The sequence below is a fragment of the Schistosoma mansoni genome, chromosome 1 (assembly GCF_000237925.1).
Source record: "Schistosoma mansoni strain Puerto Rico chromosome 1, complete genome".
Taxonomy (NCBI): Eukaryota; Metazoa; Platyhelminthes; class Trematoda; order Strigeidida; family Schistosomatidae; genus Schistosoma; species Schistosoma mansoni.
The window spans coordinates 31680743-31752831 of NC_031495.1; the positions used below are offsets into that span (position 1 = coordinate 31680743).

The 72089-nt window shown below is 37.1% G+C and overlaps 4 protein-coding genes across 5 annotated transcripts in view; 2 read left to right on the forward strand and 2 right to left on the reverse strand.

Annotated features, from left to right (window-relative positions):
- Smp_057060 (hypothetical protein) overlaps positions 1–6391 on the reverse strand; it is an 8792-nt gene extending 2401 nt beyond the window's left edge. Inside the window, exons 1-7 of the mRNA XM_018794059.1 lie at positions 6206–6391; positions 5600–5819; positions 5377–5559; positions 5133–5342; positions 4910–5098; positions 3562–3777; positions 357–494 (exon numbers count right to left, since the gene is read on the reverse strand). Of these exons, the coding sequence (XP_018648509.1) occupies positions 357–494; positions 3562–3777; positions 4910–5098; positions 5133–5342; positions 5377–5559; positions 5600–5798 (1135 nt within the window). The 5' untranslated portion in view covers positions 5799–5819; positions 6206–6391. The remainder of the gene's footprint in view (positions 1–356; positions 495–3561; positions 3778–4909; positions 5099–5132; positions 5343–5376; positions 5560–5599; positions 5820–6205) is intronic.
- An 11511-nt stretch (positions 6392–17902) lies between these two features.
- Positions 17903–24785, forward strand: Smp_152790 (ras-related GTP binding rag A,B/gtr1; the record flags this gene model as incomplete). The annotated part of the gene is made up of 7 exons (XM_018794060.1): positions 17903–17914; positions 17948–18047; positions 18086–18152; positions 18187–18409; positions 19078–19340; positions 19385–19548; positions 24685–24785. The coding sequence occupies 7 exons, from the start codon at positions 17903–17905 to the stop codon at positions 24783–24785; spliced, it is 930 nt and encodes a 309-aa protein (XP_018648510.1).
- A 4896-nt stretch (positions 24786–29681) lies between these two features.
- Smp_152800.1 (putative chromosome region maintenance protein 5/exportin) lies at positions 29682–58623 on the reverse strand (the record flags this gene model as incomplete). 2 transcript variants are annotated; one of them, XM_018794061.1, is made up of 24 exons in its annotated part: positions 29682–29919; positions 35354–35449; positions 36351–36638; positions 38384–38709; positions 40007–40101; positions 40910–40947; positions 42265–42362; positions 43776–43986; positions 45194–45320; positions 45440–45501; positions 49867–50164; positions 50265–50368; positions 51176–51334; positions 52206–52498; positions 52665–52784; positions 54655–54739; positions 55652–55777; positions 57198–57423; positions 57502–57854; positions 57893–58072; positions 58107–58250; positions 58281–58353; positions 58386–58504; positions 58540–58623. In XM_018794061.1, 24 exons carry the CDS (start codon positions 58621–58623, stop codon positions 29764–29766), a joined length of 3861 nt encoding a protein of 1286 aa, XP_018648511.1. In that variant the 3' UTR covers positions 29682–29763. The 2 variants fall into 2 exon arrangements, with proteins under 2 accessions (XP_018648511.1, XP_018648512.1); XM_018794062.1 differs by lacking the exons at positions 29682–29919; positions 35354–35449; positions 36351–36638; positions 38384–38709 and having other exon boundaries at positions 39933–40101.
- Positions 58624–69811: 11188 nt separating this feature from the next.
- The window catches only part of Smp_057090 (putative radial spokehead-l), a gene marked incomplete at both ends in the record, with an annotated part of 18632 nt that continues 16354 nt past the window's right edge, over positions 69812–72089 (forward strand). The window contains 2 exons of the mRNA XM_018794063.1: positions 69812–70012; positions 70062–70389. Of these exons, the coding sequence (XP_018648513.1) occupies positions 69812–70012; positions 70062–70389 (529 nt within the window). The remainder of the gene's footprint in view (positions 70013–70061; positions 70390–72089) is intronic.

The window sequence follows — 72089 nt, forward strand, 5'->3', positions numbered from 1 at the left end:
CATCCCAAACTAGGAAGCACTGAACAGCTATTCCATCCTAGTATGAAACTACTCAGGAATGAGCATCCATGACCTCACCACGGATCGAACTCAGGACTTTAGGTCCCGTGGCTAACTGCCTTACAGCCTACATGCTTGAACTCCACTAGTCACAGTTTCTCACTGGAATCAGGGAATTATCTTGAGATTAGTCACTGGTGAGCGCATGATGATTCAAAAGATGTTACTAAACTAAACATTGTGGGAAGTCTGTACTTGGTAATATAAATATGACTCAAATAAACAGATGGTTTATACCAATGAGAAAAAGAAATACAGTTAAAAAGAATAAAAAAAACTGTGTACTTTAAATTTACCTGAGTAGATTCTACTACCAACAGAATCGGATACAATTTGGCCAGTTAGATCAACTTCAATGCATGAATTAATGGAAACTGGTTTTGGATTTCGGGCTATTACAGAAGGTGAATTAACCCAGGCTACATCACGAAATTCTTCAAAAAAGTAGAAACTGAGAATTACTGTTATGATTCCTAGATGGTTACTGGCTATATCAATTTAGTTTTCCAATTAGAGTTCACATTTGGCCTCAATTTACAGAAGTTATACGTAAAAAAGTTAGTAAGTAAGTCACGATAATATGAGGTCAGATTTGCACTCTAGTTTACTGTAAATTCATATCTTGAGTTTCTCCAAGATACAAAATAATCGTCACTCTTTTATTACTGACATTTTTGCGTTTAGTTTTTTTGTATGGTATAGTCGATACAATTTGCGTATGAAACAGTTTCATCTATAAAAATCGTATATAGTACATCTTTAAGTGGAGAAAAATGCCATGGTCGATCCTTAAGTTATTCCAAACAAGACTAAGAGAAATGTATCAAAGCGCATCAATTCACTAAAAAAAGGTAAGTAAAATTACGAGTAAAAAAAATTAAATTCGCCAAGGGTTTCCTTTTAGGATATATGGGGAAGGTATTAAATAATTTTCTATTTCTTTTAACTTTATTTTATATTTAAGATGATATTTTATAAAGTTAAAAGATGAGTCTAATAAAGCCTATTTCACGCTTTTGTAAATAAATATGTTGAACATATGTTTGATCTGTGAATTAGAAGAATGTTCTTACCAATATGATGCGGGCAGTACAAAATATTGAAGATGGAACTCATTGAATGATTTTCTAGTAATCAACTAAGCAAACAAACATTCCACTTTAGTTTCGTCCTACATTTTACGCAATCTCTGATTTTATTTCCGTTCCCTTAATCTTTGTTACACTATGTTAATATGTGTTGGGATTCACTTTTATGACCATGTTTATCACTGCATGTCAAACTGTATTGTTAATTTTGGTACTGAAATATTGTACATTGTTATAAGCGGCTGATTTTATTGTGTTAGGATTTTATGTTATTCTGTTCAATTAACTTTCCCCGCTTTATTCTACAGTATGAAATGAATTAAATCTATGGAGTATATCCATAGTACAGAGAATGCAATACAAATAGAATTCATTGGTGTGTACATATGATTATTTAATATTTGGTCACATGTTTTCAACTGGTCCCAAACATTAAAATTCCGGCTACTGGATAATATTATTGGAATTGAGGAGAAAAAGTTCAACTAGTATCAAAATACACGAACAAAAAATAAAATTATATAAACTATTTTGAAAACTACCGATGTTTTAGAACTTTCCATTTGACTTGTTAATAACTTTTCTATCCAGTTACTTATATATATATATCACAACCTAGTTTTCCAACGCAGTAGTATTTATGGCTTTACTTTCAAGTGATTATTCTGAATGTAATTGTAGTTTTTTTTATTTATTTTTCACACTTTTTACGGTAAAACTGATAGGACAATGATTGACTGATGAAATTTATATACTCTATTATTAAATGCATAACCTTTGAGATTGAAATTATATATCTATATATCGCTGGAATAATTAACCATAGACTTAATTCCGCGTTGAAAGTGACCTACCCAGCAGCTAAATTGACGACGGTGTGGGAAACAAATTGCTCACTCAAACAAACCAAAATCGATAAGTCCTCTTTTCTCAGTACCTCCAACTGCATTTACCAATTTACATGTACGTGCCGAAGCACATACATTGGAAGAACCGAGAGAAGAGTGCATATCCGCATTTCTGAGCATATTCCAAAGAAACTGAGGTTGCAAGGGTCCAGGGCTCTCAACAGTGCGATAGCTCGGCATTTACTCGACACCGGGCACAGCATCGACATTTCTAATGCCTTTAAAATCATTAGTAAACAAAGAAGTACAACTGCTCTCCGGTTTGCTGAGGCGATCGCGATAAAAAAACTCAAACCGGACCTATGTATTCAAAAAGAGACAGTGATAAACTTATTACTACCTTGGTACCCATTTTTGTTTTGTTTCAGTTTTTTTTTTATTAGTTCAATTTTGGTTAATATTCAGTTGTTTTTTATACCCAATTCTTAAACCACCCTTTCTCTCACACATTTCCGCTCATTTGTCTCTCCTAATTATATGAACTATCCAAATCTTATTCAATTATTACGTAACCCACCCTAATTGTTTTCAACTACGTCTATAAATTATTCAATCATTACGTAATCCCACCCTAATTGTTTTCAACTTCCTCTATAAATTATTCAGTTATTACGTAACCCACAGTAATTGTTTTCAACTACCTCTAACATAATCACATTTTGATTTTATCTGTCTCTGAACTCCACTCAACTATTACGCCACCCTTTATCCTAATACCTAATAACCTCTGACCTTTCCTTGACCATAGATATATATATACATATACATTTATCATCGATGACTTTTGTTATTCCAATCCTTTACATTCCCTTATGTCAGTTGTTCCATTCTATTTATTACCCTAATGCTAAAACTCTAATGCATATTTGGTTGTAAGCAGCTGATGAGAAACCACGAAATATAATGAATTCATATTATTCTGCATCAATATTTGTTCTATCTTTATTTAAATTCATAAAGGGAACTAACTGCATGAAATTTCTCAAAATATGTACGAGTTAGAACTGAAAAGATTATGAACAAGTTATATGTCTACGGAATCGAGCTTGATCTAAATATCTTAAGGTGCCTAGAAAAGGTGAAAACGTACGCAATTTATTATGATACTTTGAAGAGTTAGCATATTAAAACCCATATGGACGAAAAATATTCTCTTCAACAAATTATCTTCAGGTTCTATAGTTGACTGTCTCAATTGATGATCCAAAATGTCCAGGTTTAAGGCAAATACACCGTCTAAAACTATAGCGTGTGGACTTATGATTGCTTATAAATTAAGAAAAAGTTGTTAATTTTATTGAAATCATAAACCAATCTAAGTTAGACAACAATTGAAAACGTGGAAGGACTGAGCAGCCGTCTTGAAAAAAATATTCATAGTCCACTTATCAGTGTTGTAATGTGATGGGGATTTCTAAACAGTTAGTATATTAATAAGTATCCTATAAGAATTATCTGAAATACCTTATAAAAACAACAATGAAAATTTAACTATAGAGACTCACCAATCATTGGGTTATTATGTAAAAATTTGAAAACTCTTTCTGTACCAATGACAAAACTCGTGACAATTTTCCCCGGACGTACTACCTTATTCGCATTTGTTATAACACCACAATCAACTAGTTTAATAATTCCATCTGAAAACATTTCTGTGTGAACTCCTAAGTTTCGATGGTTGGAAAGCTTATTTAAGACTGAGTCTGGAATTGCCCCAATACCTATAATGCAAAAGTGATGTAGGGATTTTGTAAGTAAAATTCAGAGGAAACAAATCTTAGGGATAAAAGTTAAAGTTTACACCAAATAGTGATGAATATCACATTATGATAAGATGTATTAGTCAGTCAGCTACAACGTAGGATCAGGCACGTATATGCATCGGTCCAAGTTGCCATAACCTCATTAGTACAACAAGATGAACACCAAACTCATGGAAGTAGTTAATATATAAAGGAAAAATTGCATATGTTATAGTACAGGAAGAAAGAAAGCTATGAAGCAATTTTAATCTCATAGTTTAAGGGAAGACACAGAGTGTATACACCTACGCCACTGAGATCGATTCTGAGCAATGTCACATAGTCTCCAACCATTGGTTACGACAGTCACGCGGACCCCAACCAAGTAGTCTGTATCTACCAACATGGCTCAGACTAGAAGTTAGTGACTTCAAGCACTGATGCCACGTTTTGGTTTGGCCGCCCCTAACTCTCTTCCAACCATCCCCAATACTAGTCAGCATTGCGCGTCGTGGTAATCGGTGTTCAGGCATACGTAACACGTGGCCCAACCAACTCAGCCGATGAAGATTCACAACCTCACTTACTGATTTACCATCCTTCCCTAATGGCCTGTGTCTAACCTCACTATTACTAACCCGGTGATCCCAGAAGATACGAGCAATACTTCTAAGACATCTGTAGCCAAATACTAGTAACTTACGAGTGTCTTCTACTATTAATGGCCACGTTTCGCAGCCGTAAAGTAGAACAGAGTGAACTGCTGCACAGTATACTCATCCCTTAATTGATAGGCGGACATCTCGCCTTGGCCATAGGTGACGTAAGTTGGCAAAATTCAAAAGAGCTTTTTTGAATCCGTGCAGAGATTTCGCCAGACACTAACCAATTATGGCTGACCCGGCTAATCAGTTTGGAGATTTGACTGAATTACGAAACCTAGTTATTAGTTAGGTCACAATCGAGCATTACCCCCTTATACACAAGAGTTACAGCTCTAAACAAAACTTAGAATGTGGCAAACTTCAGTGTTTATGGATATGTGTTTTAATAATTTGTGGGAAAACAACTGTTTGAGCGAAAAACATTTACCTTTAAAATGTTAACTTACCTGTTTGCAAAGTAGCACCATCGTCGATAAGATTGTCTGCAATCAACGCGCCAATTTTATCTTCAACTTCGGTCATTTGTCGTGGGTTCATAAAGTGACAAGGCATATCTCCATTCATGATCGACGTGAAGTTACTTATGTGTACATGGGCATCTCCGGAAGTGACTGGTAAGCTTGGATTTATTTGACCTTTAAAAGTTATAGTACGATGCTAAGAACTTACCAACGAGGTGTTTAGCTGACTCAATAGCAGCACGAGTAACATCTACACTTGGACCAAGAGAACAATACCCGTTAGCATCTGGAGGACTGATATTCAGTAATGCTAGGTCAAGTTTTATTATATTTCTGCGAAAAAGGTGTGGTATTTCACTCAAAAATATAGGAACATAATCGGCTCTTCCACTTTTGATCGGATCTCTACAATTGCTGCCTGTAGAATGACAATAAGGTTATGTATTCTATACCTGTGAAGAGTGATACTGATCGGATATGACTACTTGCTTCGGGATTGATAATTGGAAAGGGTCCTTCTGTATGAATGTGGTAAGCCGATATATTCTTCAGCTTTTTAGCCATCACATAGTTATAAAATTCCGAAATAAGTATTGTAGGTGTAGCTGCGCCACCGTGAATAAAAACTTTGGCATCTAGTTTCAAGCACAATCCAATTAAAGTCAAACAACTTACCGTCCTTCAAAAAATTGAAGGCCTCCTTACCATTCAAAGATGTCTTAGGCAAGTTTCCAGAAACAACAGCGAAAGGCTCTCTTAATTTTACTTTTTCAGTCTTGTGTTTTGACTCATGGTGTAATGTTCGCTGACATTTGCTGGGTAAAGCGACAAAAGCAACTTTGCTGAAATAAAACTGTCGACAAACTGAAAACATTTGCTTTTTTCTGTTTAGTTCTAAGTATAAAAATTAGAAATGACACAGATTTAATATAAAAATATACATCATAATGAACATCCAAGTAATTTGGAGGTTAAAAGTGCACTTGTAACAAGGATCTTTACACTTTTACTAAAATAACGAGTTGCGAAACTCAACCCTTTAAGTCAGGATACAAGGGAGATCTAGAAGCTATCATTTGATTGGACCGTTTTGAATAAAACACTGTATTTGGTCTCAAGCTAAATGTCAACCGGCGACCATATACCAAAAAGAATTATTACTACAAGTGAAGCAAAAGGCAACAAGTTACAGTTACAATTTAAATGGTATATTAAACAACAAAATAATAACAATTGTTATGAGATGAATGATACTTGTAAACCGCTTACTGAGATAACAACCACAAATGAGTTCACTTAGTTAGCAAGAGTCCCTCTTCATGCGGCAACCACGGTGTATTGAGAAAAATTAAAATCCGATAGTATTATTCAGTAACAATCTAAGCCAGAACTCCAAAGTAGTGCAGAGTGGCCTAAAAGGATGTTATAACACAATTATGATCTTCAATCACAGACTGTATGCAGTATCCTTTTTTCAACAATCGCGGTAGTATGTGCATAACGAAACAATGTACTTGTTTCTTCACCATTGTTACAGAAAAACAGTAGATATTGAATATAAATGTTGTTACGTATAAATGACAAATGGAGAAAAATGTGGTATTTGCTTTGTCGTTATTAAAGTCATTGAATATACACGTTACGATACACTTCTACTTTGACACAAACTGACAAAGGCTGGGAATCAACAACCTAACAGATACAAAGAGTATATAATATTAAAGTTGTCAATCGATATTTGTAGTAATCAGGTCGCTGTGGTGAACTATAAGGAGAATAAAATAGATTAACTATGCGAAATGAATGCTACTTTAGACACAAGAAACTGAATGCACTTCCATTCAGGGTCAATTTTTAGCAATGTAAAAAGTATAGAACAACCATCCTTGCCTGTTATCTGAGTAAAGAAATGGCATTGTTGTCCCATACCAAGAGTCTGACTTGAATATTTTTACCTTTCAAGAGCACGGTTACTCAATCAATTCCCATTTTATGTTAAATTATTTGTTACATTTACTGTTAGTATCAGAATTACTAGCAGACATATTGGCCAAATAAGAAAACAAACATTAAACACAGTAATACCTGGTGAATATTTGTTAAAAGTAAAAATGTGTGTTTATTCAAGTTAGAGTTTGTTCTGGTAGCAAACAAGTACAAAAGGCTAATTGGGACTAAAGCTTAGAAACTTACATACAAGTGCGAAATACAGAAAAAGGCATTAACCTGTCTTTTTAGGTATCGTTACCAAGTTTTGTTTTGATAATTTTGAATAAATTGAGCATTGGGTAGATTGTTATAAATAAATTAATAAATTTGTAATGTCCCAATGAGTAGAGAAATTAGATTTTGTGACGTTTCGTGACTCAGTGTATGCCACTTCTTCAGAGAATAAATAACCAAATTTGGTTATTTTCAGGTGGTAACTTCCTGACGAGGACTTGTTCAAAGCCTAACCCCTGTTTACAAGAAACTCGATTTTACTGGACCCATAATTGTTCCAGTGTCTCGCGTACAATGAACCAAACGAAATTAGAAAGCTAAGGTCTTTGTTACGTTTCTAACGAACTAGTTGTGGTCTCCTTACAATAGACGCCATAGAACTTGTAAATGGTGGATGAAATGACACGAACATTTCCAATTCCGTTGCAGAGTTTTGCGAACAAACATTCTTCCAACGCGCCTGTTCGTTTGTATTATTGCTACTGATATGACCACTGTATTACCCCTAGGTATGTGTGTGCATTTTGTCTGTTATTGGTTATTAGGCGTACAGTGATATCAAACTTTGTTAAGTTTGTGTACTTAACTACCGAACATTTACATGATATTATCAGTTTAGTCATTACTTTAATTATCGGTAATATTATTATTAACACAATCTTTGTTGTCGGGAACTGTATTATTATTAAACCTTTTATATACGTTCATATAAATAAATATAGACATATGGAGGAAATTTTTTACTACACAGACCTTTCTCGACCCTTGTCAGTATACATATATGAACATCCATCTATTTATTTATTGTCCTCTTCGTTGTGTGGTGCGTAATTCTTTTCTCTCTGAGGCACTTTGAGTCGAAGTTAGACATACTTCCGGCAACGTATGCCCTGGGGAAGGAACTATATAGTGGCATACATGCTATGACAGCGACATAAAGGTTACAATCAGCAGAACTTAAGTTAAACAAGTAAACTTTTTGCGTTCATCATCTCAGAAGAAACCTACAAATAACGTGATTTATTTTCAACCTCTACCATACACCAGTCTTACCAGGGTTTCCGTTTATTCAGAAGGAAACAATCCACTAAACATCTAGTACCAGGGTATGCCACAACTATCTCAATGTCGTGTCCTTAACATTTCGATCTTTACAGCACTAATTCCTATGAGCTTTATTCGTGTGACACTGTTTCCACAGCTTCTATAAATAAGGTATTTCTCATGAAAGCAACTGAACACCTAGCCCTTACCGTCTTATTTACCAGTTCTAAACAGTAAGTGACCTTTCAGACGTATTTCACAATCTCTGATTTCCGACATCACTTTTCTGAAATTGCAACGCTATCAGATTCATTCATGCTGATCATATTTCTGAGCTTCGCTTCTTTGCTAAGTAAACTTGGAGTATTACTAGTGAAGATTAAGAATTCTATTTAACACTCCTATCCCAAGTGTAGTGGTTTGAGAACTGCCATTTTACAAATATGGCGATGTGAAACTCCTGAGAATAAATCAGTTCCTCCTTTCGTCTGTGATAGTCTATCCATACTTCTCCTGACCATCGTTTGTCGTTCGGAATAAGTCTGCTGAACATAGGAATATTCGCCAAATTTGATACATTTGGATCTGGTGTTTCGCTCGCATCGCCGCATTTATAAGTTTGGCACACAAAATCTGGTTTATCTAGTTTGTGAGCGTCTGAACTACCCAGTTATAAAATTCGCTTCAGCAACACCATGCTCTTTCGACTGGCGCTTTCAAGTCTATTTTCCACTCTTCAGCAATGTCAATAACGCTGGTTGTCTTCCTGCATGCCTTCCATATTATAGCACGGACCAACGCAACTGTTTGACAGACAGTTGAAGCAATAAGCTAAAGTGTAATGAGTGCGTGGTCACTTCTCTATTCAATTTGATGATATCTAGTCCGACGAACAAAATCATCATGAGTGAGGATTAGGTACATGATGAAAGCATGGTCGCGTAAATTGTATGTGATAGGATCTGTATGGAGTTGAACTACAGTGTATGCTTTGTGGTACCCCACGGTTTGGAGTTTAACTATTTTCCTGAAGGCTAAGTCTTTAGCCCAGTTCATAAAGGGTACACTTAAGTCACTTGCTATTAGTATATAGTTTGCCAGCTCATTTTACATGTGTAATATAGAAAATGATTGATTTTTCGAATAGTTACTTCGATTACTACAAACCTCTTTCTTCTAACTACTCAATATTATTTTATAGTCAGTGTGACATCATATCATTTTTACTCAATGCAACTACTAAATCAGTATTATTTTACTGTTGCAAATCATATACGTTAACATTAGTGTAGAGCCGTGAAAAAAAACTAATTGAAAAGAAATGTCTTTGATCTATTTGTTCTTTCTGCTAAATGTAAGTTTTTATTACTAAACATAAACCACTCTATCTATAGTACTACAGAATTCTCCACCTGATCATTTCGAAGTGACATCTTCACAAATAACTTAGTTTATACAATAGGAATTTGTGGAGAGTGTAGCAATTTCAATGGTTGAATTCACGAGTTTATCCATAATAGACAACTAATGAAAACCTGAACATAGTAGATGGCCTTTTACCCCAGTACTGGAATCCTCAGCAGTGTGCAACCGCGGTCTCATTCGTTTCAGACGAGAATGGAACGCTGAACATTCAGTTTGACTGAGTGAACTGATGTAGTCTGCGATAGACGAGTAGTTGGAACCGGAAATAAAGACAGACATCCTGGATATTGCTTGTTTATGTACATTTTCTTAATTAGCTACTAACTTCTACACATATATAATGCCACTGCCATCTGCCTCAAAATGCCTAATGTTTCTGTTCGGAAACTGTTAAACCACTTACTTTACATTAGTCGCGGTATTGATGTAAATGAGTGTGAGTTGTTAGTCTCAATGAAAAGCCCATTTTTACCAATGATTTCCCACGAAATCTTCCGGCCTGTTTCTGCTGCTGAACAACTTTAACATTCTGCCTGTGGTTACGTAACTCTCAACGGTATTCAATCTCTTACCGAGATGTTATCAGTTCCATTTTCTCGCTTTATACAGCTTGTAACCACATATTCCCGTTTTTCAACTCACTAACTATTGTGCCTGAGTATTAATTATTGAATTCATCTCGACGTTTGTTTATTTAATTAGTCACTCAGTCGTATTTTCATAAACCACCATTCCACTAGTACAGATAAAATTATTATTGATAAACATCTATATTAGTCATCAGTTTTGGGTTGTGGAAGCTGTAAAATGTCACTGGGGTCGCAATCCAATCTAAGTAATCTCGATAAAATTCACTAATTTTCACAACGCATTGGGAATTATCGTCTATTCAAAAGTACCCCCCCCCCAAGTTCTAGTGCGAAGCTGTGACCAGTGTAGTTCAACCTTGTCGGGTGTAAGGAAGGTATCCACTAAAGGCAGTCAATGTTCGCTCAGTGTTGCAATACTGACTGCATTTAAACTTGCTCACCATTAGATGCCGGCCAGAGATCTTGGGGTCAAACGTCTGCACGTCAGACCGAAAATTCTGAGCATGGCTTCCGGTTGCCGATGTCGTATGTCTGCTGTTGATGAGTCCTGTCCAAGAGGAAGCGTCCTATTAGAGCCTTTTCGTTCCTAACAGTCTTCTAACACAAAATGATAAGTGGCCCAAAATATATTGGGGTAGAGTCACGATGATAATAACCAAGAAAGAAACATTTTTTATCCATTCATTTCTTCGTAGAAATGTAAATGCGTAACATGACAGGAATTTGCTGTGAACCGAGAAGTTCTATCTACTTTTTGAAATATAGCCTTTCTTAAGAGTCGATTTCGCTCTAAAGAAAGTCAAAAACAAAGAGAATCAACCGATAGAAAACGTTCCGGAAGTTGCAAATAAAGCATGTGATTATCCGGCCTCTAGTGATAGTGTACATAGTACAACATTCTAACTGAACGACCCGGGCATTTTAACCACCGTCCGTAAGAACGAGGCATTTGCCAGATACAAAGAGTAAGGAAACTGTTTAACATATCCAAACTCTGTGGCGCAACGAAGCTGACTGATTGATGAATTAGCTCGTGCGACTGCATCAAAAGTTCGCAATAATGCCGTAACGCATCTAATCTATGACTTGAACACCCTACAGGACGGATGACATCAGCCCTATGGGTAAATGCTTTGAAAATGGAACTAAATCATTGTTGTTAGACATAGAAGATCTATTTAAGAAGACATTGATATTTTTTCTTTATGATTTACACTCATAATTTTTATTTTCTATTGAGCATCAGGCAATGAAGTAAACTGTTTTCAATTACAGTGATGCCGATAGCATTGTTCTTTTAGGAGGAATTATTTCGTATATGTGCTTTGATTGATTACGTCAGACTTTCAGTTTATTCTGCCTTTGGCTTGAATAGTTCACGATTTAGTAAACCTATATGTGTGTGGTTTTGCTAGGAATGCTGCCCGGACTTAAAGAGCGTATTATCAGAAGCCAATGTGAACGCTGCCAAAAAGAAAATTGGCAAGTTCAACAAAAATGAATATGATTATAATTGGTCTGTCGACACACAACTCGATGTGCAGTCATCCCAAGTAAGTTCAGGGCCACTTGACTCATGTCGGCCGATGGAAAGAGAACCAACATTAAAAAGACTAATTAGAACTATGAACTCAGAAATCCAGGTTCCTTCTGTGTGCCGCCTTCCAAGAGGCGGCTGTCGGGAAACTCACAGTAACCCAATTGCAGGGCTAGGTTTGTTTATACTGAGAAAATCAACACAGGTCATTACCTGATCACCGAAGTAATCGACAAGCATTCAGCATCTCAAAGTGTACGTAAAAACCTGTGATTGTAATTTCAACGAAAGTTGACGAAGAAACGGAACCCAGGTGTAGGAAACAACCTAATACCATAAACTCGGTTTATTTTACCATAGCTAGAAAATCGAAAGCTGATCACAGTGACAGGTCACTTGTGTCTTGTCGAGTCAAGGAGAATAAGAGCTCTTTTGTATGGCATTGCACAGACACTAGGCCTAGTGAACTACCTGATGTCCCGAGTAATTTCTGGGGTCACCTTGCTGATGGTTTAAAGACTAGGAACCCAAAAAGACCCCATGGAAAATCAAACCGGGCTTCCAGCAGTGGCATTTCAGTCTCGGGGAATAGGACGAAATATTGGCACTAACCAAAATAGTCAGGTGTTATTGTTCGCAAACACTTATTGCTTGCTGATTGTTTGGAAGTGAGTAAAGCTGAAAAAGGACAAAAGTTAGGATCAGTTATGGCGAAAGAGACCTAGAATCGCAGATTTTCGGGTGGCGAAGCCTCGGCAGAGAATGATGGTTAAGCACTTTTGGATATAGCACGAAGCCATCAGAACCCAAAATAATAAAGGGGCGGAGGTGGCTTTGTTTCCGAGAAATACTATACGCTTTATCGTTATCAATAGCATATCTCATGGAAGCGGAACATGTAGACTAGTAGTTTATCGCTTGAAATTCAAGGGAAAAGAGTTGCTAGTTGGTTTCACCACTCGCTATCTTATCTATATTTCATATATTCCTATGCTTTTCCGCTTACTTTGGTAAGGAACTATCCCGCATTATACCCTTCTTAGTGCCTATACTGTGACTGGGAACCTATACTTCATACTATAGTCAATCAAAGCACTTCATCGACGACTTACCCATAGCCTATAATTTGTAACTGCTCGATATGCTTTTAAAATGGTACTTGTAGAAACAGTGTATTACAACAAGATGTGACACACAGAACATCTTGTGAGGTATGATATGTATCCAAAAATAAGCTAAAATGAGCCTGACATCACAAAGGGAGGGTGAGTGGAGTTACTGACCAGAAAACATTGATGGTAAAGGCAATGACTGCAATCCGCCAAAGTTTGTGGAGCGGAACATTTTATTTGCATCAGGCTCTTTGTGATTTATGATTGAGGGCAGGCCGAACAATCTGTGATACTGAAGTTGTTCTCTTACGCTCATCATTCAGACTCGTGTTTCTAATTTTATTCTGGATTAGCTATTTTACTAAGACAACCTATAACATGCTAACTCTGCCTTTTACATTAAAACTGTGTGGCTGGCATCAGATGAAAAAACCAACTAAAAAAGTTCAGATAATAAACGAGATGGTAACAAGTTTTCTTAGCACTTTACTTTCTTGATGCATTTTTTGTTCTAATAAACAGCCTTCCTTATTCTAACTTGAACTTCGCTCCCATCATTTGAACCTACTCTACCTTGTTAAATGTAACAACCCATTGTTCTTTATTGCTGCATCCTCTCATCTGGAGGCCCTAAGCACATTCCACTCCAGCTACACGAGCTAGTATGAATTTAATCTACCTACTTATCATACCTCTGTCCGTTCCACTACAAAATGTTAAGAATTGTTGGGCGTTCATACCCAAGTGCCCTGCTACTCCTTTGTTCCTCTTTTTTGAGAATCCTGATCTTGGAGCACAGTTATGGAACTTCTGACGTCTGGAACAAACTTTACGTACGCTCTCCCTCAAAGTCGTAGTTCACACCAAGCGCTCTACAAATCTATTTTATAATGACTATAAAATTAGGTAGTTGTGTTGCATAAATACTTAGCACGACCAGAATTCCGACACACTTATGTCGAACCTGGATCTGGTGTATAACGTGGGCGCGATGCCACTGGAAAATATTTTGAAGATTATATTCAGTGTAGTACTAAAGCATAAACCAAATCGTTAACGCTCCAAGACATCTGTATGAATGTACTGTTATTCACTTTCATTGATTTCATCTATTTAACTACTTTACTTGGGAAGCGAATTGTAAACCAGCGAATGTAATTTGTGGATCATGCCTGTAAAGATGGCGTGTACTTGCCCTTGCAGAAAAATACTAGTATCACTATTGCAACCCAAACTTTAGGGCGAATAGGGTACTGCTATATGGTCTCAACACTCGGTTTAAAAGTGGTTGATATTTAACATTAAGAAACTGCAATACACATACAGTAGACCAGAAGAATGGGTTGTTAGAAAATTCTTCTGAACAAAAGCTAGTCGATGAGATTATTAAATGTCCCCCGATGTAACATGTGAAAGAAGTAGCTAGGTGTGACCTGAAATTCGAATTATCCTTACTAGATTTAATGTTGACCTAATGTGAAAATGGTGTCACAAACCTCAGTTATATACCACCCTTATATAAGAGTGACCATGAAGTTCTAGTCTTTGGTTTTCACATCATTGTCTAAAACGACGTGTCAGCCTGTGATGGACCAAACTTTTGGAATGGAAATATAGAAATTGTACACCTAATCTCTTCAGGGGATTGAACAATAGACTCGGAATCCACAGTACAAACGATTCGATAGATATTACGAAATTTCTACATAAAAGTTACTGAACCGTACGTTCCTTGAACAACATCAAGAAATCCAAGAAACACCCTCTCACACTTTGATAAGAGGATCCTTAATTTTCACTGAAAAATGAAAAGACTGTGGAGAAGATCAAGGTTACTGAGTTCTAATGGGACAAAATCCCAATCCCGGAAAGCCCGGAATATGTGTGTCCTAACCCTCCTTAAGTCTAAAAGATTGTATGTATGAAACCCTGTAAAAGAGTCTACAGAATATACAGAACGCTTATATTCGCGCATTAACCAAAGAATTAAGGGCTGAGGTGGCATCTCAGCATTTTGTAGAGATGGAAATTCCACGTCATTTTTGGAAGACGATAACTAAAAGGCCCAGGTATTCGCACACAACTTTGACATATATACTGTAGGGACATCCTTTCCTGCGGTTCCTACAAAACTCTTCACAGGCAATCTTGATCTGTTGAGGAAATCAGTTAATTTGGTCTGTTAAGTAAGTTTGGTGTAGGTAAATCTACGAGACCCAATGAAATGCATCCGAGATTCCTCCTGTAAATTAATAGCATTCCTAGTCTCTTACAATCGGTTTTGTTTTATTCCGACGATATGAAGATAAGAAGTGAGGGTAGTGTTTAAGGGCCTTAAAACAACCCGCAGAAATCTCCCAAGCGGTTTAGAATTCGACAGTTGCCGAAAAGTGCTTTCAGATGCATTATAATGGATAATGGTTACCAAAGTACGGATATAAACACAGTGAAGGATATTGAGCTACTTGTTGTCTAGATATGCAATAATTTAGGAGTCATCGTTATTTGAGACTTAAAACTACCGAAAACCGTCATGCAACAGACGCCGGAGGTTTAGGAATCCTCTGATCAGTAAGTATAGCCCTCTGCCGCGTGGATGCCAAGACCCATCTAACTACGCATATGGCGTTCGTTCTACCTGAATCTGAACATTGCCTAAAAATTCATTGGGTTGTTGGAAAATATTTCGGAAACCCCAGCTCAGTTGATTCTTGGAATCCCAAAGCTTCCATATGACGAGAGGTTGGACAAACCAACCTTCTTCCTTTGTCAAGCAGTAGGACCAGAAATGACGTTATCACAGTTTCGAAATCACATGATAAAATTACACTCGGCATTCCCAATTTTATCTTATCCTGAAACAGAAGATTTATGACGAAACTCTAAAACAGTTCACAAACCTGGGAATAGTAACTTGTAAACCGACCATCGAATTCCCAGGGAACAGTCAACAAACGGAACTCAGTCTACAGTCTTCAGTAATAAGGATAGTAGGTTGGAGAACCTGTGTTAATTCTGACAGATTGCCTTCCAGTAAAGATCCAGATTCTCCTTGAAAATGTTCACTGATGAAGCTGATATAACTTGTTCGGATAAGGCGTTTTAGTCGGTGACCACTCGATGAGGAAAACGGGACCCCACCTTTAGTTTATTAGATCGCAGTTTGTGAACCTTCTTGCTATGACCTCGGAGATTATAAGCGCTGTAGGGAGCAAAACGATAAGACATGTTAACACCCAAATCATAATTAAAGGTGCGAAATGCGAGTATAAGCTCACATCGCGTCCTGCGATACGACAAAAGGGGAAGCTTTAGGCGTTTTGAACGCTCATCGTACGGGTGTTTAGAAAGACCCTTCACTAATTTCGTCCCCACACGATGAAGACTCTCAAGTAAGTTAGTATCTTTTATCAGACATTGGCTAACTGCTTGGATACAGTGCTCTCAGTGTGGTCTTACGTAGGTGGGATATAAAATTTGAGACATCTTTTCAAAGCATCTGAATGCTCGGCGAGGTGACCATAACGCACGATAAGCTTTGGAAGAAGCTGTGTTGCAGTGAGTAGTTGTTTTCAAGTCACGACTTATTATAACTCCTAAGTCTGTATGCTATTGAACGCGTGGAAGAGGTGTGTCATCAGTCGTATAATGGTAACTATTACCGTGTCCGATGTGCATGAGCACACTCTTCCTGGAATTCACTCCTAGGCCTCAACCACGAGCCCACCTAACTAATTCGTCTAAGTCAGTTTGGAGATGAAATAGATCAGCCTCACTTCTTATTCCTCTGTAGATTTTGACATCATCCGCAAACAATAATATCGACGGCTTAAGCAATAGCGGCAATTCATTAACATAGAGAAGGAAGAGAAAAGGGCCTAAGATGGTGACTTGGGACACATCACTTCTGACCGGCTTCCATTCGGATAGCGTTCCATTGACCCTCACTCTCTGTCTGCAGTCACATAAGGAGTTTCCTATCCATTCCTGTATAGCACCTGTTATTCTGAAGCTCGAGAGCTTCTGCATAACAACTAAGTGTGAAACCTTGTCAAACGTTTTGCTAAAATCTATGAATATCACATTGACAGATAGTCCGTTATGTAGGGCTACTGTCCAATCCTCTCTTGCAATAAGTTAGTCAAGCATGAGTGTTTGTTACGAAACCTATGTTGCTCAGGGGTTAATAGATTGTACGAATCTATGTGACCTAGCAACTCAGCCCGCATTATCTTTCCAAGTAACTTAACGACTATGCTGATTAGGTTGACAGGTCGGTAGTTAGATACGATCCGTCTCTGACCATCCTTAAATATAGGACTGACTATAGCATCTTTCCATTCTCTAAGGAGTTGAGTGAGTGAAAGGGACATGTTGATGAGAATCGCGAGTGGTCTTGAAATAACGTCCTCAAAAGATGACAGCAAGCGTGTATGTAACTCATCGGGACCCGTCATCTCAATACGTTATTGCAACTCCATCTATAAACTTTGTCGAAAACTTCGGATTGAATGATGGTACATTATCTTTAGGACCAAAATTAGTCACACAGTCTCCTGTTTCTTCCTAAATAAATTGAAAACCTCAACTTTCGGGATTGGCCATCGAGTGTGGGACATTTTTATAGTGCGTTACTCAATTTATACCTGGAATGGGCATGGTCGAAAAGTCATGTCATTGAATCTCGCTTATGTGTTACATGTTGTCGCGGGTTTTTAATGTCGTTTTTTATCAGCTAATCAAAGTATTTTTCAGTAGGGTAATTGGCATCTCAGGTCAAGCTACGAAGCAACAAAAGAGCCAAATTGTACACTACAAAACAGAGTAAGCTAAATAAACGCTTTTGGCATTGATTTTGCGAATTTACTACAGCCAAAAACGACGCAAATACAAGAAAACCTGATATTCGTGGAACCCAGAGGACAACCAACCGACCCTCAACAAATCAAATACGGAATGACCGCCTCGTGTCAGGCCGTTCAAGGTTGCAAAAAGGAAACGGCGGGCAGGTTTGAAAACGCACTGACTTATTTACCTTGCCCCTGGAATGAGGAAGAAAGTATGGCACATTATCATGCTGCTCACTTCATAGGTCTTGTTGATGGGGAAATCTGGTTCAGGCAAGACGAGTATGAGAAGTATCATATTTGCAAACTTTATCGCTCGAGATACTCGCAGGCTTGGTCCTACAAGTATGTGTAAATATAGTTTAACCGACTGTTCGTATTAGTGGACGTAGAACACACTCACCTACGACTGCTAGGTGGATTGGTTCTAAATTTATGGGATTGCGGGGGGTAAATCTGTCAAATACTTATCTATTTTCCATAGTCAAGATGGATTCATGGAAAGCTATTTCGTCAACCAAAGAGAAACAATATTCAGAAATGTTGAGGTCTTAATCTATGTTTTCGATATTGAAAGCAGGGAAATATCAAAAGATTTGGCGTACTACCGTTCGTGCTTGGATGCCGTGAATCAAAATTCCCCCGGCGCGAAAATCTTTTGCCTCATTCATAAGACAGACCTAGTCAGTGAAGAAAAAAAAGATGAAGTATGTCTCCACAATGTTGTTATTTTTAGTCTGACTGTTTGGTTGTACTCTTTCAACGGCGTACGATTGTGACGCTAGATCATGCTCTCAAGATAAACAGTGCCATATTCACCTTTTCGTTTATCCTACCGTTCAGAAAGTTCTAGGTCAACCCTTCTATATTGTTTGGAGCAGCAAATTTAGTAAGCTTATACATAAGCCTTATGTGAGGGTCGTTCAAACTTTTTTGAAAACATAATCAATCTTTGTCACGTATATTAACTGTTTGATATGCAGTTGAATGCAATTGCAGGGGATAAAGGATACATCGAATAAACTCTCTCATTGAGATATCTTACTGATTGTTTGAGTTTTTAAAGTAACGACTGCTTTAAAAGTAATTAACGACTCACTTAAAAACTCGGAAATAGCACTTTGATCCCATAAAGGTTTTTTGTGGGGATCCTCTGGCAATCAAAAAATTACAACCCCATGGATTTCAGTGGTTTCCAACTAGTGCCAGCCCATGGTGGAAACCACTTACAGATTCTACATTTTGAGCCTTCCGTTTTGTAAATTGCCATTCAGCGATTAGACTATTCTAAATGATTATCCGTCAGTTTTCGCTGTGTAGCTTTTATTTCTTAAAAGATAAACTTTACTTCTCCTCCCATTGACACATAAAATAGGTATTTCAAGTCAGAAGGCAAAATATCGAAGCAGTTACGAAACCATTCACTTGTTCATGCTTCGCTACGTCAATATGGGATGAAACATTATTTAAAGCTTGGTCTAAAATTGTTTATGAACTTATTCCAAATATCAAAATGTTGGAAGGTAGTTTAAAGCAACTTTGTGAAGTACTGGAAGCTGATGAAGTGATTCTATTCGAAAGAGCAACATTTTTGGAAATTGCTTGTCATTCTAGAGTTCCACATTCTGATGTTCATAGGTAGGAACTATGTGTTTATTCGTCCTAATAACTTCACAATTTAGGTTTGAGAAAATAAGCAACATTGTGAAACAATTCAAATTGTCATGTAGTAAAGTTGGAGCAAATTTCACGAAGATTGAACTGCGCAACCAACACTTTGCTGCGTTTATAGACGTTTTCACATCCAATACATACATTATGGTGGTATGTTCTGATCTATCCATCGGTGAGTGTACGGAGTTTGAAACAGTTCTTAGTTTTTCACTTTTACTACTGGTATTCTCTATGGATAAATGACACTGTTAAAAGGGATAGTACTTATTTAACAGATTGGTATGTGCACCTATCACGAGCCTGAATACAGTTGAGTTTGTACCTCTAATCACTTAGTTTAAAGTTTAAGACAGCTTCGCGCGATTGTTAATTCATGCCGGTCCCAAGCTCGACCAAAGGAAGAGGGTTGGGCATAGGCTCAGCATTTATTATTTATTCATTTATTTAATCACATATATATTGGTACAAAGGGCACCGGATACATATGCGCCACACAAAATAATGAGAATGGGAGAAGGAAGAAGATGCGTATATATAAAAGAAGGAAAAAAAAGAAAAGGAGAAGAGTAGTGATGGGGGGAACTGAATGTACAACCAGAAGAGCTCTCTCAGGATAGTTATAGCCACTCTTTATGAAGAAAGTAGAAGAAGGTTACAGCAGGACCGTCATTGGCTTCTATTCTGAGCCATATCTGATAACGTCTCTAGCCACTGTGTTGCACCATCTCTCGGACCCCAGCCAGGGAGTCGTGAAGGACCAACAGAAGCTAGCCCTTTGCAGCTCTCTTTCATGCCACGACACCATGTCATACACTGACCTCCTCTTCGCTTTTTCCAACCAGTCCCAGAGTCGGCAAATAATGCACGACGTGGAAGTCTCTGGGACGACATTCGTAAAACATGTCCAAGCCACCGAAGTCGGTGTTTCAAGATGGTGACACCAATCGAATTATCGTCTCTGCGCCCGAACACACGATGCCGAACCTCTGCATTACTAACATGGTGTTGCCACTGAATGTCAGCAATCCTTCGGAGACAACGATGATCGAACACAGAGAGACGTCTGACATCCTCAACTCGGAGAGGCCAGGTTTCACAAGCATAGAGCAAAACTGCTCTCACCGACGCGTTGTAGATCCGACCTTTCACAGTCAGACTAACATCACGAAGACGCCAGAGATGGCCCAGATTGGCATAAGCCGCTCTGGCTTTCCTTATACGTGCATCAATCTCATCACTCACGCCACCACCAGCACTTATGTAGCTACCTAGATACACGAACTTCTCAACTACTTCAATCTGCTCACCATCTAGGGTGAGTACAGGATGAGAATCCTGCCAGTCTTGTAGGAGTACCTTGCACTTGGAGGATGCAAAGCACATACCGTACCTGCGGACACTGATTGCCAACTGATTAAGTGCGGATTGCATGCCTTGGGCATTATCGCACAGTAAGACAATATCATCCGCATACTCGAGGTCGAGAAGTCGTTCTCCAGGCAGCAGATCCACACCGCCATTACTTACATCCATCAGAGCTGTTTCCAGAATGTCATCGATAACAAAGTTGAAGAGGATGGTGAGATTGAGAAACCCTGTCCAACCCTACTGCTCGAATGAAACAAGGGAGAAAGGTGGTTGTATGCCCTCACTCTGCCTGAGGTGTTTGTATGTAGGGCCTTTAAGATGTTAATAAACTTGTCAGACACACCCTTCTTCAATAGACAATCTCAGAGAACAGTCCTGTCCAAAGAATCGAAGGCAGCCCTGATATCAAGAAACACTACTATTGTTGGCCTGCGGTAAGTATGACGGTGTTCTAACATTTGGCGGAGGGTGAAGATGTGATCAATGCATCCTCGACCAGAACGAAAACCAGCCTGCTCCTCGCGAGTCAATCGTTCTCGGGTTTTAAACAACTTACGAAGAATGATAGAAGCCAATAGTTTGGACGCAATCGGAAGTAGACTTATCCCCCGATAGTTATTACAGGAACAACGTGAACCCTTTTTAAAGATAGGGACGACTATTGACTCATTCCATGATGTTGGAACACTTTCTTGCTCCCAAACCTTTGCAAACAACACAGTCAATTCCTCAGTCAGAAAGTCACCACCATCTTTAAAAAGAGCTGGAGGTAAGTCATCTGGGCCCGGTGATTTGTGGCGTTTCAAGAGTTGGAGTTCCTTGCGAACTTCCGCCTCGTTTAGTGGATCAGTCGTCACCGGCCATGGGGGGGGAGGACAAACTGGTTGGTGTTGCCGGAGCAGCAGGTCAGTTGAACTGCCCTTCGAGAAATTCCGCCCATCGTCCAAGACGTCGAGAGATGTTAGTGATTGGCATCCCGTCATCCTCGTAGATTGTTTCACTCACACCAGACTTCTTGCTGCCGGTGGCTCGGATGAGTTGGAAGAGCGTCCGGCAGTTACCAGATGCAGCTGCTGCTTCCATCTTATTAGCACGCTCCGACCACCAGGCTTCTCGGTCCTTACGCAAGCTTTGCCCAATTTCATTACGTAACAGCCTTCGTTTGTGGTCATACTCACGGTCACCCGGAGTAGACCGACGGGCTCCGATCAGTTGTAAGGAGCCAGAAGAAACCCAGTCCTTGTAAGCGGGACGTTTCGCGAAGCCGCAAGCGGCTTTACTCGCCATTTTCATGGCGTCGTGAAGATGCAACCAATGCTCATCTATACTTTTCGGTGGGATGGTAGCTAGCCTAGAAGCTAGCTCCGCTCGATACTTACTTGCAACAGAAGTTGCAGCCAGTTTACTAACATCGATCCGTTGGTGGTGGTCAATCCTTCGGCCACTGAAAAGGAAGGTGAGATTGGCGCAGACCAGGGCATGATCAGACTCCAGATAAGTACTCCAAAAGGAGCGGCAGTCTTGTACACAACCACGCCAGCGGTAGCTGATCGCGATGTGATCAATCTGAGTCCAGGCTTGGGATGCAGAAGGAGGACGCCAGGTAGCACACCGGCGATGACTGTGCTGGAAGTTAGAGCTGGCCAGAAACAGGTTGTGGTCTGTGCACAGTTGCAGCAAACGGTCCCCGTTATCTGTCCTGCGACCAACAAGTCCCTATCGGCCACCTAAACGACTCTCTTCTGTGCCTAGACGCCCGACCTGTGCATTCAAGTCTCCGGCTAGTACTACAATATCTGTCGAACGCGCTTTCTGGAGAAGAACTGTTAACTGATGGTAAAACTCATCCTTGATTGCATCCGGGCTGCAATCTGTCGGGGCATAGGCGGAGATGACGAAAAGACACCGTTTCTCACGCCGATTTCTTCTCACTTTGATGGAACTTTCTAATCTAACAGCACATAACTGACTGTTAATGGGGATCCAATCGACTAGTGCTGCCTCAGCTCTAGCGCTTAGTGCGACACCAACGCCAGCAAGACCAGACGAAGATGCCACAGGGTCCCCGGATAAGCGCACGTGAAACAAGCTTTTCGAGGCGACAGATGGAGAACGAATTTGTAGGCTCAGCAACCCTATCCCATAGGGGACAACCTTGCTAAAAAAGGCTAACCAGAACAAACAATTTAAACTCTGCTCTGGGAGTTAAAGGGTCTTCATTTAGAAGAATTATGACGCCTCATGGTGAATGCTGAGATTCTTCGGAGGTCAAGAGGTCGATGTCCCTTCTAACAACCAGAGTAACAATTAATATAGGTACATGGAATGTCCGGACAACGTGGGAGGCCGTGAGGACTAATCGAATAGCTACGGAAATGAGGAGATACAACTTGGAGGTGCCCGGATTAAGTGAAACCCACCGGACCCAAGCTGTACAGAAAAGATTAGATTTGAGAGAGACGCTGTTGTTCTTCAAAACAATGAAGGAGGGGTGGTCACAATGAATGTTATCCAGTGATATGCACCTATTAATTATAGCAACAAAGACGATAAAGATCAGTTTTAAGAGAGGCTGCATGTAGTTGTGAAGAAGTGCCCAGGAAAGAACCTGATCATCCTGATGGGATACCTAAACGCCAAAGTCGGAATGGACAACATCGAGTATGAAGATATCATGGGACGTCATGGACTAGGAGAAGGAAGGCAATGATCGGTAAGGCAAAAGCAGCATCCCTACAATTGAATAACATATGGAAATCAAAACAACTTTCAGCCAACATCGAAGTCAGAATCTTCAATGAGGACGTCAAGACAGTTGTATTGTAGGGAACTGGGACTTGGAGAACTACCACAACCATCATCAAAGAGGTACAAGTATTTCTAAACAGTTTTCTACTCAAGATACTGAATTTCCGTTGACCAGATACCATCAGCTACAGCCTACTGTGGGAGAGAACAAACCAGCTTCCAACTGAAGAGGAAATCAGGAAAAGACGCTGGAGGTGGATAGGACATACATTACGGAAATCACCAAACTGCATCACAAGGCAAGCGCTAACTTTGAATCCTGAAGAGAAACAGAAAATAGGGAGACCAAAGAACACGTTACGCCAAGAAAAGGAAGCAGACATCAAAAGGATGAACAGCAACTGGAAAGGAGAGTTCAGGAGTTGGATGGAGAATGCTGGTGGGTGGCCTATGCTCCTCCACGAGGGGTAACAGGTGTATGTAATCACGTATGGTTGCTAATTTAAGCTGGAACCGTATGCGACATTATTTTCAAGTTTCACGCTTATAAACTTAACAATATGTACCAGTTTATTGTTTGTGAAAGTGAAATATCTCACTCTTCCGTTGAGAAGGTTCACTTTGATAAACGCGGATTCTGTGAATAATTTTGTTTATCTAAGCAGTCATCAGAAAAATTCAGTGGAAGATTAGTAAAAATGGGTTTTGAAGCTTATTCACTTTTCTTTCAGGAATGATGAACATTCTTGTTCAACATCTACCAGCTGTAACAGAATTTTAGCAGCTATGTCCCATATTGTATAGATAGTTGTTAATCTGGACACTTAGTTTAAGATCTTTGTGGAATGATGCCAGTTCTTTACTTCTCAGAATTATGTTGGTTGACGCTATCTTTATTAAACTCTAGTATCTAAAAGCAGATGTACCTTTCGAGTGTATAAAACTCAGTAACCACTTTTGCCAATTGATATTGCAGGTCGTGTACAAAAAACTTGTCTATCATTTCTGATTTTTACAAGCGTTCCTAATTTCATTATAATTACTATTATGATGGTATGAGCGATCGGAGATATGTCTCGTATTGCCCATTAGGTTTCAAATGACTTACTAAATGATTTACATCAATTTTATTTTACGAATGTCGGATATTTCGCAGTTTGTTTTAAATCCATGTCCTTCCGGTTTTTTTCAGCCTCTTCTGCAACTTTGCTGAATATTCGCAATGCACGTAAGCACTTTGAATATTTGGAAAAATTAGAACAACCACATTCGGCAATAGCTCGTTGTGGCTAGACACTTGTTTGGATCTCTTGACAGTTCCTTGTTCCTTTATGAGATAACTTTTTGACTGGAGATTCCAGTATGACTGTATATTGAATTGCTTATTTTTAATTTAAAACATGGTCATCGTAATACGTCAGTTGTTGTACAGTCCTGTTTTACTGCTGTCTAATGAATTGTACATTTTTAAGAAGTTGTGATAGTAAATGAAGTATACATAATCTATTTTACTGATGTCACTGGACGAAATTTTTCTGTTATTGGGCTAAGGATATTATTTTTATCTTTTATATAGTCTCTAATTCTTTACTGTTGTCGAACTTCCATCTTAACATCCAACTTTTGAAATATTCAACAAAATGCCCATCGTTTTTCATCGTACATTTTTTAGTATTATTCATTCAAGTAGATCAGCACGTAAAAACAATTTTGCTTGATTAACACCACCTAAGTAATTGTTTCAAAACAGTTTGTATTCATGCTATGAAAATGCTTAAACAGATTTCCTGACTTTTGATTTTTATGAGCTATTTTTCTAATTATGTTATCACGTGTTATCTTTTTCCAATCCTTATCTTGATTGTAAAAATTTGCATAATTATGTTGATAATTGATTGTATAATTAACTATCATTGTTTTGTTTCCAAGCCCTTACTAGGCAGGTATTAAGCTCATTCGAGGCATCAGCTTACAGGCCAGACCATAGTTGGTACCTTGACGAGGCAATTAGACTTGCCTGTCGTGACGATACAGGAAGGGATGGAGATGAGATAGGCAATCTAGAGTTTGAGAAAGAATTTATACTACCAACTGTAATGGGGTGTGATGCCGGAAAAATGTTTTCGAAAAATAGCTAACATCCTCCATGACACTTCTCACACAACGGAATGAAAGCGCTAACAAATATTTACCCTATAAACACCTTGCCCCACGAATTAATGATGAGGCTTAAAAGGTAGAGTTAACACATTAGGAACTACTCATTGATAGCCCGTCTGTAATTGACTCTTTAACAATTATCCTTTAGGTTCTGTGATCACGCTTCCGGCTAATCAAGTTTACCACTACCCCTGTTTTCTTTCCCAGGTATCTCAAGAAGATATATCGTCCCACATTATGGACTACTGAAAAGTGACATTGCCCTCATTTCTCTTACGGCACTTAAACTCATCGTGTTCAAAATTGATCTTACTTATTTCCAAATCTTTCCTCCTTTTACTAACAACCTTCCTCTTCCACGTGTGACACCAGTGCTCCGGAAATGATATTCTCTTTAAACCACCCTCCAAATCACATATTAGAGGCTTCATAGCTCGGACTCTGTCTCAATTCAGCTATGACTCTAGGATCTAGTGCGACCAATATATACTGTCTTCAAAACGTTAAAAGATGTAACCCTCTAAAAAGGGTCGGTTTTTTTAAGAGTTTGAGCTCCTCCCCGACGGAGCGGACAACTATGTGGGGAGAAGTAGACGCATTAGAAGAAATACAAGTGGGAAATGAATATCGGTAGAGGAAAAAAGACATTTTAAAGAGAATAAACCTTTTTGTTGAAATTAGACATTAACGCCTTTGGATGCCGGCTCACTGGACTAGAGGTTAAGTGTTCGCGCGCAACGCCGAGGGTCATGAGTTCGAACCCCGCGTGAAGGATTGTGAATCTACACTGCTGAGGAGTTTCATGCTATGATGAAACGGCCGTCCAGTGCTTCCAGGTTTTCAACGGTGGTCTAACATTAATCGGTTCGTGATTTCAATGAGTCTTGCGGGAAAAAATTAATTATTCGTAAATTTCAGGACACAGAATTCTCCCAAGGCCTGGAGAAACGTTTAAATGTCCAGTTTCTCCAAATTTGCTTAGGTGCACACTATCCCCAGTTTAATTTCGCCAAAGATTAATCATCCAAGAGACAAGCTTATCGATTTGAAGTATTCAGATGGCATAAACTCTGATATAGTACAGTTTCCAGAACATTTTGAGCAAGCATAAAAGCATCTTCAGGATGTATTTATTTTACTCTAAATGAAAGACAGTCAGGTCCGTATTTCCGCATAGACTGACCATATTGAGTCAAGTAGTTGGGTGTGTTGACGTGAATTTGAAATAACGAAATAGAACTAATCCCAATAAGTCTAGAACTTTAAAAAGACAATCAATAACTCAATTTCGAGGTATGCAGTACGAGATTGAATTGTATTATTATGATAGGTCTAAGCACAACATAAAACGTTTAAATGTACAGTAAGTGTATTGGTTATTCACTTCAGTAGACCACTTTACTTTTGTTATATCTGAACGGAGAATAAATGAATAGTAACTGCCAAGAATTATATACGGACTATCTCTAGATATATTTTTATTAGATAATTAAGTAGCTAGATTATATATATTTCCTTTATCACTAGCTGTCATTTAACCTATTGGCTACTACTAAACGACATGCCATTCTTAATTTATTCCTAATCTGTTCGTCTGTTAATCTGCAGTCCCCTATACCCACAGCCACTTTTGGCTTGATCTTGTATAATTATTATTTTTCATTTTGTGATGTGATGAGGTCTCTGGTCTACTTGTATATAAACCACGTATGTCTGAAGTATACAATTCATACAGCGACTGTTATTTGTGTTCTGGACGGTCTGAATTAGGAGAGTAACTACCATACAGAGTTTCGGAGCTGACTGAAGACTACTCGTGCTAGTCAGTGCATCATTGGTTTAGCACAGACAAGGTCATAGAGGCCGGTATCCTGATGGGTAATTTCGTCACATGATATTTGGTGGGCCATAGGACAACTTTTCTTGGAACTTTCATCAGGCCTGGTGTCTGAAAAAATATATACGGACAGATTGCGTTGCATATCCGATTTTTGCAAACGCGGGTTTTCAGAACATCCGGAAAAGTATGTATTTAGTCACTCTTCTATTACGCTTTCGTCAATACAAATGCAGGCCTTATCATTGGGTCTCAAGCTCTGTAATAGCACCTCCAAATACAGTAGACTTCATACGCAAATACGATCCGAAAATCTATCAAATCAAACTTATGGTCTCGTGACGACATTCCCAAAAGATCTTCAGCATTTTAAATCCACATTATTGGACTGTAGTCATGGATACATTAATATACAGTGTAGTAAGAATAACTTATTAACTAAGAACCATTTGGATCAGCTAATGCTCCTGAAAATAAGGATTTGATTCTAAGTAAAAACCTGACAAACGGGCTGGTGTAGTACTACTTGATCGCCAAGAATATTTGGATAAAATGAGGTTAATCCGGGGGATTGGTATCAAATTTTCCAAAACTAGAGAAGTAGACGAAACACCGCAAATCGAAAAACAGCTAACGGATGTTGTTAAAAATCTTAAGAACAAGGGGATACTAGCCCCAGACTTATATGATCACATACGTCCGATGGGTTTGATCATCCCGCGCTTATATGAATTACCGGAAGTACATAAGCCTGGTTTGCCGTTACGACCTAATTAGGATATGTCGAGTTCACCATACCACCGAATCGCCCAATGGTTGGCTGAAAAATTGGAATCAGTTAGAAAGTATGATATTGATGTTAAGGAAGTTAATAAATCTGGAAAACACATTTCCTCTCTTGACGTTAATTCTTTGCTCACTAGTGTACGTTTAACCGAAACGATATGCTATATATGTGAGTATATTGATTCTAACAACATAGATCTAGGTCTGCCGACTGACCACTTGAAAGAACTATTGTTACGTTGTACCTTCAATGTCCAGTTCAGTTTCAACAGTGAAATATATAGACAAAAGACCCATACTTAGAAAACAAATATGGAATGGCCAGCTGACCAACTTCTACAGTTGGGTTCCTTTAGGCAGAAAGAAAATTCTTATTCCCTCTTTATATAACCGAATACACCGGATATCTATTACGGAGTGCATTGGCGAACTTGCATTCCTCAAGAAAACTGTGACGCAAAATGGCTATCCAGACCACTTCATAGATAAGAATATGAAAAAAAGTGGTAGTTCTCCAAGTCCCAGTTCCGTACAATAGAACTGTCTTGACGTCCTCATTGAAGATTCTGACTTCGATGTTGGCTGAAAGTTGTTTTGATTTCCATATGTTATTCAATTGTAGGGATGCTGCTTTTGCCTTACCGATCATTGCCTTCCTTCTCCTAGTCCATGACGTCCCATGATATCTTCATACTCGATGTTGTCCATTCCGACTTTGGCGTTTAGGTATCCCATCAGGATGATCAGGTTCTTTCCTGGGCACTTCTTCACAACTACATGCAGCCTCTCTTAAAACTGATCTTTATCGTCTTTGTTGCTATAATTAATAGGTGCATATCACTGGATAACATTCATTGTGACCACCCCTCCTTCATTGTTTTGAAGAACAACAGCGTCTCTCTCAAATCTAATCTTTTCTGTACAGCTTGGGTCCGGTGGGTTTCACTTAATCCGGGCACCTCCAAGTTGTATCTCCTCATTTCCGTAGCTATTCGATTAGTCCTCACGGCCTCCCACGTTGTCCGGACATTCCATGTACCTATATTAATTGTTACTCTGGTTGTTAGAAGGGACATCGACCTCTTGACCTCCGAAGAATCTCAGCATTCACCATGAGGCGTCATAATTCTTCTAAATGAAGACCCTTTAACTCCCAGAGCAGAGTTTAAATTGTTTGTTCTGGTTAGCCTTTTTTAGCAAGGTTGTCCCCTATGCTTTATCCCAACCTTCTTCCTTTGGTTGGACTAGTTACCGGCATTAACCCAAGAAGGGCTATAGGCGGAGTTACCGCGATGATTATGATTGACACTTAAGCTGGAAGTTATTGTAATGAGCGCAGACGCTGATCAACTACCGACTATTTTCTCAACTTTGGTACAAAATTTCAGTTAAAAAAAGCAACTATTGATGTTAGATGTGTAACAGAAGTGGGGATAAAAACTTCATTAATAAGAAATATACACAATTATAATTTCTGATTTGTGTAATTTAGTTAGTTGTATTAGCAAATAAGTTTGTAAGACCGAAATCGTTTTCAATATGCGATGTATCCCTTTTCTCACGTATACGAATCCACTTGGGTCGGTGTAGAGGAGGTATATTGTGTATTTGAAATTCATTACGAAAACGTTGACTCAGAGGAACCTAAAACGAAAACAAGGTGTTTACTAGAGCATATAACATGGATTAATGTTACCTAATTCTAAAAGAATAACTATTCCTGTTTTCAGATAACCTGAAATAGAGTGGAAATTTCAATTAAAACCTAGACTACTTTCTAAAAGTAGGAAACGGTGATTGAAAATTACAGTATTCTTTTAAATAAAAGTGCCACCAATAATCTGATATGTGCTAGACATATAGAGAAAATTACTAAATTCTAGATAACTTTGACATGGGTTGGTGAGGAACAGCTTGAAAATTGGAATGACAAAACGCAGTGAGTATCACCACCGCATATCTGGTTTTGTACCACCATGAACAACTTTGAATGTATAGATAAACGGGGCTAATTGGGTATCTTATTGATTGACAATTGGGAACTGCGTTTTAAGACTCACATTTCGAGGAAATTTCTTTTTGTAGATTTGATCATGTTGAATTCCACGCGTTTCCTTTGCAGCTCAATGGATAATTGTTAGGATATTCACAGGAATATCCCAAAAATGATCTCGAACGTAAAGTGGTATGTTTTCAGACTTTCCATATGTTTCATATGTTATTTCCTATTGGTCATTATTTACAGTTGTCCTAACTATGACTTTCACGTGTCGTTTTCCTATTGGTCAACTTTGAGTTGTCCTAATTATAACCTTTACGTGTCCTTTCTTTCCATTGGTTACTGTTCATAGCCATCTTAACTGTATAAATATGCCTTGTCTGTAAATCATTTTCGATCTGCTTCGGACCCCATAAACAATTCTCATTTAACGGCTGTGTTCTGATATATTGGATTTGGGGAAACAGTATTGGGGTCGTACTAGGATATCTGAATTTGGTCAATCGGTAGAAATTCGCTTAGTCCTATCGCAATACGCAATAATTTCGCGATGTTACAATAATATGTCGATATACGTTGATACATCGGGTTGTTATAATTAAGAGGAATGATTAATGAAAGATGATATCAAGTTCCAACGTAATGAAGGTAAAGATAACTTCCATTTGTACTGCGCTAGATTTAGACTGTTATACTGATCGATAGTTTTAATCTGATACCACGAATATTTTCGAAAGCATACATAGTATATATAAATATTATTAGGGAAATAAATATTGAATAATTTAAACCAGGAATTCATGTGAAGCCCACATTTACTCGTGATCTACAGTTTTGAATAGAAACCTTATTAGTATGCATTCAAGATGGTTGGTTAACTTTTGTAGCCTCGTTCGAAATACTAAGAGTAACCAATTCCTTAAGTAATGTAGTTCCATAAACTGTTACGACGAGCAATCTATTTTATTTATTTGAACACGTAAATATTGGTACAAAGGGGCACCAAATACATATGCGCCACACGATAACAATGAGAGTGTGAAGAGATAGAGAATATAAAGGGTGTATAAGAAAAAGGAGAACAATAACGAGCGGAAATTATTGTATGATAGTGAAATAATAATAATGGCAGAAACAGTTCAGTTAGCAAAGGTACAACTAGAAAGAATTCTTTCGGTTCAAGAAGTTAAGTCCATTTTTCATGAAGAAAGTAAAAGAAGGATCGCCACTGGCTTCTGTTGAGTCATATCTAATAACGTCTCTAGCCACTGTGTTGCACCATCTCTAGAAACCCAACCAGAGAGTTGTGAAAGGACCAACAGAAGTTAGTCATGTACATCTTTCTTTCATACCACGACACCATATCATACACTGACCACCTCTCTACATTTTTAACCAGTCCCAGAGTCGGCAAATGATGCACGACGTGGAATCCTCTGGGACGACATTCGTAGGACATGTCCAAACCACAGAAGTCGACGCCTCAAGATAGCGACACTAATCGAATTATTGTCGCTGTGACCGAACACACGATGCCGAACCTCTGCATTACTAACATGGTGTTGCCACTGGATGTTAGCAATCCTTCGGAGACAACGATGATCGAACACAGAGAGTCGTCCAACATCCTCACCTCGGAGAGGCCAGGTTTCACAAGCATAGAGCAAAACTGCTCTCACCGACGCGTTGTAGATCCGACCTTTCACAGTCAGACTAACATCACGAAGACGCCAGAGATGGCCCAGATTGGCATAAGCCGCTCTGGCTTTCCTTATACGTGCATCAATCTCATCACTCACGCCACCACCAGCACTTATGTAGCTACCTAGATACACGAACTTCTCAACTACTTCAATCTGCTCACCATCTAGGGTGAGTACAGGATGAGAATCCTGCCAGTCTTGTAGGAGTACCTTGCACTTGGAGGATGCAAAGCACATACCGTACCTGCGGACACTGATTGCCAACTGATTAAGTGCGGATTGCATGCCTTGGGCATTATCGCACAGTAAGACAATATCATCCGCATACTCGAGGTCGAGAAGTCGTTCTCCAGGCAGCAGATCCACACCGCCATTACTTACATCCATCAGAGCTGTTTCCAGAATGTCATCGATAACAAAGTTGAAGAGGATGGTGAGATTGAGAAACCCTGTCCAACCCTACTGCTCGAATGAAACAAGGGAGAAAGGTGGTTGTATGCCCTCACTCTGCCTGAGGTGTTTGTATGTAGGGCCTTTAAGATGTTAATAAACTTGTCAGACACACCCTTCTTCAATAGACAATCTCAGAGAACAGTCCTGTCCAAAGAATCGAAGGCAGCCCTGATATCAAGAAACACTACGATTGTTGGCCTGCGATAAGTATGACGGTGTTCTAACATTTGGCGGAGGGTGAAGATGTGATCAATGCATCCTCGACCAGAACGAAAACCAGCCTGCTCCTCGCGAGTCAATCGTTCTCGGGTTTTAAACAACCTACGAAGAATGATAGAAGCCAATAGTTTGGACGCAATCGGAAGTAGACTTATCCCCCGATAGTTGTTACAGGAACAACGTGAACCCTTTTTAAAGATAGGGACGACTATCGACTCATCCCATGATGTTGGAACACTTTCTTCCTCCCAAACCTTTGCAAACAATGCAGTCAGTTCCTTAGCCAGAAAGTCACCACCATCTTTAAAAAGAGTCGGAGGTAAGTCATCTGGGCTCGGTGATTCGTAGCGTTTCAAGAGTTGGAGTTCCTTGCGAACTTCCGCCTCGTTTAGTGGATCAGTCGTCACCGGCCATGGGGGGGGAGGACAAACTGGTTGGTGTTGCCGGAGCAGCAGGTCAGTTGAACTGCCCTTCGAGAAATTCCGCCCATCGTCCAAGACGTCGAGAGATGTTAGTGATTGGCATCCCGTCATCCTCGTAGATTGTTTCACTCACACCAGACTTCTTGCTGCCGGTGGCTCGGATGAGTTGGAAGAGCGTCCGGCAGTTACCAGATGCAGCTGCTGCTTCCATCTTATTAGCACGCTCCGACCACCAGGCTTCTCGGTCCTTACGCAAGCTTTGCCCAATTTCATTACGTAACAGCCTTCGTTTGTGGTCAAACTCGTGGTCTCTCGGAGTAGACAAACGAGCTTCAATGAGTTGTACAGAGCCTGAAGAAATTCAGTGCTTATGAGCGGGACGTTTCCTCGAAGCCGCAAGGAACTTCACTCGCGATTTTCATGCAGTCGTGTAATTGCAACTAATGCTCATCTATATTTTTCTGTGGAACGGTAGCTAGCCTTGAACCTAGCTCGGTTTGATATTTAGTTGCAACAGGCGCTGCGACTAATTTACTGACATAGATCCGTTTAGGACGATGAATTTGTTGGCCACTGAAAAGTAAGGTAAGATAGGCGCAAACAAGGGCATGGTCAGAGTCCAGATAAGTACTCCAAAAGGAGCGGCAGTCTTGTACACAACCACGCCAGCGGTAGCTGATCGCGATGTGATCAATCTGAGTCTAGGCTTGAGATGCAGAGGGAGGACGCCAGGTGGCACACCGGCGATGACTGTGCCGGTAGTTAGTGATAACAAGAAACAGGTTGTGGTCTGTGCACAGTTGCAGTAGACGGTGCCCGTTATCTGACTTGCAACCAACAAGTCTCCATCGATCACCTACACGACTCTCTTCTGTACCTAGACGCCCAACCTGAGCACTCAAATCTCCGGCTAGTACTACAATATCTGTCGAACACACTTCCTGTAGAACTGTTAACCAGGCTGCAATCTGTCAGGATATGGACGGAGATGACGAAAAGACATCGTTTCTCACACCGATTTATTCTCATGTTGATGGAACTTTCTAATCTAACAGCACATAACCGACTGTTAATGAGGATACAATCGACCGGTGCTACTTCAGCTCTAGAGCTTAGTGCAACACAAACGCCAGTAAAACCATACGAAGATGCCACAGGGTCTCCGGATAAACACACGTGAAACAAGCTTTACGAAGCAACGGATGGAGAGCGAATTTGTAGTACTTCACTAGAGTAGAGGTAAGTATTAAGACTTTCTAAAGACATAGCCAGCCCTATTTGTTGTCTGATCTGCATTAGTGTGCGAACGTTGAAGGAAGCCAGTTTGAATGGTTGTTTAGAAAGACTGTTTCAGTATTCGTATTTGGTGGTAGCACTCAACTTTCGACCAGTCAGTGACTGGAGATAGAACAGTGTTTCCACCATAGGCGAGCTGCCGCATAAGTTGAAAAATAAGGACACACAAGGTGGAAATAAAAGAGAGTAAATATGTGACATAGTATAAAAAAAAGAAAAAAAAAAATGAATGTTATCAAATGGATGCGAGTTGTCTGAGTTTTAATTGAAGAGAGAGAACAGTATTTCCAGTATTAATAGTAATTTTATTCGTGTGTGGGCTGTGATACTGCCCAGGTGCCCAAACAGAAGCAGGTGGTTTTTTTAGGGGGCTACACCTGGAGTCTTTGACCTAAAAGTCTAGTCCACAAGGCAGTGGAACGACGTAAGGAGATGCAGTCCCATGGTAGCCAACAATTGGTTTATGAGCCATTTGCTTCTTCAGGATACTGGAGCCCATGTGCACCATTGGTTTGGAATCAGGGTTTTCCAACTCCCCTGGGTGGACACCCCGTATCCACCAACCCGGTTAAAGCACCGGGCATTCGCCTTTTGTTCTGGTTTCGTAAACAACATTCCCGCCACGAGAAGGTAGTGAGTAGGACTTCCTTGGCAGTGACTGTATACACGTAGCCATGTGAGAGCATTTCAAGAGAGAGCGGACTCTCTCCACCGTCGAGCGTACCAGGACATTTGGGGGCAATCTAGAGGATTCGGTATGCTTATTTATGAAAAGTGGAAGTACATTTTCGTTATTTAGTTTAAGAAGTATTAACACAATATAATGCAGACCATTCACTCAATAAGAAAAATGAGATATTATGAGGGCTGAGGTGAAGTACGCTACAAAAGAATTATGAATGAGCTTTCTATTTACATTTCGAAATAAGAAAATGTTGTGAAATGGTCATACAAAAATGAAATAATAGCATCAGAAAGTAACTTACTCCAATAATAGGGTCAACGATTTTTTTAAAAGCATCACGCCTCACCCTCATTGTTGCCGGTCTGTCTTGGTTACCAAACATTTTTTCCTCAAAAATCTAAAATTTGTAAAAAGCCTATAAATAGGGATTTTTTCAACATGTAAAAGTTCTAAATAAAAACTGACTGCTGTAATAATATAAACTGAATTAAATGTTCTTCTAAATACATAACTATCTATCTTCTTAGTACATAGTATAAACGTGAAATTATTATAAAAGAGTGCTGGACTACACGTACAACTGCATGTATACTGCGGAAAAAGCAGTTTTCATTGTTATAGAGGAATCTTTTCGATGAATACTCACACTTGTTTTTTTCAGTATGTTTAGTTAACCTATCACATTTTTAATTAAAGGCTATCAGGGGTTAAAATTCTTAACAACTTATGCAATTTACGACACAAGAATTTTCCATGTAAATTTCCAAAAGGATAGTGAAAAACAAATAATCTACAAGGTGGATGTTACCTGGAATTTACATGGAAATCTACAGTACACCTATTTCACACAAAACACAATTAGGTATAGGAATGTTAATGCATGATAGATCATTTCAATAAATACATACTATGATTAGACACTTTATAGTAGTTGAATGTTTTTTTCAATCATACAGAAATGGAGCAACTGACTGAACAAATAGTGAAAAATCTAGAAATGCAACAGAATCATTTGAACTCCCAAAATTATATACAGAACATGTTGATGATGATAGAGATTCACATTATAATGGTTTTGCAGAAGGAAAAGAGATGACAATTTTACGAATCAAATACAAGAATGATATAAATGAGGAATAAATACATATATGAACAAATGTGCACCAAACACTAGTAATGGAATATTCCAGCATCATTCAGCTATATAGTCATCAATAGAATAAATAAAAAATCATAAGGACTATCAATAACAATAATAAAACAAATACGGTTTCATATAGAAGAAAAAAGATACTAACTTGAAGTTGCTGTTGTATTTGTCCTTCTTTAGTTTTATCACCATTTAATGTATCCATTAAAACACGAATTATAACAGATCGTAAATTTTGTCTGGCCACAATAATATCCACAGATAGATAAGTTTTAATTCCAGCATATAGTAAACAGTTTAAAGCATTTTCAGCATTTTTACCATTTACGTGTAGACCACATAAGATTCCGAATAAAATAAATTCTGCAATATCAGTAGATAAATGTGTGGTAGCAATTTTTGGACCACAATTAGTCTGAGTGACGGTATTGGTCAGCTTTAAAAATGAATTGTCAAGAAACAAAAATGATAGTAGATTTTTAATTATTGGTTTTACATATAATTATGATGAGACTGATACAATAACTAAATAGGTCAGACTATTCAATTACAAAACGTACTACCGAAATTAGGGAAGATCAAATGCAAATAGTTGGTAAGGCATCATGGAAAAAGTGACTGCTCGCCAATCAAAATATCACTTACATCAACCCATTTAGTGTAAATCAACAGGCAGATATGAATTGACGAAGTTATCATTGAGCTACATATAAGATATGAGGACAGGTGACATTATTTGGTCGCCAAAACTGAAGCACGCGGAGCAGAGTTGAAAATGATAGTGTGGTGGGGGCTACTAATATCCACACAAGTAGTATATAACGATGGTCGGGCATTGAATGTATTACAGTAGAAGATCGATAAGGAGAGAACGGGACGCAATCGGTATGAAAATGCATGAACGAGAATAATCAGAGACCATGGATTGATATTTGCAGAAGGAACGGTCAAGATTGAGACAATTGATTGATAGTTTGCAAATTAACTATTTACTGCATGGTTCTCGTATTTCACTGAGATATTCTGTAATTCTGTGCATAAATACATTCAATTGTACCCACTCGTGTTCTTGTTCACTACGATAGAAACATATTGGTGTTACAACCACCTGCTTGAACATCTGGGCTACCTGTTCCTGCTATCTACATATTTCAACAAGTTATCTAATTTTGTTCGTTTTAATACATCATTATGGCTATTAATCGCATAACCTATCCAGGTGCCCTCCTGAAAAGTGTACAAATTTTCGTCGTACAAGTTACAAAGGCCCAATCAGAGATACTGTGGTTGCTGGCAATATGCTGCGAAAAGAATGTACATTATTTAGATGTCGATTGACTGGACTGCTAACTTCGAACTAGTGATCACTTAACATTTGTCGTCAAGATCGATCAAGAAGTAAGAAACGGAAACTTGTTGGAACACATTGCGCTGAGAATTCTACATTGTACCATAAATATAATATTGAATAAAGCTAATGATAATAATAACTCAACATGAACACAATTTGGATCTTTAGACTACCAGTAAAAACATAAAAATTGTGATAACTCAGTTATCAAAATTTCCTAAACGATTAATGTTCTTATTTAGTCGATTTTAATTGATCGAGCATTAGGACAGTGCAGTAGTACAATGGAACATTTAGAAATTACAATGTAGTTCATAAAAACTTGTAAATTTCTGCACCACTATAGTACTAGAGAAGATGAACATTTGTTGTCTAACTTAATGAAGAAAACTACAAGAAAATGAATCCTCTTATACCATAGACAAATGCTTGGCATAAACTGTACAGTAAAAGATGTTAAACTCTATTATTATTATTAGTGGGAAGCTGTAAGCTTACGTTTTCTGTTGGTGGGTATATGTTGATATTAGCCAATAGCTGAATTATCACGTTATCTAATTTTTTAGAGCCGACCAAATTCTATAAACCAACTTTCCAGTGCAGTCAACTAGACTAACCATTTAACTTCGAGCAAATGGCACCAAGATATCTAGTCGCTAAGCCTAGTGGAAAAAATGATCGACAGGATTCGATAAGTAATGAAAGCTGAATAATATGACAGTGCTTACTGATTAACGACAACAAAACGACTAGTGATTCAAAATAAAATAATTTTGTGATTAAGTTTATGACTAAAAACACCAAATTTCATGATTCTCTAAAAAACTGACCATCTCAACCAGAATTGATATCCACTGAGCAGCTTTAGAGCAAATTGAAGTATCAGGCCAAGCTAAAATTTTCGTTAGTGAACGTAAGAACAAAGGATCTGAAGGAAGATTCTGTGCATTATAGTCCGGTTCCGATGACACAGTGTGCATATTTGCCAATAATTTTGTTAAATGTCCAAGCGAACTATTTGTACCTGACTGACCATTTGCACATATACTTTCTGACATGTCTACATCATCATTATCATCATCGCACTCTCCATCATGTTCCTTAGGAGTATTAAATTGTTCAGATATTTCATACCCATTGAAAGTGTAAATCAAACCTAAAATAAACAAAAAAAATTATTAATCATACTAAAACAGAGACATAAGAACGAATACTCTTTTTAATAAATATTCATCAAGTTTTACAGTTCTAAATACAAATCGACGCTACAAAGCAATAGTCAAGTTTCAGTCAAATACATATTTGCAATTATAGCAGGAGAATTTAGGTTTATTAATATAACAAAGTAAAGTTATCAATCGAATAGTTTCACAGTATTTGAGTGCCGAGTTGATATGAGATATTAAGGAGGAAGAATGTATTTGTAAAATCTCGGTGGATGAATTTGAAATAAATCCAACGTTTCACTTGGCAATTTAGTCCAAGCTTTTTCAAGGAAATATGATATATTCTTTCGCTGAGATTTTACAAATGCATTCTTCCTCCTTAAATTTATTAATGTTGAAATGTCTAGTATCCAATATTAACTTGAATAGGATTATACGTCAATTGAAGTTGTGAGACTAATAATAGAAGATTAATATAGATAACATAATTGGAGTTGAAATAATAATGTAATTACAAGCTGAATCAAATGTTTAATTGAATACTGTCTTTAGAAAACAGAAACAATAATCCACATATTTTGCAAACGATTACGTTGATGTAGTAGAATAATTGATTGAAAAGAGGTGTAATTCTGTGTATAGAATTCTGCATAAGTTTTTCTAGAAAGGTATCACAAAGGGTTGAAGATAAAAGAGTTTTATTTACCAAGCAACATGTGTTGAAAACACACGGATCAGTGAGATACTTTTAAATGGTCTTACTACCCTGAAATAATTGATTCTCCAACGTCAAATGTTGATATACCCAACTTGAAGATTTGTGAACTGAAGGTAAACCATAAAATCCTTTTTTTAATACTAAGTATTATATCACTAGCATCTAGATTTAATAAATAAATAAGTAAACATATATAAATGACCATGGAAACGAAAAAAAAGTTTATAATAAATTAACATAATAGATAAATATATGATTTTCTAGGTTGTCTTATACAGGTAAACGAAATGAAAAAACAGAAGTTAGAGTTTGTGTGCTTAATATATACGATCATAAGTTATACACTGGTTTAACTTGTCTATTCGAAGAAATATACGACCGTAAATGTACTGAATTTCAGAACTCCGCCCAAGACTATCAAGTATGTGATGTGGAAGTAAAGGAAGAATATTGTTGAAAAGATATATGGAAAAACATTAAAACACACGATAAGCTATGTTAATAGGATAAATAGTTAATAATGTAACAACAAACATTTAATTGGTTGATGATAAAAATCAACAGCTTACGCAATATATCTAAACATGTTCGACTTAACAGACGAGTCGATCTGTCCAGTACAAGTTCAGCTGCGATTGCTTTTTCGTCTTCACAGATACGTCCACTAAAAAATGAACAATTTAAAATAGAAACTATGATTTAAAATTGATTTTGGTATTGTTCAACGAAAAACTATTCATCTCACTGATTAAATGTGTAACATGATTAGGATTCAACATAAATTGAAACAAATGTCCTTTTATCACACCGATGTAACATAAAATAGTTGGCAAAGAACTTGAATATCAGGGGTGATCTAGCTGCGGATCCATGAAAAAGAACAATTTATAATTGTCATAAATTAAGATCTATCGTAACAATTAATTGAAAATTTTCTGGTCATGATTTTTTCCTAACAAGAATCGTGGCCAGTATCCTACCTATCAACCATTCAAAGAGTGATTCTTTGAAACAGACTAATAAACAACACTTTATTTATTTATACAGAGATAAGCTAATTGATAGTCATAAACGTTTTATCGTTGTCGATGATGAATGACATGAATACCCTAACAAAATAAACTTATAAGGTAGAAATTTTGTCTAAAATGGTGTCTTCGTTTTTTGTCTGTAGTTAGGAATATACATATTTTAATTTTCCCTATTTTACAAAATTGTGTTACGCAGATTTCTAAGACCATTTCTCGGGCTATTTTCATTTACTCAAAAGTAGATCATATGTAGTCTATACAGCAAGTTTTTTCGTAGATTTTTGAATTTTAATTAAATGAATTAGGAGGAATTATAATCAGAACAAACATGAATGTCTGAATAAAGAAACACGGATTGCACTCATAAGTAATAAAAATGCATATTCTGTCATCATAGTTATATAATATTCGACATTAGTTTGTTGAAATACGTGAACATACTCGGCCACGACTAATTCATTCCATCTTGCACCAGTTCTCTGAAACAAAATTGAAATAGAATCACTATGAGAAATTTATAGTTAAATTAGTTTACAGTTAACTGGATATATACCAGTCACAGGTGCATGCAAAATCCAGACGATAGAAGTCAGTTGCTTAAATCACTGTATACAAATATCATTATTATAATGGATTTGGATTATCTCGTTAATGATGTTGTCGACTTAATTTTGATCAGCCATGGTTAGAATATAAGTATCTTGTTTAGATAGCCTTAACAAAGAAATTTCCGGCAAAGTTTTACTGAAGAGAACAAGTGCAGTTAACAATAGAATCCAAAATGTACGTTTTGTCCTTTTTGGGATTCATCAGCTGCGATAAACATTAACACTGGGGTGAAGGTACGTTTAGTTGATGAATCCCGAACAATATGGAATGCGAGCAGTGGATTCTACTGCTAACCGGAACTGATCTCTTTCATACAAATATTATATACAAATCACAATTAAAACCTGAAACATGCGCTGACTGACATGTAATAACAAGGTTTGAGTTTAAATTGACAATAAACTTTTTGAAGATAAGAAAGAATTATATATATATATATATATTATATGTTCAGTCTAAAGTATAAGTTAATTATAGCACGTTAAGATTTAAAATCTTTGAAAATTTGGCTTAAGAAGTATGGTCTTAGAGAAGCTCTTACGAGAATAAAATGCCACAACTTATAATCAATTCAGGAAAACATAACCTTTACGTCAGTATGAAAATAAGTGAAATATTCAACTATATTACTGCATTCGCTCTTTTACTGACAATTTAACTTAGATAGGACAAGTTATCCTGAAATATAACGACTAACTTAAAAAATGTTTTCAATCTCTTCCTTAAATATATCCAAATTTAAGCTTGGTTATGAAATAAAATGAATCCGACAGTTAATCTCTAAAACTTACGATGACAAATCCATTCAGAAATTTTATTTTGAAAGTAGTTTACACTAAAGACTGATATCGGTTGAAGAACTAGGGCGGCGCAGTTGTTTGATCATGGTTTTTTGGGGCTTCTAAGCAGTTAACACACACGTATGCACAGCCCGACACAAAACCAAACTGAGGCCAAATACAATACGTTTAAACTAATAATTCAGAATTCAATGGTCCAAATAGTCAGTCTATCAGTTTTTACCTAATCACGTCAAAGGTTTGTTACATAAGGTATATACTTTATGCTTGGCATGTTTTTATCCCAAAAAAACAATTAGATAAATGGAAGTGGTTTCATTAATGATAAGTTTAATTATGTCTGATGCGAATACTCTTGTGAGAACATGAGGAAAATAATGATCCTACCTTAATAGCAGCTTCAATTATTGGAGGGACCAAAGGAATGATGGCAGTTTCAAAATGCTGCCTAGGACACTGACGGATAAAGGGACGAAGAATAGATCCTAGGTTAATTGACAACAGTTAAGGAAAATATAGGCTGAAGGCATTTGAAGATTTGTGTACATTAAGTAGGATGAATTTACACAATCATACCATGTCGGTAGCATTAAGCGAATTTTTTAAAAACGAAAACATATTCTTTTTAGCATGCGTTAGTTATGCATGTTATTGATAAAATTTATCATTAATAATCAACCGACAGTCTCAATAACTGGATGATTATTAATATAGAAGAACTATCGCAGCCGTTTGTGACAATATAATATTACAAAACACTTTCGGAGGCATAAATTTTTTGTATATGGGATAAATATTAGATCAACTGAAGATATAAACATGCGGAAATTGGTGAAAGTAGTAAGCACTACAAACATAGGGAAAATAGCCTATTTAATGATATGAGATTAAGTGTCTATGTATTCATGATCAAATGAGATCAAACTTGAATAATAAAACATGTAGATCATTCTGAATTAACATTTAACCTTGGAATGAATCTGATGATTAAAAAGGAGTATAAATCTACTGGAACAGTCTGTTCACACCGTGGTAGGATATATATTTTTCAGAAACTGAATTATGTTAAAGAAGAATCGAGGAGATAAGCACTAGTGTTCAGTCATGTAGTTGCATTGGTAACAGTTTAGTAAAATTAAACTCGATTAAAACTCTACAGATGAAAACTACTATGTAGATTTGAAAAAGAAAACAATTTTATGGAGAAATTTTTGATTAAAAACTCTATTTTCTATTTTTATCATCGATTTCACATTTGAATATTGGTTTGTTTTGGGAATTTCCGTTGGCTTAGGTAAATGACACACTATGACTTGTCCGAATTTTCTTTTAACTATTCACAACTAAATGATGTTAGTTCTTAATTTAAATAATCATGTTTATTTTATCAATGCTTCAGTGAGAATATTTTTGATGACAATGATTGATATTTGGTAAGTAAAGTGATTGATCTAGTCTTTGGATTTTTTTTAAAATACAAGCCCAGATAACTGGGTTTTTGGATTAGGACAAAAATTACGACGATTTTAGATAACCTATAACTAACGTAGTAAATTTCTGTTAATAAAAAAAAAATTATGGTTCAAAAAAGAACTATTTTACAGCCCTGATTCAATGCAGTGCAGAACAATGTTTCCCCAAAAAAACATGCCTTTTATTAAACTAGATAAAACGATATTGATTAAAGCAAACACTTTAAACAAGTCTGCATATATTTCAATTCTTAATTACATTATAGGTGTTTAAGTTACTTTATCATTTATGGCTTCTTATTTGCATATTTGAATTCGGATAATATTAAAGAAGCATGATACTAAAGTGGGTTTTATTGAACGATGATCTGTTTACGTCGAACTCATAAATAATAATAATAACAATGCAGTATTTTCAAAGGATACGTAGAAGACTGTTTAGCTTGAGGTCGGGCAAATGTTCAAATGCAGCACAACAACCATCGTGCAATGCAATTCTTAACTGTTCAGTTGGTAAACGATAGAATTTCGATCCCAACGAAACAAATAAAAGACCAACTATCCCCATTAAATTCTCATGACAGTCATTGAGGAAAGTGCGCAACCGGTGTAACGAAGGACTCGTAACATCTACAAACTATTAAAAACAATAAGCAGATAATAAATATATACAGAACGGAATTTAGTATAGGGGTTTTGTGGAGTTTGTTAGATTTTCATAGATTAAATTACGGAATGATATTAGCTAAATCATCATTGAAAACCAAGAAGTACTAGAAAACTGTTTTGTCCTGGTACGAGACACCTCATAAGAACCCATTTATAACCCCGCCACTGAGGACCGAAAGAAGGACCTTCGAACATGTACATTTCCGGATTCCGGTTCAGTGGTCTAGAGGTTAAGCGTTCGCATACGAGACTGAAGGTCCTGAATCAGTATCTAATGGCGGAGTTGTGAATGCGTACTTTTGAAGTCTTCCACACTAAAACGAAATGGCTGCCCAGTGCCTCCTGGCTTATAATGGTAGTCAACCTAAGACCAGTTTGTGATTTAATCTATAAGAACAAGGTTTTTTCAGTTAGGATCACGGATAATACTAGTAGTAAAATTTTCTTTTACGGGTAGTCGGCGAACTTAAATCAGTCCTTGAAACTCCACGTTTAACTATTTCTGCAATATGCTGCAAACGTAGCCTATTGGAGCTAGAGATTAATAATTGGTTTTATAATATCTAAGGTATTTACTGTTTTAGGGAATAAATGAATTAACCACTAAGCAACGAATTCACGCCATATCTCACCTAAATTTGTCAGCAATAATAGTGTAGTCGTTTTCGGATGCAACTTTTTTCGTGTCTCATAAGGTTCCCAATAGTATAGTGTCTATGCGCTTGTTGTACGCTTTTTCTCTGATGGTCAAGCAGATAGTCACACCTGGATTCTAAATGTTAACATTTTGAGAAAACATACATATCATGCTTTCTAACCATTTAACTTATATCAATGCAACTGTTTAGTTGATTGAATTGATAAGCGTACATAAAAAATTTCAATTCGCTTGGTTCAACTTCATATGAATACAAAATCAACTCGTAAATCATTTTATAGACAAAAATTGCTTAGCTTAATTTTATTTCATTGTACCATTTTTATTATATAACTGTATCATACACATAGTTCTCTTTTCAGTAGAGCTGTTTATTTAATCTAGCAAACAAAATGAGTAGGTAACGTTAAATATGCTGTGAACAAGGAAATACAGACACTTAGTCAGTGTCTGACAAAATAGTAAGTATGAATAATCACAAGGGAACATATGTTGTTTATTTTACATCACTACTTACTTTGAGTATATTTTGAAATTGAGAATTCAATGAACATAGTTGAATTTCATCTGTATGTTGTAATACAGGAAGTAAAGTTGGATGAACTAGTTTCAGTGTTTCCGGTAACCAAAGTTCGTTGAATGCTCTGAGTTACAAAACAATTCAATAAATACGAATTAAAACTAATTATAAATGAACATTTTCATAAATATTGATGATTAACCGATAAATGACCTAAAAGACACAATTCATAATGGTACTTACCGAAGAACATGCAAAACTGGTGATAAAACGGGTTCCAAGATGGGTAGTGAAATATTTTCAAGCTGGGTAAATGAAACAAAATAGTGATGATGAAGGCCTTAGATAATTATAATGGATTCAGCAATAATTAGCGTATATACTACGTTGAACCTTCATATGCATGAATGAGTTTGAAAGAATTTCATGTATCGATTGTTTTTGAGTTAGGGGACAATTAACGAACCTAATAACATCTACGATAGCCCTATACAGACAATTACATTTTATTATTATGAGGGGTTACTGTTAAGGTGTGGTGCACATGTTGATGTTTTAAGGCACCAAGATACTAAGTTACTAAGAAGAGTTTGATAAAGCAGTATTTTGTGTTGGATAAATGATATATGAACTGGTTTAAAATAAAAGAATAAAAGTACCATCAGCGTGTAACTAAAAGTAAGAAAAAGATGAATAGAATGAAACTACAAAAACTGTGATCACTCATTACTTTTAAATCAACAATATTTAGTAGTAAACCGATTTCGATTCGCTTGTGAATTTGGCTTATCTTTACACTTTCTAATGACTGATTGTTTGAGACAAATTCTTCTTCATTTGCGCTTCCTAAACATTGCTCTATAGGGATAAACTAAATTGACTGAATACAAGCTTATGAAGTGATACTCAAATGAAATGTACGTTATTATACTTTGAGGATATCTGGATCTTCAATGGATTTCAAGATGAGCATGATGAATAAATAGTAGAATATCTAGTGGTTAAAGTGCTCGACTTTCAACCAGTAGGTTGAAGATCCAGACATCGTAAAATCGGTCTCGATTTAAGCATCCAGACAGCATCATCAGCCGCTACATATACCGCAGTTTGAAGTCTGGCATATATACTGTTGCTTTGTAAATGCGTTACATTATTAGTATACTAGATCACAAAAACAGCATGATGAAATATTGTTTGGGAAATGCCTGAAAGGGAATTTTACTTTTAAGAAACATCATTGTAAATATTTATTGTTCTGCAAGGTGTTCTACTTTCGTTCTTATTATTTAAACGTTCTACGAATGTTGTCGTCAAGTAGAGGTAAAGAATAATAAAATAATATTAAGCTGCGTATTTTAAGTTATATACAAAGACCATAAACAATGTCCATTGATAATAAATAATATATTTGTAATATCCCAATGAGTAGAAAAATTAGATTTTCTGACGTTTCGTGACTTAGTGCAAGCCACTTCTTCAGAGAATAAATAACCAAATTAACATTAATCCAAGTTTAAATAGTACAACGGAACAATCCAAGAATATTAGGTGATCAATCAAAATATCGTGAACGAATCAAAAACCTAGATGATCTACTGAAGCTTTTAATTCCTACAGATTTACAAACCGCGATTTCTAACCTGTTTATTGAAAGAGAACGCTATTATCTAGATTCATCAAAACGCCGGCAAATTAAAAAATTCGAAAAGATCAAAGAAAGGAAGAAAGATAAGAAAATGTCAGCAATAAAATCTAATCCGAATGATCTAAGAATCGTTCATAATTTGTCTGACAGAAACTTAACGAATCATGAAGTCACCCTACTGGAGAAAGGATTAAATTTCAATTTACATAGAAAATCACTCAGTACTCTTGAAGTTGCTCCAATTATAGAGCCAATAGTCGCACAACTACCAGAAAAAGAATCTCATTTATTACGTCAAAAGACGTCCCACATCTTGACCAAACAAAAACACCTCACACCAAACATCTCAAAAGAAGAATACAAGGCCCTGCTTTCGCTTAAAAAGGACAAAACAATCATAATCACAAAAGCAGACAAAGGCAACACAACAGTAGCCATGAACAGAACAGACTATATTAATAAAGCTCTTGAACATCTTGCAACAGGACCATATGAAAGGATCAATCCATTAAGTTCCCAAACGATTAAAAATAAAGTCAAATCAGATACAAGTGAACTTTTGAAAGAGCTAAAACCAGTCATTGGGGTTTCGCTTTGGTTTGCTCTGTATCCCAAATCATGTAATACTTCACGATTTTATGGTTTACCGAAAATTCATAAACCAAATATTCCTCTAAGACCGATAGTAGACTTTACCAACACACCGACTTATGCTTTATCTAAATATCTAAGCAGCATATTAAAGCCACTACAGTTCGACATACATAATATGATTAAAGATACATATGACTTTAAATCAAAACTATCGGAATTAGTCATCGAGAAGAATGAAGTCATGGTAAGCTTTGATGTCGTATCTTTATATACTAGTATTCCGATTGATAACTGCTTAGAATTTATTAGTGGCTTACTAGAGAATGACACTACTTTGTCGGACAGATGTCCGTTAAGCATTAGTTTAATCATGAGATCGTTAAAACTTTGCTTAAATTCAACTCTATTCACCTTCAACGGAACGCTATACAGACAAACAAATGGTGTAGCAATGGGTTCCCCTGTGTCCCCGATTGTTGCCAACCTTTTTATGACACACATAGAATCAAAGATTTTCACCAACCACCTTAAACCACGAATTTGGCTTAGATATGTAGATGACACATTTGTAGTGATAAAAAAGACGCATCTAAGATCATTTTCAAAACAGATAAATACACTTTCATCTCATATCAAATTCACGAATGATAATGAAAATAAACATGGTGAGCTTCCTTTCTTAGATTGTTTAGTGAAAAGAAATATAGATGGGAGTTCTAAATGTATCCATCTACCGAAAGCCTACACACTCTAATCGTTACATCGACTTCCATTCAGCACATCCTTTCAATGCTAAAATTTCGTTAGCCTTAAATCTTTTTAGAAGAGCCAACAAGATCATCACTTCAGAAGAGGACAAACTAAAAGAACAAAAGAATATAATTAGCATCTTACAATTTAATAATTTTCCGATGAAGATTATCAGAAGCATATTAAAACAAGACAATTCAGCACGTAATAATAACAATAATTCGAATGAAATGCCATGGATTGGTACTGCAGTTTTACCATACCGTCATGGCACAACTGAAGAACTCCAAAGAATCTTAAAACAACACAGAATTAAAGTATATTACAAAACAACGAACACTCTTCGAAATACTTTAGTTCGATTAAAAGAAAAGATACCATTCATGTCTACACAGAACTGCGTCTACAAATTAGGTTGTGTCGACTGTGATGCCTTCTATATTGGAGTCATCTCGCGAAATCATGACTCGCGCCAAAGAACATATTAGGTACACAAAGAAACCTCCTAATAATCCTGTAGAACTAGATAGACTTCAAATTAAATCGGCATTAGCGGTTCATGCCATTTTCAATAATCATCAAATTGATTTCAAAAACATCAAAATAATACAGAAAGGTTTTTCCAATCACAAAGAAAGAAGAGTAGCTGAAGCTTTCCATATAATGCTTAATCCCACTGCCCTCAATAGAAAAGAAGGCCTTACCATACATCCCACTTGGACTATCTATCCTAGTCAACCAGTCTAATATTATTTACAATTTCACACCATTACATTACAAATTAAACTCTATCCTTTGTCACTACAAAGGTCACACATTTTTCGTCATTAACAATGCATACATACACACAAAATTACATACATATCCCTTATGAATCACTTTAACCGAAATGAAATGACTTGACATTGATTTATTCAGACCTGTTTTTGATTGATCACCTAATATTCTTGGATTGTTCCGTTGTACTATTTAAACTTGGATTAATGTTAATTTGGTTATTTATTCTCTGAAGAAGTGGCTTACACTAAGTCACGAAACGTCAGAAAATCTAATTTTTCTACTCATTGGGATATTACAAATATATTATTTATTTATAACAATCTACCCAATGCTCAATTTATTCAAAATTGTCAAACCAAAACTTGGTAATGATACCTATAATGTCCATTGAATTTATATTGAACGAAAATAACAAGAAATATTAAAACTAGTTGGAAAATGTTTGCAGTAAAGATTTTTTGTTTACTAGGTACATGTATAAAATTATTCAAGAAATATTAGCAGTATTTCGAAGAGCTTTCATTATCATTAACATAAAACAACAGTGTCAATATGATATTTGTAAATATTGCTAATAAAATCTGGTTCGATACATTATCCATATCGTTGGAAACAACCTTTAAACATCGGTTCACGACCTCAAACTACGGTTCACCTAGCAAAGTTTACACACCAGGATAGTATCATAGACCAACAGCAAACAGTGATTTTTTATTGAATTATTCTCATATTATTGTAAATAATATTGGTATTAGAATACTTTGAACCAGTCGGGTATTTCGTATACTACTGACTACTACTACGAGCGATTCATAAGTAGTCTTAAACTATACAGGAAACTGGTAAGAGGAAAAGATGGAGGTTTGTGGAACTCTGGCTAGACATACAGATATCGAAATACCTGCTGATTATTGCACGGTTCTGCGAGGCGTCTACAAACAGCCAACAACGAACGAACATTGTGATTCAGATTTATCCGGGTTTGAACATATGGAGATTCAAAGTTCCCCAATTGATCAGAAGGTTTATTGAGACCCAAAACTGCAACTAAACCAGATGCTCCAGATTCACATGCGCGCAATAATTCTGAAAGTGGCGTGACGTTGTAAGGATTTTGGCCACACCATGGACCATAAACATTGACAAGCAAACTTCGAAGAAAATCGAACTGTACATTGATTGGCTGAGGAACACGAAAGCTTAAACAAGAAAATATAACAGTTAGGAAGACAGATCAGGACAATGTGTAACAACAAATATATATATATTTCAATGGCACATGAGACATTCGCCACTTACCCAAGTATCACTAAAGCTTCTAAAAGAATACCTTTCTCCATACTTCCACAAATTTTCTCCATCCAAAGTCTATTTATTTCATTCAATATTTTATCAAAATAAGGCTAAAAAACAAATGAAATACTAAAATCAGAAAGGTAATTAGTTTTTTTACAATAATCTAACATATAGACAGTCAATGTATGATTATTCGATAGAAATGTAGACTAACCAATTATTATGACTAAATCAACTTTCAGTAAACTAAATAAACATAAATAAAATCCATCAACCAGAGTTGTTTAAGCCACCCTAATTAATATTCACTATAAGATATAAAAAGACCACAAAATCTTGCTTATAGGTAAACAAAATAGATTTGTAGTTGCAAATCATAACAGTTAGCGGGATATAGATTGGATTAAAGCATGTTTCGTGAAGAATTGTATTGGAGCAGGCTGACTAACCATTTCTTAGCGAATCACAGCTAGAGGATAATTGTAGAAGACTGTAGAATCTTCGCGTGCACAATTATAAATATGCCAACGTTTTTCTTACTGTGAACCTTACTCTCATTCAACTTTGTTTATTTGAAACATATCTTAGTTCCTGTTCGACCGTGTTCTGATTTGGGGGACTAATCGAGTGAAGTAATGTGTCCGAAGAATACTAAGCAATGAGAGTAGCTGCGTCATGTAGAGAGATCTTAACAATAATATATTTAATTTTGTGGGAATAACTGATAACACGTCACCAAACGTTGGCAAGGGCTGTGTTTAACACAATAAGATCGGTAATTTCTGTTCTGTCGGTATTGTGTCAAATCATTTATTATTCGATTTCAAAATATCTAAGTGACAGAAAAAATAGAAAAAAAATCTTAATAAAAATCATACAATTAGATCATTCTGTAAAAGTAGCACGGAACTTACCATCATTCTTATAGGATGAGCACGAGTGAAACGAAGAAATGATGTTGCAGATGCTAAGTGCATAGTTTTAACTTGCCGTGGTCTATTTACAAAATCAAGTGTATCGATTAAAGATGTAGATTCATCCACAACAGGACAAGAGTTTAAAGATTCAAAAATCTGGAACATAATTAAAAGAAATTATTTCGTAAGCCATATAAGCAACATCTCAGACTAAATTGCTACATAAAACGCAATCCTTAAGTATTACGAGTTGAAATAACTTCAGCGATCAAGCCCAGTTAGATGAAAGACAAGTTCCTACAGCATGTATCATCATACTATTAGTTAGCATTTCACTAATTAGGAATAAATTTCAAGCCTATAGGAAATCACTAAATTGCTCCCAGAAAAACACTGGTTAGTATTTTATTTTAATGAAAGTAGTGTTACAACGATATGATAGACATTAATGTTACGAAATTCACAGTCAACGATTTAATATTGAAATTAACGATACAAAATTAAATAGTAATTTCCAGTCTCCATAAAATAAGGTTTCTACTCAAGGATATGGAGTTGTGTGTAAAGTCTAACAGATAAAACTTATGGTATTCATATCTACCACAAACTCAATATTTATAAATTATTTGAAGCTCGGTAGGCATCATAAAATAATAAATAACTCATTAGTTCCTGATTTACTCTTCCCAACTACATTCTTCTACTCTGAGTGCCTGGAAGTTTTATCGCTTTTGGGAATATTCTCATCAGATAAATCGGGAATTAAAACAAATAAGAGTACACCCGTCTCCTTAAAGTCTCTTTCAGCGTTTATTTAAAAAACACACAAGAACTTAGTTTCACATGTTGCTAAACTGTCTAAGAGTAGAAATCTATATACAAATAAGATCTATTTGCATAAAAATAAATTTACATATTTAATTACTTTCAGCATAATAGATGTTGAACTAGTAGTGAAACATTGTGTAGGTGAGTCTAGGTAGCAATAATAGAAACGCAAAGCATTAACAATAACGATAAGAATTACCTTGTTTAAAAAGGGTACCAGAAGTTCTGAATCATTATTTGGATCAACATGTTGTAATAACATTGACAAACAAGTTAGATGCTTAGCTCTAATGAGCGGATCCATAGTATTTGAAGATTGTAAAATCCCATGAATCAAAATTTTTACTTTTGAACTAACATCCATATCAATATGACGAGTTTTCAATGATTGTTCAACAGCTGATAGACATGGTTCTAAAAACGAATCTAAAGCTTCCCATTCGAGTATTAGTGGTGAAGTCGCTAACAGGAATTTAGTTACTTGATCATAATCTGGAAAAGATAAGAAAAAAAACACGAAAATACACTACGAAACGACAGTTTTAATACACCGAATAGAAGAAAGTGAGAGTAACTTCCCATAATCCACCTAAAATGAATAATTTATATCAAAATATTCATACAAAGCAAATTTATTGATTATATTTGTTTAAAATACCTTGACAGGAAGGAGACGCTTGGATTAGTGTTTCAATCCATGATATACACAAAGGTAAAAATTTTTGTGGCCAGCAAGACGCTCCAGCTGACAAACACTTTACCAAATCACTTCGGTATCCTGAAAGGAAATAAGTGAACAAATGTCATAAAATTAATTTTAGATATTTAATTTGGTTGCACCATATTTTAGGACCTTTTGAAGGACGAATGTTTCTTTGAAAACATAGTTGTGCTGGTCATCTTTGATTATTTATAAGTAAGCATTTAAAATTCAGTCTATGGGTACTGATGTAAAGATAGGAATCATATTAATTACATAGAAAGTAGGGAAAATACTTAGCAGACCGCAGAAAAGTTAGGTAACTTTTAAACCACAACTCATACGTAATCTGTTTAAGATCACATCAAAAACAAATAGGTTAAATTACTTATCTAAAAAGAAGTTTCACATAAAATCCTCTTTTCTCTGAATAAAATGACGTTAGTATGATCAAAATTGTTTGTATGTAATGTTTACCCTAATTTGTTCATTGCATTAGACTGAATAAAGTAGTTGCTAACTTTATGAAGAAAAGAATTATAGTTAAACACGAAATGTCAAAAATTTAGTTTTCTGCCCATTGGGATATTGCAAATATATTTCTGTCTTCATTATCATAACCTAATAGTTGTAAGTCGAGCTTCTGGATCAATGAGTCATTTGACTAACAAAATTTAATAAAATTTACACAAATAAAAACGTTTATGTTGGACGACAGAAATATATGTACAGCTAGGAAAGAGCTATACTACAATACGTCCACATAATAGCTTCTCTCATAGTACTAAGAATTTTCAACTGTTTTTGGAATCAGTGATATATTTTGCTAAAATATTTAGGAATTTATATCCCTGAGAGATCTCAGTAGTTTAATATATAAACCAACAGGAACGGAACCTCCTTGTAATATTTTTCATAGTTCAACAGATACCACTTCACATTCCAAGTCTGTGATACTTTATACAGAAATCACTAAATCATCTGGAAGTGTAGTATACTGATATCAATACTCAACCTAAGCAACTAACACTACCACTCAGAGCTTTTGTGATGATAGATACTAGTTCTTCATTTTTGGGACAGATCAACAGTACAACAACAATTTTAGATGAAATCGCCATTTTCTAAACAGAACGTTATATTTTTCTAACTATATTTAAATTGAATACAAAACTTCTTAAACTTTGGACAATTTGTGGTAAAGCATGATTGGGTTATTCTATAGTGTTTAGAGTGTTCCGGTGTTATTTTCGAATAATAAGTTAGAGGCAGATGTAAGTCAATAAATTCAGAGATAAGAAAGAATGTATATTACAAATGACATGGGAATGATCCGGATAGGACTACGTTCTTTACCATCTTTCAATATTATGTACGTAATACTACCCCACATATAGTTTCCTGTTCATCTCTAAATTTTATTTCCATTTCCTGAATGTCCAGTGATAAGCTGGTAAAAAGTATGGTCTTCATTGATAGATTATCATACTGAGACATATGTTGTGTCCGCTTGTTATTTGACTGTCGAAGAATAAAAGCAGTATGGTCTTAATGTCGGTTTGTTATAAATGATGAAGAAAGTTATCTACTTAGTATTGTGGTTCAACGATTGAGGAGCATTAAGGAACTTGAGATTGAGATTAAATCAATGCTTTTTCTTGTAAGTCAAGAAGGTTTATCATGCCATAACCAGTAAGATAGTGCCGCTGCAATCTAGACATTTTTTTTCATTATTTAGAGCTAAACACAGTAAACTAAGGTGCAAGAATATCCGATTACCTGGTGAATTAAATTATTTACCTTGAAACAATAATTTATTTCATAGTATGTTCACAACTGATTAATCCTTGTAAGACAAAATTTAGAAAATGACAGCAAAAGAGTGAAGTTCTCAAAATTATATCAGATAATTTATATTTTTTCACAATAGTGATTAGTTTTAACTTACGGGAGAAAAAACTAGTATGATCATCGGTTTCAAAAATTCTTCGGTTCCATTCACTTTGAATACCAGTACCAGATGGTTGACCAACCTAAAAAAAATCAGCAATAAAATATAGTAGCCATTGTGGTAAACAATTAGCATAAGTGAACACATTTCCTGTATTTTGTAACTGAGCTATTGAAACAACTTTCAAACGTAGATCGACCACAAGCATTACGTGTGCATAATGTATCGATAAGATACTGTTATCTACTTCATATGAATATAAATTTCACCTATGACTAATGAACTTGATGAGTCACGTTAATGATGTCAAGTATGTGACTGTTTTTCCAAAATGATACTTTAGTTTTTAGTTTGTTTTAATAATCACATCAAGTTTCACGTTATGGAAACAAACTAGGATTAACGTGAAAGCTCTCCAAAAGAAAGTTTGCCGTGATCGCCTGAGAATATTAACAACTGAATGTCCCATCTACGGTGTCAAACGAAGTAGAGGAATATTGGATTGAAGAAAACTTACTTTTTCCTATGTCAGATTATCAACTACTACCGATGAACCTTAAAAGTCCTTGCAGTCATACCACTTCTGATAAGGATTAACTTAATGTAACTCCGTAAGGGTTAGCCATTTTACAGGTGTATCAAACTGAAGTAAGGCGGAAATGGGGTATTTCAAACCTACGAAATTTGGTTTTAAATAATTTCTAGACCCACGGATTTCGATTTTAATAGAACAGTCAACCGCTAACAGTCTTATAAAGATAATGAAACTTAGGATTTCATAGTGCAGTTTTCTTTCAATTTTGGATGGACCCACTAAATAAACGAACAAAAGCTCAGGATACCTTTCATTTTAGTTCAACTTGTGTAATTATTTCTTACACTAGCTGACAAGTTTGTTGATGCAATTAGTGTACTGAATTTTATAGGCTATTCATAAATACTCTCCAATAAAAACCCGACTTAAGTAGTGTGATCTAGTCACTGAATGACTTACTTTTAATGAATTCTTTTGCCAAATGCTAAATAAATCATCCGCAAACCTTTCAGTTAACTCGAGTAAAGATTCTTCCTCTGAACGAAGAACGGTAATCCAAAATTTGTTTGTGCACGCCGATATTACCTGGTACCAAAAAGTCAAACATTACACAAAAGCACTTGTAAGAAAATATACTCTACAGGAGAAAATATCGCACACTGCTTATATAGACTCATGCGTACCGATGTTAAGGGTCATAGTAAAGAACATAACAAGCTTAATTACAATTTCCAAATCCACCAAGAATTTGGAATTTTTCTTTTCTAATATTAATAGGCCATTTTCATTAACAATTGGATTTATGGTGGAACTAAGATTTAAACGAAGTGAAGGACTCATATTACCAAATATTTACTGATAAATGTCAAAGACTTATTCCTGTACACTTTGAGCCTTGTAAATACCAACAACATACATTTAATGGTTCAGTTAACTGTAACGAATTATCATTTCTTTGGTTCCATTTTGAGATAACATCGCACACATGTATGCGACTAGTTATTGGTCTTTCAAACAATAGATATTCTCATACATTTAATTTATTGCTAAACTTCACTTTGTGGTAAGTCTGGGCGACTGGTATGATTCTCATCAGAACTCAAAGTCCATACAAGATAACTGTATTTAAATGAGAATAAACACAACTTCAAATACCGCAATTCGAACATATCTCTATTAAGTGGGGAACATTCACATCCAACATCTGAGCATGACTAGAAAATTTTTGGAAAAAGATATGTTTACGACCTCATTTACCACTGATTACCATTTTGAAACTCCAATCAGGATGTCAGGAGAAATGCTGATGCCATTTGATTTCAATAATCAAGATTTCCACAAATATAACATAATTTCTAACGTCTTACGTATATTTGAAGCCCAAATTTTTGTAAGAATACATTTAAATTTTGGAAAAGATTCGCTTAAAAGTAAATACTTCTAAAATGTGTAGGGGTGTCTTTAACACTCTGCCACGACCTAGTAGACGTAAACTGAACACAGTATATTATATTTTCACAGTGAAAGCTTTAAATTTTTGCCCAAAACTAAATGTACTCATTCGTGATTGCAACTAAGCAACAAAATATAAGTTATAGGAAAGTCTACTTAATTAAGTGTTTAGTTACATTCATGTTACTTTGAATATCTAGATAGGTTTTATAAACCGTGGTCGCAAATTTGACACAATATGCTAGTCTTTCATAATAAGATTATCTGATCAGTTACTGTGTTTTGAAATAGCTCAGTATAAAATTTATAGATCATAATACATTACTTAGAACAACATCAACATTATTTATGAAACGGTTATTAGTAAAGTAATATTTAAAAAAGCTAATAAACTAAACGAAATAAATGGTACTAAACAGCTATATAACACTATAGACGTAAAAGGGGATGTAAATTAGATACTTTTATTATAAAAAGACGGTGAGAATATGAGATTTATTTTTTGTCTGCTTCATAAATTTAAATATTTCTAATACCAATTCTAAAGACGTACATGGATTGGGTAGGCAGTCAAACGTAAAATTGCCTGGAAGAGATGTGATGGTAGGTTAGGACATTCACAGACACCATGATCCAAACAACTGCAGAGAGCGGATTCATATGAATACGCCTTCCAATGGATAATCATATGACAACCAATATGGACTACAATATCACCAAATAGCCTTAAGAAGTTGTAACGTTCATCAGAATACTCGGGATTTTCGGATAATGTAGAACTAAAAAGTACAAAGAATATTTTGGTTCACTTTTAACAAAAAATAACTAAAAACGGTGTGACTATGAAGCCAACTTACCATAAAACTTTTATGAGATTATTGCATGGGGATGAAGATCCCAAAGGCTCTTTCAGAAAACTGTCAGCAATAGTTGGGCCATATGAATCTGGAATTTCGGATCCTGGTTGTATTCGTCTGGATAGCAAGATATTTATCAAACTTAGAGCATCGGTTTGCAAGCTCCTAATCCCAACGAGAGTAGTAATTAAACTCAGAAATGGCAAAGTGCGACTAAGATTGAGGTTTCTGATGGCGATTTCTGAAGGGGTCCAAGAAGTTAAAACATTTAGGCGACATGACTCAAGAAAACCTCCCAATGTATATAATGACTCACGACAAATCTCAAGCGAGTCGCAGTCGATGGATGAATCCTAATTTATATTGAAAATAAAGTAAATTATGAACATACGGCATTCGGTAGTAAGAGTATGTTGACAATACTATCAAGTGCAAAAACAAATATCTCGGTCAAGTTGTCATTCAGACCTGTTAAAATGTCACGCCGCCGAGATAGTGGAGCATCTTGGAACTGTACAACATCCTCATACAATCTTAGGAATGAATTCAGCACTAATTTAGTTTGGAGAATCTAATAAGAGTAGATCATTTAAGAAGGAACATACCCCTATCTTTCCAAGGGACAGGAATTCAGGTAACATAGTAGGCCATTGTTGAGGCCATTCACACTTGATGAGGAAAACGATAATCTGACTCAACATTAGACTGAAAGCACGCATTTCTTCTCTAGAAAACCGAAAATTATTAATCTTATTCAATAAGAAATAAATACGACATACTTCTCTTGAGAGTTTAAAAATATTTTGTTTCAGGCTGGATTTTGCATGAAACGCCATCTGACCCCAATGATTTCTAAAATTTGGATGTATGTTACACGGTAATACTTTAAGTAGTGATCCAAACACTGAAGTCCGAAAAGTATGATAACTGAAGGCTGGTTCGCATTACACAGAAAGTCAACATCAGCAAACTGGAATTGCTCATTTTTGTAATTCTCAGCCATCTGTATGTTTATAGCCAAAAACAAAACCGCATTACCATGAAGCATTCACTTCGCTTATTGTTATCAATGGTTGGATCTAGTAGAGAAGAAACTGCCATAAGAAGTGAGTTTCTATCCATCTCACAATGCCCACGTGATCTAAAGAGAAGAGGTATTAAATGAATTTACTGTACACAGACGCTAAGTAAAGCTGTCTAATTGTATATCAGTCACAATCAGAGGGAAACAATACATAACAGGACGCCAATACTATTTAGAACATTCGGTTTCAAGGATACTGATTTGTCAAACCCTGGTAGGGGAAATTGGCAGGTGTTAAATGAATCATCACAACTAACAGTGAATGTATTTTTCCTACGGGACTTTTTGCCTTCAGAATTACTAGTTTTATTAATAGTCGTCCACATAATTTACTGAAATATTTCAGTAGTAACTGTAAGACCATTTTTGATGCAAGAATGTTTCCATCCGTCATGTGCTGTAAAAAGATGTGATAAGAATTCCAGCAGGATTTCAACTATGGATATTTGGAAGCTAGTTAATAGAGCGCCCATTTACGAACTCCAACATGGTCATCGAGAACCAGAAATAATAGTGGAACCTTGTAAAACCTAACTAGTCATCAGGAAAGCAGTCGTTTATTAGTAAAATCAAGAAGCTGAAAACCGAAAAAATTAAAAAATAAACTGTTTTTTATAAATGGCGGTCCAAATATTAAAGCACTCTACTGTCAACCAAGAGAGTATAATCTCGAATTTCAGTCTACCTACATTAATTCGGTCAGTCAGCTAGAACGTAGGACCAGGCACATAGATGGATCGGTTCAAGTTGCCATACCTCATTAGAACAACAAGATGAACACCGGATTCATAGAAGTAATTAATTTAGTGGTGGTAGTATATAAAGAAAGGTTGTATATAAGGATATAGTATAGGAAGGAAAAAAGTTATGAAGCAATTTTAATCTCAAGGTTTGAGGGAAGATAAAGAGTGTATACACCTACGCCATTGTGATCGATTCTGAGCAATGTCACCCAGAGTCTCCAACCATTGGTTACGGTAGTCACGCGAACCCCAACCAAGTAGTCTGTATCTACCAACATGGCTCAGACTAGAAGTTAGTGACTTCAAGCACTGATGCCACGTTTTGGTTTGGCCGCCCCTAACTCTCTTCCAATCATCCCCAATACTAGTCAGCATTACACGTCGTCGTAGTCGGTGTTCAGGCATACGTAACACGTGCCCCAACCAACTCAGCCGATGAAGATTCACAACCTCATTTACTGATTTACCATCATCCCCTAATACCCTGTGTCTAACCTTACTATTACTTACCCGGTGATCCCAGCAGATGCGAGCAATATTTCTAAAGTATTTGTGACCATACACTAGTAACTTACGAGTATCTTCTACTCTTGATGACCACGTTTCGCAGCCGTAAAGTAGAACAGAGTGAACTGCTGCGCAGTATACTCACCCCTAAATTGATAGACGGATTACTTGCCTTCGCCATAGGTGACGTAAGTTGGCAAAAGCCAAACGAGCTTTTTGAATCTGTGCAGTGATTTCGTCAAACACTAACCCATTAGGGCTGATCAGACTTCCAAGATAAGTGAAGTTGTTGACGCGTTCGACTACTTCACTCCCTATCCTTAGTTCAGGTGTTGACGCAGGCCAATCCTGGAGTAACAATTTACATTTAGAGGGGGAGAAACGCATCCCAAATATCCTGGCATTGTTACTCAGTTCTAAGAGAAGACTGTGCATTTTATCAGCGTCTTCACCGAACAGGACTATGTCATCTGTGTATTCTAAGTTGATAAGCAGACCTCCTTGTATGAGCTCAGAGCCCATAAGTTCAGTCGACGAGGGTGTTATTTCCAGCAGTAGGTCTATGATGAAGTTAAACAAAAATGGAGATAGTGGACAGCGTTGTCGGACACCACTTGAGGTTGTAAAACCAGATGACAATTCTCCATAAGCTCTCACTCGACTGGTAATGTTCGAGTAAATAGCATTCACAAGGTTTATGTACTTCTGAGGTACACCTTTCAATGACAGGCACTGCCACAGAACCTCTCGATCTACAGAATCAAATGCTGCTTTGAAGTCAAGAAAAACCATCATTGTCTGACGCCGATAAGCATGCCTATGTTCTAAAACCCGACAAATGTGGTCGATACAGCCACAACCAGGTCTGAAGCCAGCCTGATTTTCTCGTGTTTGTAGTTCACGAGTCTTAGTTAGGCGCTCGATAATTATTGAGGCTAGTATTTTAGATGCTATGTTAGTCAAACTAATCCCTCTATGGCTATTACAGGATGATTTTGACCCCTTCTTATATATTGTGACAATCATCAATCATTGTGACCAGTAAGGTGGGATTATGTCCAACTCCTAGATTTTAGCTAAAATATAAGTCAACCTAATCGCTTAAACTGGTCCATCATACTTAAAGACTTCTGTAGTTAATCCATGTAGACCAGCTGCTCTTCCTCGTTTCCGATTAGCTATGGCTTTTTGAACTTCAATGAAATCGGGGAACCAACTTTAATGTTTCATTCAGACTGTTTGGAGATGGTGGGTAGAGGCAGGCCAGATAAACTGTTCTCTAGAGTGTTACGCCTATCGTTCTAAACATCTAGGTTGAGAGCAGATAAGAGTTTCGTCTTTTTCCGAGATTGTCTCGCTTGCAATTTAATTCTTGATTCCGGTTTTTTTTGTTAGTATGAAGAGTTGTCTGGTGTTGCTTATAGCCGCTGCCTTTTCCATTTCTTTTGCTTTCGTTGCCCATCACTACTCACGATCGTTCCGTAGACTTTTGGTTAACCTAGAACTGATTTGTCTTTACTTTTCACCGTGTTCAGAGCCTGATAAGATAAGTTTACGAGAATCCATAAGTGCAATAGACTTGGAAGAAGTCCATTGGCTTTTTTAAACTTTTAGTTAAAATTACTATTAGATTTTACTGCTGTTTCCACAGCTGTTCATATGTCTTTCCAAGCAAGATTTAGGTCGATGTCGCTTACAGAACTGCCTAAATATGAACTCAGTTGTTTCTGGAAATTACTTTTGGCTTTCTCGTCCCTCAGTTCAATACTAATGGGTCTTCATAGTGTAGTTTTTCTGCATCCAGTGAGGCGCCAGCAAATGCGCGCTCGTATTAGAGCATGATCAGAGTCTAAAAATGTATTCTAGAACCAGCAACAGTTTTCTATCCAGCATCTCCAACGATGACTAATGGCAATATGGTCTATTTGAGTCCATCGTTGGTTTGGTGAAGGGGGTCGCCATGCTAGACGATGTCTCTCCTTATGCTTAAAATTAGTTTGCTAAAAATAAACGATTGTCTGAGCACAGCTGCAGCAGACGATCACCATTATCTGTTAGCAGAGCCGGAATTCTAAAATACCCACCTAAATGTTTTTCTGTTTGGTTTAAGCTACCTAATTGAGCATTAAAGTCACCCGCTACGAGTACTATGTCTGAACGTTTAGCTTTTTGAAGTTCAAAAAGCTTTCTGTAGAAGTCACCTTTCACTTCATGCGGGCTGCAGTCAGTTGGAGCGTAGGCAGAAACGACGAAAAGGCAATGACATGTGTCCCTATTCTTCCAAGTTCTTAAGGAACCCCTTTTGGCCGAACACAGGCGACTGTTAACACCTGAAAGCCCACGAGAACTAGCCATCAGGACTTCAGATAAACGGAGGGTGTATCTCGTCGGCTCTCTGTTTTGGCAGGGTGAAGTCAAGTGAATGACCACGCTCGAATCCTGTATGCGTGTTTCGAAGACACAGCATACATCAATCGCACGAGATTCTAGGGTTTTAGCCAGGGAGGCCTCCTGACCGATTCTACATAGGGTGTGTATGTTGAAGGCTTCAATGTGTAGTTTGGAGAGAGGTTTCAGTAGACCTGGGACAGTGTTTCGCGCACTAGAATCGTCGCTATGCTGACACTTGAGGAGGAAGCCGAAAGGGAAAGTTTAGTGTTGAAAGTCGCGGTTGGCGGAATAATAGGAGTTAGAGAAGGAGATTGATTATGAGTACTATGATCTTGAGTGCTGTTAGAGGTACGAAGGCAGTTATCACTTCCCGGTTGCCCACACCATGGAAGGTTTCTTCTGGAGGTACCTGGAAAGAAAATTGGATTAGAAGTGGCCTTAGTGACCTGAGAGCTTGACCGCACTGCCCAAAGAACGACTGCTTGAGGTCGGTCACACAAGACCATTCTGTGGGTAATTTTTGTGTTAGCTCCGTACTTGTTGGGACCTTACCGCCGGAGACGGATATCCATGGGATAAGGCGAGGTGTGCATTTTTAGGGTCAACCTTTTCTAACCCCCCCTCCTTGTGGGAAGGCAGCATCGCTGTCATGCTGGTTGTCTGAAGAAAACACGTTACTGCCGTCACACCCCCGTACAGTCAGGAGTACGACTACGCCTTCCGACCTTGGGATTGCTGCTTTTAGTCTTACCGCTCTTCAACCGACCTGCCTGGCATGGAACGATTGTTTCAGCCAGCATAGTTCTATTGGTTCATCACGATAGGCAAGCCCGACCACCACGTCAAGGCAGTAGCAACGGTTGGGACCTACATTAATCCAGGAATCCACGGAAGTCCGCAAGTCCTCGGACGTTTCCCAGGAACCGTCAACTGCATAATGTGACAGCTGCCACGCAAAACTTTATTGCTCATAAAGCTTTTGAGAAAAATCACTCCTTATTAGGAGAAATACAACCTTGAAGTGCGAATTCGGGAGAATCGTCTTACTCCAACCCTGTGGAGAAAGTCGGTTTTAGCCTTACTCCAACGACATTTCATTTGAGTGCCCGAGTACTCTTTTTAGAACTTCCCAGTTATTTTTTTTCCAAAATTTGCTATTTGGGAAGGTTGGTTAAAATCAATACTGGATAAAACAGGTCGAAGAACACCTACATAAGGGTAGCTACCGCGAACTACTTTGTTGCAATAATTCAACATCCTGCAGATTAGTTTGCCTAAAATACTAGATGGCTTCAAATTAATTGAATTAAAGCCACTCAGACGTCAAGTAGATCAAATTATTACGAAACGTCAAGAACAGTGCATTAACCTCAGCAAGTCTTATTTCGACGGAAGTACTGTCAGAACTAGATATAAGCAGTTAGGTATTCTACAGAGGCAAAATAAATGTTTCCAGTTGCAAATTCTAAGTTATATTCAGCTAAGCATTTTTACGCATAATAATATGGGTAAACTTCAGTAAGAGTAGGCAAAATCCCTGATTTTACTTGATGAAACTTGGATTGTTTGTTATCTAGTAAACTTAAAAGTTGTTACATAAATGTATACATCATAGTGATTGCGAGTTAGGTGGTTATTGATAACCAACCTCAACAATCAGCACAGTCTGAGTATCAGTGCAACGTCTCACTTCGAAATCCCCCACTCAATTGACCTTCGGACCAAAACGTAAAATGGTTCAAATGCTTCAAATGGTTGAGGACGGAATAGAAAAAGCTTTCACTTAAAGGACATCCGTGCCTAGTAGCAGTGGATCACCGATACCTCCATGCAAGGACCTAGGTATATTAACGATAATAGAGGAAAAAAAGAATTTGGTAAATCAAAATAATATGTTATCCTTAGTCCTTAAGAATAGGTCAAGTTTCCTCTTAAAGGACTCCTGGGAAGTCTCTTGGACCAGCTCAGTCGGCAGCGAATTCCAGCTTTTGACTACTCTTACGGAGTAGAAGTTGTGTCTGCAGTCTGTTCTGCTATGTTGGGTCTTCAGTTTCTGGGTGTTACCTCTTAGTTTAGTGTTACGACTAAGCTTAAGAAGATGTTTAAGGGGATGACCAGAAGTATTAAGGATACTGTAAGTCATAAGAAGGTCACCTCTAAGACGCCTGTACTCTAACGGGTAAAGGTTAAGTGATTGAAGGCGCTCTTCGTAAGGTTTGAATTGGAGTCCCCGAACTGATTTCGTGGCTCGACGTTGGATACGTTCCAGAGTGTCCTTATCCTTTTGGAGGTAGGGAGGAAATACTATGTTACCGTACTCTAAATGGGGGCTAATAAAACTGTTGAAGATTATGTGGAAGGTTCTACCCTCAAAATGGCCAAAAGTGTGCTTCAATGTTACCAGTACAAGGTTTGCTTGAAAGGCGTTTTTGTCACAGTTAGCATACGACTTCAGGTCGTGGGGTACCAACACTCCTAAATCTTTTTCGACTTGGGAAACTTCTGGAGAGGAGTTTCCTAAGTTGTAACTATAGTCTGCAACATGTTGCAGATGGACTACTTTGCACTTTGAAGTGTTGAAGGTAAGTCCGTTGCCGTCTGCACAACTTTGAAGTCGGGTCAGATCCTCCTGAAGTGCTAGTATATCCTTATGGTTAAGTATCTCTCTCCAAAGTTTCACATCATCAGCGAAAAGCAAAAAGTGAGATGAATGTTGTTGAGGAAGATCGTTAATGTAAAACAAGAGAAGAGGCCCTAGTATTGAGCCATGGAGGACCCCACTAGGACATTCCATAGCCTGAGAGAGAGTAAAGTTAACCCTGACCTTAAAGCGTCGGTTTTCTAGATATGAAGTGAGCCTATCAATCAGAGGAGGTTTGATACCCAATCGTCTAAGCTTATTGATAAGACATATGTGGTTGACCCTATCAAAAGCTTTTGAGAAATCATGGTAAATGACGTCAACCTTCCCCTTGTGATCAAGAATGGTTGTCCATCTATCCACCGCAGTCAGCAAGTTGGTCATACAAGAATGACCTTTTCTGAAACCGTGCTGTTAGGGTGAGAACTTTAAGGTTAATAAGTATTCTTGTACAACGTCGTATATTAGATATTCCATGGAGAAGGGCCAGTGAAGGGCCACTGGTCGGCAGGTTGAGTGTTCACTGCGTCGACTTCCTTTGAAAATTGATGTGATGTGAGCCAGCTTCCAAATTTCCGGCAGTCTGCCTCTGCTTAGCGAATTAGTTGCTCGTTTATTATGTTTTCGGTCGTTTCCTACAATCTTCTAGTATCGTGTTTACTTTTTTTCATCTCATTCTGACAGTCTGTCAAATTCGATACAAATTTTATTGAAAGTGACTTTGAAATACATAGTTGAATTTTGTGCAAACTTTATCATACTGGCCGACTGCGTTTATCAATGTGGATAACCTAATTGTTCTTTTTTTGTTGCAGAAAAAGTGAGATGTGATGTGTGTAACAAATGATTTTATATGTTTTGAACCCGTCCAACACTCACTGAGATATTCGAATTCTAACTATCATTGACTCTATTTTTTGCTGCTTGAAAAAGTCATTAATGATCCAGGAAGTGATGGCTAATCGTGTTGATGGAAAAAAGATCGAGATTCTGGTACTGACAATAAAACTGTTCCGGTACGGCATGTGCAACTTTAGTATAAGATAAACACGCGACCGCTAAATGTAAAGACAGGAAATCCTTTACGAAGAGCGCGAAGAGAGATCTCGTGTGCCGATAGACCACCTATTAGTGAAGATAGTCGCAAATTCACTTAACATCTAGACCCTGTGGCTGTAAATAAATCCCCAAAATCAATAGCTCTGTAAGTGTTCAACATTGGATGCTGACCACATTCGTTTTAGTGGAATCATTTAGCTGAAGGCACTCGGTCATATATCCGTACCAGATCACGTTTCAGAACGGCGTGCGAAACGTCTCCTACGATCATTAGCCAGATTAGATCAGTCACTTCTCGATATATTTGTAACCCATCAAATATATCTTCCAACCTCCTCGCCTCTGAATTTTGATTTTACTAGGTGGGCACGATTCGATTATAGGAGGTGTTACTTGTAAAGTGTTGTCAAACTACGATACTGGTGGTATCTTTAACCCAAATAGAATTGTCATCAATTCAAAACGTCAAGACATTAAAAACCTTAGTGGTGGGGGTTGAAAATCTGTGCGGGAGCCAGTGAGGAACATAGAAACTGCTACTGAAGGCTCACTATCCCTTGAGTCACAGAATATTTCCACGAACCTACAAAGTAAGAATACAAATATTTCTTGCCCAGGAAAAACTAGTCAAATGTCTTCAGATGTTGCTTTTAGAGATTTGGATGAACCTAACAGCTTTGATCCTAGAATTAAACTTCCACTTGATCGAGTAAAGGTCTAGATAGTAATTCGTACAGTCAAACCACATCATTTACAGGAGTACTGATCAGAATTTAGCAAAGCAGGCAGGAACGCCGAAGAAAGCTTTGACTTTCGATCGTGTATACTCCGTAAGATGACCTTAGAGTCAGAGGGACAGATGAATCTTTCGTTAGCTAGTCCTTCAAAGTAGTAAAGTACTGAAATTCGGTTAAGGTTTAACACGCTAGGCTGTAAATGCACTAGCGACCCGTAAACAAAATGGGTAATTAAACTCCTACACAATAAGTTTTCCAGTAGTCAAGTGTTGGAAACGAATTCTACTAAGACCCGTTTAAGTAATTCACCCTAATCAGGGAGGTATTTCACGGAACTGACAGTTTTTTTATACAAGTGCTGGCTGCCTACTAATGTCACTGGACTTAAAAACATAATGTCAAAAGTGAGCCATCACGAGATTACCATCTCCCAAGCATGAGGAACATCAGAATTGAATGATAATGAAATTCAGTCGTTCGTGTTCTTTCTGCATAGAAGCGTCACCCTATACTTGAAGAACACCCTTACCGTACGAGCTGCTGAGAAACTGTCATATGATCATCAGACATGTGAGTTACTGCAGGGACAACTGAAAAGCAAGTTAAAGACATCGAACTAGTTGTAGCGTGTCATCTTCTTGGGTGTGTTAAGTGACAATAGAGAAGGTTGGGAATGGCGAAGACGGGAACGCTGAATCAGCGTAACATGGCTCGGCCATTCATGTGTGGTCAATCTATGTAACGTATTTGTTTTTATATTAAATATGTTATTATGTTCCCAGACAGTGTTTTCTTCCGAAGTGCTTAACATCATGTCACTGTTGTCACAATAGGACGAGTCAACATGGACAACGACATGAATTCTACATAAGGTCTTATTGGTTGACAAATCACATCATGGTAAATCACAATCTGGGAATTATTTCTATTACTCTAGTGGTATAGATAAATACACTTGATAATCTTGCAGTTTGACGATATTAGTTTCTAACACCCTTACAAGTCATTTTATGATTTCATTTACATATTTTTAAATGCCAAGAGGTAAGGATGAAATATCATTATTACATTGTCATGGAAGATCATTCCATGCAACTCATTTAGTAAAACGGCCACGTTTTCACTGCTATGTTTGACGCGATTAAGAATTCACTCAAGTCTATGGACGGAACGAAAACTCAGTGACACAATGACCAAATAAGCTAACTATTCCCATGCGACCCAGCCCCGCCAAATAGCGAGAGAAGTTCAGGTTCAGAAGAGGAAAGTATGTTCCACAAGCAGCCAGAAGCACGAACAACAACCACAAGCACGATTCGAGCATATATGTACGACGTAAAAATGTCCTTGGGATGTTGAAAGAGAGAACTAACCAATGACATTTAAGTCCTCCCAAGTGGTGAATACAATACGAGGGTGAAAATGGGCACTTTCGGTGCGAAAACAAGAAATTCAAATTTCCAAAACAAACTTACAAAAACATGACATTAATCAAATTCACACTATTGAAGTACATGAATATTGAATTTCACAATATGTTCAGGCAAAAGTTACGTTGAACCTCTATAAGGACACCCACTACAAGCAGTGATATAAATTAGCCAATTTACTAGCCTCTTTCTTAGAACTGCATGTTGAAACAGTGAAATGTTGGTTTGATAATGCAGTTTCAGCTTTTGGCATATTCTGTAGAATATTGTGTAAGAGCGCAGTTGTCATCATTTAAGAACGTATATCATCCATCAAATTCACCATTATCCAGATGATCGTATCAGCAGTAAACTCATCTCAGTTAGGATATTTACACGAAAATTTTCTACTAAAAGCGACGCGTTTCAAACAAAACTTGGGAGAAAATAATCTTAACAACAATTGTATACGAAAATCTGTGTTCCCGATGATATTCACCAAGAAATAATTTCTAATAGTTCTGTCTTCGATCAGTGAGTTTAATCATTTGATGTGAGGAGGCTTTCGACAAATGTTTCTGCTGTACGCGCTGAAATTTTCATGCGCAAAACAACTTCGCTACTCGTTTATAATGATTATAAAATCTATCACCGAAATAGTGGCGAGTGACTTTTAAGGAGTGTTGTATGAGCAACTTCAACTGGGTGTTCTGGAAAATTGTTCGGCGTAATTGTATTAGGAACTTCCGAAGCCCCGTACATCACTTATATAGACGGTATGTGTCGAAGGATTGGGGGTCTACTCCAGTTAGGCAGGAATAGTGTGACTAGAAGCTAACTTCGAAGTCACACCTCATGGTCAGCGCTTAACGTGGATTTCCCCGTCGTCGTATTAAGGTACAATGGCTGCTTTGAAGACCGCACAACATATAGGAAGTCCTTGAAAAAATATATGAGTAAGTGTAGGTACAATGAAGAGAGAGACCACCACCGTGTGAGCCAGTTCATAGCGTGCAAATAATTGATAGGCGTTGGTTGTCCTTGAACTTGACCAGGATCAGCTAACTATCCGATATATAGTTGTCCCACTGCCGGATTAATTGGCTAGGGCTCAGTAACATCTTGCTGTCCCTATATCTCCGTGAGGGGTAATCGAACTTCATTAGACGTTCTGATAATCTCACAGGTGTCAGGAATAAAGATTAGGTGATTTCTAGAAAACCGAATACGGTGTCTCCAATTCCTTGTTTTTCGTTTGCCTGAACTTTACGTTCTTGCTTGGTGAAGAATAATTTTCCGAAAGCGCCATTGTGGATACTTCGTTTTTCGACCACGTTTTTCCAGCAAGGAGGACACTTGTAAAGTTAGGCCACTGAGGTACTCAAAATATTGGAACATCTTTTATAACCGCTGTCGATCTCTATTAGGGAATTTACCCAATTTTCTTTACTGTATGTTTCCAACAGACTTTTTATTACTCTGATTAAAGCTTAAGCACGACTAAGGAAATGTTTTTCTTTTATGTGTAAAGTTGTCTGAGATTATGTTAGATTTCAGAGACTTGTTTACAAACATATATTTTCCTTGTTGCCATGACATCAGAGAGTGGCATAATTTGACGGTGGAGTAGTGATGAGTGAGGCAACTAAAAGCGATGGAAATTTTTTGAAACACAAAATGAAATTGCTAGAAATGACGGACAGTTATGGGTTTAACTTGTTAGTTAATTTCCACACAGAATGTCAGGTCATTGTAGATATCAACACCTGAAGAACTGTATAAAACACATGTTATACCAGCAAAGATTCGATGACTTTAATGAATTTGAAATCTTGAGCAGTCGCCTCAAATTAGGAACTAAACGACACGGTCCAGGAGACCCTTCAAATCTGAATCCTGCGTCGTTTTCAACATCGAAAATCCAGCAAAAGTTGTTTTCGGTATGGAGTTGTTGATTAGTAGAAAGTTGTTCATTTATGTCTCCTGTAGAGAAACTCAGAAGAGGATGAGGAGCCTGTAGCAGATGAAGGAGAAGAACATCCTCTTCCGAATGTGATGGAAAATGCATACTATTTTGAAAATGCAGGAATAGGTATTGGGAAAAACGAAACTGTTCTATTAAACATGACTATTAAGTCTTTGGTGAATACTCAAGCTGTTCAGACTGCTCGATTTTGGGGGAAGATTTATGGATTGACTCAGAATTACTACATAGTCGAGGTAGAGTTTCCTGAGGGGGAAGACATAGACGAGGAAGAAAGTCCAGATTCGGTTAATCGTGATACAACAGAAATAGATGATGAAGAAGGAACCGAAGGTTAGTGTTTCCACAGAACCTGCCAATAAACTTTGAATATTGATCAGAACACGGGCTTAAAATAATGTCTAATGTACCAGGTTATGCTTAATAATCTATAATACACCTTCGGGGTTTTAAATCGTGGATAAATAATCACGATATCCTAGAATTGCTTTATTACTCTTCAGTGACAATCAAGCAAGTAAAATTCGTCTTCACGGGTCAAGTGTGAGATGATTGTTGAGTCGCCTGACCAACCGTCCTACTTTACTATCTTTCACAGTTCAGTTTCCACTAATCCATTCAACCGGTGAATCTAGGTCATCCTGTAATATTGTTTTACCTGACATACTGTGTATTGGTCTTCCAATGTTCCTTGGAGAACACTTTTTAGAGATTCCCACACTGAAAGAGTTCCATATATCCTTACACCTTATCTCCTACCACTGAGGGGAAGATGTTTATCCGGCTGAAAATTTCTTAATGGACCCTAAAACGTTTCAGTTTTAATTAAGGACTGTGGTGAGATACCATGCCAAAGGCTTTACTAGGATCTATGAAAATTATGTCTACCGAAATATTACCATCTTTTGCAGCAACCCAATTTTCTCTTGCCAGGAGAATATTTTTCAAACACGGAGGGCCTTCTTTACAGCCATATTGTCCCCTAGTTACAAGATCATTTCCTTTCACAGAGTTTGAAATAACAATCCGAATGATCCTTTTCATTAGTTCGACTAATACACTGGTTGGACTAACAGGACGATAGTTACTAACTAAGTCTCTAATCCCTGATTCATAAACCAGATTGATATTTGTGTCCGTCCAGCATATTAGCAGTTCAGACTCCCTTAAGCGCATCAAACAGTGTTGTCAGAGGTTTAGAGATTAAACTATCAGGGCTTTCATAATCCTATGATGAGTACTGTCTGGACCACTAAAACTATCAGTTTTGAGATGTTGAGGTAACCCTGAGACATCTCCTTTCTTATAACCGAATGATTCACCAACAAGCCTCCATTACCACAATTAATTTTTGATCTTCCACTATCGCCGGTCGAAAACATGACTAAAATGTTATGATGAAGTTTCGGCATTTGCAACGTCATTTATCGCCAATATCAGCGAATTTTCTTCTACCGAAAGTGTTGGAATTCCATTACTTCTCAGAGTTTGCCTCTTTGTATACGAAAGCGAACTTTTCGGACTATTTTTGAAATTTTTTAAACGACTGTTTTTCTCGTGAAAGTCTAGCCTTATCAACGCTTTGCAAGCGTTCCTAGCTTTACAATAAATGGACATGTACTTTTTAGAGACTATTTTGAATGATGATTATTTACTAATGAAACAACTTCAGGATTAAGCTCACTCTGTCTGACATGTAGTTAGAGTGGTTTTATTCTACTCAGCATAGCATTGGCTCGGTGGAGATCTGTCATGACACTTGGAAACTAAGTATTCTGATGTCGAGTTCATTATTGTTTTATGAACTCAGTGGAGGGAGCCAAACATTAGCGGAGCATGTTCTATAAGGAAGACGTGGATCTGCTTAAATATATATGTAGTGCACTTTAATTGGCACCCGGGTGATAATGGTAATTTTCAAGGCTCAAATAAATTATTTGTACGGAAAGAGAATTTAAGATTGACTTGTAATATTTTGATATTTCAAAATCCCCCACGAAGTGCTAAGCAGGATATGACGAGTAGTTCCCGTT